This window comes from Heterodontus francisci, chromosome 34 (genome assembly GCF_036365525.1).
Source record: "Heterodontus francisci isolate sHetFra1 chromosome 34, sHetFra1.hap1, whole genome shotgun sequence".
In the NCBI taxonomy this organism is placed as follows: Eukaryota; Metazoa; Chordata; class Chondrichthyes; order Heterodontiformes; family Heterodontidae; genus Heterodontus; species Heterodontus francisci.
This window is the reverse complement of record NC_090404.1, coordinates 1809510-1881598: the sequence shown is the minus strand read 5'-3', so window position 1 is coordinate 1881598 and position 72089 is coordinate 1809510. Positions and strand designations below refer to the sequence as shown.

General features: G+C 45.0%; 1 protein-coding gene across 1 annotated transcript; it reads left to right on the top strand.

Annotated features, from left to right (window-relative positions):
- Window positions 1-29636: 29636 nt before the first annotated feature.
- Window positions 29637-65006, top strand: LOC137348909 (immunoglobulin mu heavy chain-like). Its single transcript, XM_068014139.1, has 11 exons — window positions 29637-29765; window positions 29886-30175; window positions 32107-32161; window positions 41755-42069; window positions 44120-44419; window positions 48802-49104; window positions 49194-49505; window positions 61186-61488; window positions 61578-61895; window positions 62863-63183; window positions 64314-65006. The coding sequence occupies exons 1-11, from the start codon at window positions 29720-29722 to the stop codon at window positions 64694-64696; spliced, it is 2946 nt and encodes a 981-aa protein (XP_067870240.1). The 5' UTR covers window positions 29637-29719; the 3' UTR covers window positions 64697-65006.
- Window positions 65007-72089: the final 7083 nt, after the last annotated feature.

The window sequence follows — 72089 nt, the reverse complement described above, 5'->3', positions numbered from 1 at the left end:
CAGGACTTACTTGTTGAGTTATAGTTGGAGTGGATGGATTTACTTCCTGCCTGCACAGTGGTGCTTGAAAGGTGGAGTGCAGTTTGTGCTGACTGACACCACCCTTTAAGCCTGGAGCTCATCTGTCATGGCCCAGTGAACTGGGACGGCGGCAGCGAGGTCTCCAAGCCTTAGGTTTGGATTCGGAGTTTCCCTCTCCTAGGTGGGTTGCCGACTAAGGCTTGAAAGGACCCTCCTTCCCTTGATATCTTATCTATCGCTGGTATACCAACTATCGTCGCCCACATAATATGGTGGGGTACGCCTTTGGTCCAGAACATGATGGTCGCTTGAGCCACTTGAAATCCTTCCACTCTGGCCGTTACCTTTGTCAAGAAAGGCATCCGCCCAGGTGGTGTATTGTTCATCATTTCTCCTTACACTACTTTTCGCCCGTCAGCTGAGATGGTTTGCTTGGGTGTAGCACTTGGAGCCAGCAGTGAGAGCTGGGTGTAGATGAGGACCAGTGATTTCAGTCCATCCTACAAATTGGATGCAGCTGACTGAAAATACAAGGGTACTACCTCGATCTGAACACCCCATACACCTGCTAACAATTATGGGTGAATGAATCCCAGGAAGGCCCAAGGAACAGTGAATAGATGCTTTGGGTGTGACTTGAAGTACCATCACGTGGTGAACTTCCCAAAGCGAAGAGGCAGGGTCCTCAAAATGATACATGACAAAGAGAATTCTGAGGAAGAGGATGAAGATAATGATGAGTCTGAATGAACTGTACTGGTCATAAGGAGTTTAGTCCTGTGACGAATACGTTCGTTGCAGACTCGTTCAACTCTGCTGTGCTGGATAGGCTTGCACTTAAACAATATGTGGAACAGGTTGGTTAAAATGGTATTTTGCTTCATTGAATAGTGAGGATCAATGCAAGGTAAGGACTGAAAAAGTACTACTTGCTTTAGATTTGGTGATGACAAAACCTGAGGTCACTAAAAAGAGTTGTAATGTCACGTAAAAAAACTGAAGTAAGTCATTTTATAAGTACAGATGTAGACTCTAGTGATATACCTATGCTGTTGAGGAAACTTTCTATGAAAAGGTGTTACAAGAGTTTCCAATTTTTTCTTAAATTTAGGAAAGATTCCATAGATGCTGGAAATTTTTTTTTCACGGAAGGAAGGTCACCGGAAGGTTTGGCACTGAGGTTGAACAGTAAACAGTTACTGGAAGGCACCTGTTTTCAAAATAAAAACGCAGCAGGGGTTGTTTTTGACTTGGAGAGATGCTTATGAAAAAGTGAGAAGCCAAGATTTTTGGTTGTCAAGAGGTTTGTTTCTGGAAACGTTCATTTTAATTTGAACTGTTAAAAAAGCCAGTTGCTTCTTGCCTGCCAGGAGAAGACAGCTCAAATCTTTCTCTTGAAAATAAAGCCTGTATTTCCAGTTTGGCAGTTTCTTATTTCCTCCTGTATCTGAAGAAACTCTGCATGTTGAAAGAACTTTGAATGTCGAATGTGTGGGAACTAAAACCCTGTTGCTGCATTCCAGTTGGAAGACGTATTTGGAGCCTCCTGTAGCTGCATCTCTTGGAAAGCCTACCCAAACTGATCATCAACATTGCCTGGAAAGAACTGTTCCAGGAAGATCCCATTGACAGCCGTTGAGATGCATTTGGGACGCCTCACCAAAACAAAGGACTCATTCCATAACTTCTTTTCAGCCTGAGTGGGTTTTTCTATTCCTTCTATTTACTTGGAACAGCTGTAAACAAAATCCTTTTATGTTTTCCCGGTTAACCAGTTATGTATGTATGTATGTGTGTGTGAGAGCTAGGATATATTAGGGGCTTTAATATTTAAATTTGCGTGTATGTTTACTTCATTATTGGTTCAAACATGGTTCATCATAAACTGATAATTTTGTTATTTATTAAAGAAACCTGGTTGGTGTGTTTTATTTTGGGGAAAATAGAGTATATGATTGTTTCAGTATGTGGGAAATTTAAATATAAGTTGTGGCCTGTGGAGAAGTGGGACTCGAATAAACACTGCACTCCTCCCACCTCGGTCATAACAAAGGCGCAAATGAAACTTGACATGGAGCATGTTAAGGCAATTCTTTTTGGAACATTAGTTGATCTGCCGTTTACCCTGTCAGGACATTAGTGCATACTTTTAACAAAACTTGATGTTTTTCATCAGAGCATTAGACAAATATTAATGGCATCAGGTGATAAGAATAAAAGAAAAAAAAGCAAATTGTCCTAAAGTTACACAGACAATTTTCTCACCCTACTTGTCAAAGGTTAAAAATCCCACTAAAAGATGCAGTCTGGTTTATGAAGAGGAGATGAAGCTAATAGAAGAGATTAGTGAGAATTGTGAAATCTGTAAAAAGTATCAAAGGATGCTGCCATGTCCTATTGTAAGCCTTCCATTGTCACATGACTTTAGTGAGGTAATTATGCCAGGGTTGGGGCCGACCATGACTCATGGCCCTCCTGCCTTGGGCGCTATGGTGTTGGAAGGATGAATGAGAATGGGCAGAGACTGCTTGAGTTGTGTACCTACCATAACCTCTGCATCACCAACTCATTCTTTCACACTAAACCCTGTCACCAGGTTTCATGGAGGCACCCAAGATCGTGTCGTTGTCACCAGCTGGACCTCATTGTCACAAGGCGAGCCTCCTTAAACAGTGTTCAAATCACACGCAGCTTCCACAGTGCGGACTGTGACACCAACCACTCCCTGGTGTGCAGCAAGGTTCGACTCAGACCAAAGAAGTTGCATCATTCCAAGCAGAAGGGCCACCCGCGCATCAACATGAGCAGAATTTCTCATCCACAGCTGTTACAAAAATTTCTAAATTCACTTGTAACAGCTCTTCAAAACACTCCCACAGGGGATGCTGAGACCAAATGGGCCCACATCAGAGACGCCATCTATGAGTCAGCTTTGACCACCTATGGCAAACGTGCGAAGAGGAATGCAGACTGGTTTCAATCTCATTTTGAAGAGCTGGAACCTGTCATAGCCGCTAAGCGCATTGCACTGTTGAACTACAAGAAAGCCCCCAGCGAGTTAACATCCGTAGCACTTAAAGCAGCCAGAAACACTGCACAAAGAACAGCCAGGTTCTGCACAAATGACTACTGGCAACACCTATGCCTTCATATTCAGCTGGCCTCAGACACCGGAAACATCAGAGGAATGTATGATGGCATTAAGAGAGCTTTTGGGCCAACCATCAAGAAGATCGCCCCCCTCAAATCTAAATCAGGGGACATAATCACTGACCAACGCAAGCAAATGGACCGCTGGGTTGAGCACTACCTAGAACTGTACTCCAGGGAAAATGTTGTCACTGAGACCGCCCTCAATGCAGCCCAGCCTCTTCCAGTCATGGAGGAGCTGGACGTACAGCCAACAAAATCGGAACTCAGTGATGCCATTGATTCTCTAGCCAGCGGAAAAGCCCCAGAAAGGACAGCATTACCCCTGAAATAATCAAGAGTGCCAAGCCTGCTATACTCTCAGCACTACATGAATGCTTTGCCTGTGCTGGGACGAGGGAGCAGTACCTCAGAACATGCGCGATGCCAATATCATCACCCTCTATAAAATCAAAGGTGACCGCGGTGACTGCAACAACTACCATGGAATCTCCCTGCTCAGCATAGTGGGGAAAGTCTTTGCTCGAATCGCTTTGAACAGGCTCCAGAAGCTGGCCGAGCGCTTCCACCCTGAGGCACAGTGTGGCTTTCGTGCAGAGAGATCAACCATTGACCTGCTGTTCTCCCTTCGTCAGATACAGGAGAAATGCCGCGAACAACAGATGCCCCTCTACATTGCTTTCATTGATCTCACCAAAGCCTTTGACCTCGTCAGCAGACGTGGTCTCTTCAGACTACTAGATAAGTTTGGATGTCCACCAAAGCTACTAAGTATCATCACCTCATTCCATGACAATATGAAAGGCACAATTCAACATAGCGGCACCTCATCAGACCCCTTTCCTATCCTGAGTGGCGTGAAACAGGGCTGTGTTCTTGCACCCACACCTTTTGAGATTTCTTCTCCCTGCTGCTCTCACATGCGTTCAAGTCTTCAGAAGAAGGAATTTTCCTCCACACAAGATCAGGGGGCAGGTTGTTCAACCTTGCCCATCTAAGAGCGAAGTCCAAAGTATGGAAAGTCCTCATCAGGGAACTCCTCTTTGCTGACGATGCTGCTTTAACATCTCACATTGAAGAGTGTCTGCAGAGTCCCATCGACAGGTTTGCGGCTGCCCGCAACGAATTTGGCCTAACCATCAGCCTCAAGAAAATGAACATCATGGGACAGGACGTCAGAAATGCTCCATCCATCAATATTGGCGACCACGCTCTGGAAGTGGTTCAAGAGTTCACCTACCTAGGCTCAACTATCACCAGTAACCTGTCTCTAGATGCAGAAATCAACAAGCGCATGGGAAAGGCTTCCACTGCGAAGTCCAGACTGGCCAAGAGAGTGTGGGAAAATGGCGCACTGACACGGAACACAAAAGTCCGAGTGTATCAAGCCTGTGTCCTCAGTACTTTGCTCTATGGCAGCGAGGCCTGGACAACGTATGTCAGCCAAGAGCGACGTCTCAATTCATTCCACCTTCACTGCCTCCGGAGAATCCTTGGCATCAGGTGGCAGGACCGTATCTCCAACACAGAAGTCCTCGAGGAGGCCAACATCCCCAGCTTATACACACTACTAAGTTAACGGCACTGGAGATGGCTTGGCCATGTGAGCTGCATGGAAGATGGCAGGATCCCCAAAGACACATTGTACAGTGAGCTCGCCACTGGTATCAGACCCACCAGCCATCCATGTCTCCGCTTTAAAGACGTTTGCAAACGCGAAATGAAGTCCTGTGACATTGATGACAAGTCATAGAGTCAGTTGCCAGCGTTCGCCAGAGCTGGCAGGCAGCCATAAAGGCGGGGCTAAAGTGTGGCGAGTCGAAGAGACTTAGCAGTTGGCAGGAAAAAAGACAGAAGCGCAAGGGGAGATCCAACTGTGTAACAGCCCTGACAAACAAATTTTTCTGCAGCACCTGTGGAAGAGCCTGTCACTCTAGAATTGGCCTTTATAGCCACTCCAGGCACTGCTCCACTAACCACTGACCACCTCCAGGTGCTTACCCATTGTCTCTCGAGATAAGGAGGCCAAAGAAGAAGAAGAATATCATCGATCTAAAGTTATGGGACAAAGACAGAAATGTTTTCATCCGATATTTTATTGACTGGGCTATCAGGTTCAATGTATCTACATTAATAATTAGCAAGGATGGTAAATATTACAGACAAAATTTTGGAGAAATGGACAGAGAATGGACTTGGGCCATCAGTAAAGTTTCTGTTTGATAATGGAGGTGAATTTGCCAATGACAAGTCCAGAGATATGTGTGGAAATATGAATATCATGGTCATGAATACAGCAGCTGAGAGCTCTTTTAGCAATGGACTCTTGAAAGGAATCATGTTGTGATTGATGAAATGGTGCATAAAATTTTAGCTGATCAACCAGACTGTAAATTAACAACTGCCCTAACATGGACGGTTCATGCAAAGAATTCTCTATGGATGTTTGGAGGGTATAATCCTTATCAATTAGTCCATGGGCAAAATCCCAAATTGCATTCTGAACTTTGTGATAGTCCTCTTGCTTTGCATGCAGGGAGACAGGTTTTTATGAAGGTTGAGGTTTCAGGGTAAATTCATAAAGCACTGAGGCATCACATTAGACCATCTGAGACAGAGTTTACTTCACTGTAAAAGAGAGGGTCATGGGGAACGGAAACGCCCTGGTAGGGTAATAGGTCGTGATGATAAGATAGTATTTATGAAACATGGCAACCAAATTGTTGAGGCTCATTCCTCATAATTAATCAGAATCAATTACAAAATCTTGGACTCTGAAAAGCTGATAGAATAAAACGAGGCAACTGTACCCCAAATGTTCCCTCACTCTGTGTACAGTCCCACACTGTAACTGTGTTTATGTACAGTTCCCTCACTCTGTGAACAGTCCCACATTGTCACTGTGTTTATGTACAGTTCCCTCACTCTGTGTACAGTCCCACACTGTAACTGTGTTTATGTACAGTTCCCTCACTCTGTGTACAGTCCTACACTGCAAATGTGTTTATGTAGAGTCCCTCACTCTGTGGACAATCCCACACTGTCACTGTTTCTCTGTGTACAGCACCTTGGCTCCCCCTCTCAACTTTCCTAAATCGCAGAGTGATGTATGCAATTTTCCAATCTAAAGGAATAGTGTGTCAACTGTGGCTCAGTGGGTAGTACTCTTAGGCTCTGAGTCAGAAGGTTGTGGGTTCAAGTCTCATTCCAAAACTTGAGCACAGCAATCTTGGCTGACACTGCAGTGCAGTACTGAGGGAGTGTTCAGATGAGACATTAAACCGAGACCCCATCTGCCCTCTCAGGCGGGTGCAAAAGATCCCATGGCACTATTTCAAAGAAGACAATGGGTGGTAGGACCCTTGGAAGTACACAGGGTCAGAGGGACCTTGGTGTACTTGTCCATAGATCACTGAAGGCAGCAGCACAGGTAGATAAGGTGGTTAGGAAGGCATATGGGATACTTGCCTTTATTAGCCGAGGCATAGAATATAAGAGCAGGGAGGTTATGATGGAGTTGTATAAAACGCTAGTTAGGCCACAGCTGGAGGACTGTGTACAGTTCTGGGCACCACACTATAGGAAGGATGTGATTGGAGAGGGTACAGAGGAGATTCACCAGGATGTTGCCTGGGATGGAGCATTTCAGCTATGAAGAGAGACTGGATAGGCTGGGGTTGTTTTCGTTAGAGCAGAGAAGTCTGAGGGGGGGACCTGATTGAGGTATACAAAATTATGAGGGGCATTGATAGGTTAGATAGGAAGAAACATTTTCCCTTCGAGGTGTCAATCCCCAGGGGCATAGATTCAGGGTAAGGGGCAGGAGGTTTAGAGGGGATTTGAGGAAAAATGTTTTCCCCCAGAGGGCGGTTGGAATCTGGAACACACTGCCCGAAGGGGTGGTAGAGGCAGGAACCCTCACAACATTTAAGAAGTATTTAGATGAGCACTTGAAACGCCGTAGCATACAAGGCCAAGGGCCAAGTGCTGGAAAATGGGATTAGAATAGATAGGTGCTTGATGGCTGGCACAGACATGATGGGCTGAAGGGCCTGTTTCTGTGCTGTATAACTCTATGACTGTAACTGTGTTTACAGTTTCCTCACTCTGTGTACAGTCCTACACTGTAACTGTGTTTATGTACAGTTCCCTCATTCTGTGTACAGTCTCACACGGTCACTGTGTTTATGTGGTGTTCCCTCACTTTGTGTACAGTCTCACACTGTAATTGTGTTTATGTAGAGTTCTCTCACTTTGTGTACAGTCCCACACTGTAACTGTGTTTACGTACAGTTTCCTCACTCTGTGTACAGTCCCATATTGTAACTGTGTTTATGTACAGTTTCCTCACTCTGTGTACAGTCCCATACTGGAACTGTGTTTATGTAGAGTTCCCTCACTTTGTGTACAGTCTCACACTGTCATTGTGTTTATGTAGAGTTCTCCCACTCTGTGTACAGTCCCACACTGTAACTGTGTTTATGTACAGTTCCCTCACACTGTGAACAGTCCCACACTGTAACTGTGTTTATGTAGAGTTCCCTCACTTCATGTACAGTCTCACATTGTAACTGTTTATGTAGTTTCCCCAGTCCATCTTTGTGATAAACTGACCAACACCATTAAATTGAGATGATAAATTTCTCTGTACAATAACCCAATTTCTTATCCATACCTTCCTCAGTACATGTTTAACAGGAGATTTTGAATGTTAGCTGTGGGTTGGAGTCAGCTCTGAGGTGAGGATGAAATCTTGATGTTGGAGATCTTTTGCCCATTAGTTTCAGTTCTGCCAGTCTGTCCCCTTTCGGTAAATATAAACCTGTTTGTTGGTGCAAAGAACAAAATCAGAATTGTATTTCCATATCTAAAGCAGCGTGCTTATTCTTTTTAGTAACATTGTTCCTCTGGGAGGTCCCCCTGCTCAGATTAAACTGGACTGTGATCTCTGAGAGGAAGTGTAATGAGAAGGAACTAGTCTTGATGTTATCGCTGAGTTTCGGACATCTGTTAAATATTAATAACAAATAGATACTGTGCTTCTAGTAAACGAGGGCTGCTCATCGAGGGCTTTCTGGAGCATTCATTCAGGATTAATTTGAACACCTGAATGCCAGTTTTCCATGATACATAAAGTAAACAGTTCACTTTCTCTGTAATCCCACTAGACTGTCCCATCGAACATTCCCAGGGTCAGGTACAGCACAGGTTAAATACAAATGAAGCTCCTTCTACACTGTCCCATCAAACACTCCCAGGGCAGGCACAGCACACTTTAGATAGAGGCCTTCCGCGACTGATGGGCACCGCAAGGTCTGGAGTGCATCATTGATGCAGAGAATGCTATTTTAATTTGAGTTTTTGTTTATTGATCCACTTTTAAATATAGTTATTTTTATAAATTGTGTATCATGGGGGCCTGAGAAATAAAGGCCCCCTCGCCAAAAATACATAACAGGGGCCTGCAGTATAAAGGCCACCTTCAGATTAAAAGGTTAGATAGAGAGTAAAGCTCCCTCTGCAATATCCCAATGAAATCTGGCAGGACAGATACACAACAGGTTCCAATTTTTTTCATAGCATGTGAGCATGATCGGCAAGACCAGCATGAGTTGCCCATCACTAATTGTCCATAAGAAGGTGGTGGTGAGTCGTCTTCTGGAACTGCTGCATTCTTTTTTTTCAGAGATACAGCACTGAAACAGGCCCTTCAGCCCACCAAGTCTGAGCTGACCATCAACCACCTATTGATACTAATCCTACATTAATCCCATATTCCTACCACATCCCTACATTTGGGGCAATTTATAATGGCCAATTTACCTATCAACCTGCAAGTCTTTGGGTGTGGGAGGAAACCGGAGCACCTGGAGAAAACCCACACGGTCACAGGGAGAACTTGCAAACTCCACACAGTCAATACCCAGAATTGAACGCGGGTCGCTAGAACTGTGAGGCTGCAGTGTTAACCACTGCGCCGCCCATTCCATATCATTTAGGAACATCCACAGTGCTGTTAGGAAGGGAGTTCCAGATTTTGACCCAGCGACAGTGAAGGAATGGCGATATAGTTCCAAGACAGGTTGGTGTGTGGCTTGGAGGGGAACTTGGTGGTGTTCCCATGCATCTATAGCCCTGATTCTACCAGGTGGTAGAGGTCACAGGTTTAGAAGGTCCTGTCGAAGTAGGCTTGGTGAATTATTGCTTTGCATCTTATATATGGTACACACTGCTGCCACTGCGCTTCAGTGGTGAAGGGAGTGAATGTTGAAGGGTTGCCAATCAAGTGGGCTGCTTTGTCCTGGATGGTGTCGAGCTTCTTGAGTGTTGTTGAAGCTGCACCCATCCAGACAAGAAGAGAGTGTTCCATCACATTCCTGATTTGTGTCTTATAGATGGTGGACAGACCTTGGGAAGTCAGGAGGTGAGTTAGTCGCTGCAGAATTCAGAGCCTCTGACATGCTCTTGTCGTGACAGTATTTATGTCATATTATTTGTCACAGAAACAGGCCCTTCCGCCCATCTTGTCCGTGCTGGCCATCAAGCACCTATCTATTCTAATCCCATTTGCTAGCAGTTGGCCCATAGCCTTATATGCTATAGTATTTCAAGTGCTCACCTAAATATTCTTAAACGTTGTGAGGGTGACTGCGTCTACCACCTCTTCAGGCAGTGTGTTCCAGATTCCAACCACCCTCTGGGTAAAAAAAGTTTTCCTCAAATCCCCTCTAAGCCTCCTGCCCCTTACCTTAAATCTATGCCCCCTGGTTATTGACGCCTCTGCTAAGGGAAAATGTTTCTTCCTATCTATGTCCCTCATAATTTTGTATACCTCTATTGGGTCTCCCCTCAGCCTTCTCTGCTCTAAGGAAAACAACCCTAGCCTATCCAGTCTCTCTTCATCGCCAAAATGCTCCAGCCCAGGCAACATCCTGGTGAATCTCCTCTGCACCCTCTCCAGTGCAATCACATCCTTCCTATATACTGTGGCGACCAGAACTGCACTCCAACTGTGGCCGAACTGGCGTTTCATACAGCTCCATCATAACCTCCCTGCTCTTATACTCTATGCCTCGGCTAATAAAGGCAAGTATCTCATATGCCTTCCTAACCACCTTATCTACCTGTGCTACTGCCTTCAGTAATCTATGGACAAGTACACCAAGGTGCCTCTGACCCTCTGTACTTCCTCGGGTCCTACCACCCCTTGCCTTGTAAGTCCTCCCAAAATGCATCACCTCACACTTTTCAAGATTAAATTCCATTTGCCACTGCTCTGCCCATCTTACCAGCCCATATATATCATCCTGTAATCTAAGGCTTTCCTCTTCAATATTTACGACATCACCAATTTTCGTGTCATCTGCGAACTTACTGATCATACCGCCTATATTCACGCCTAAATCATTAATGTACACTACAAACTGTAAGGGTCCCAGCACCGATCCCTGTGATACACCACTGGTCACAGGCTTCCAATCACAAAAACAACCCTCGACCATCACCCTCTGCCTCCTGGTACTCAGCCAATTTTGGATCCAATTTCCCAAATTGCCCTGGATCCCATGAGCTCTTACCTTCTTAACTGATCTCCCATGAGGGATCTTATCAAAAGCCTCACTGAAGTCCATGTAGACTACATGGTGCAGTTCAGTTTCCGGTCAATGGTAACCCCGAGGATGTTGATGGTGGGGGGATTTAGTGACGGTAATGCCACTGGATGTCAAGGGGAGATGGTTAGATTCTCTCTTCTTGGAAATGGTCATTGCCTGGCACTTGTATAGAGTGGATGTTACTTGAAACTTATCAGTTCAAGCCTGAATGCTGTCTGAGTCTTGCTACATGTGGGTGCAGACTGCTTCCATATTTGAGAAGTCAGAAGGTAGTGAACACTGCAATCATCAGTGAACATCCCCACCTCTGACCTTATGTTTCAGAGAAGGTCATTGATGAAGTAGCTGAAGATGGTTAGGTCTAAGACACGACCCTGAGGAACTCATGCTGCCATGTCCTGGGGTGGTAGAGCAAAGGTTCCTCTACACCATCCATTTAAACACTCGCTGACCAGGTGCAGCATGGATTAAATCTAGAATAAAGTTCCCTCTATACTGCACCATGAAACAGTCGCAGGGCAGATAGAGCATTGGATCCATACACAGGAAAGCTGTTTCTAAACTATTCCATCAAACTCTTTCAGGGAAGAATAACCTAGATTAGATACAGAGTAAAGCTCCCTCTACACTGTCCCATCAAACACTGCAGGATAGTGACAGTATGGGCAAGAGAGACAGGAAATCTCAATCTGCCTTGTCCTGTCAAACACTCCCAGGACAAGAACAACATGGGTGAGATTAGGAGGAAAGCTGCCTCTACACTGTCCCATCAAACACTCCCAGGACAGGTACAGCACAGGGTTTGATATACGCAAGCGCGCGCACACAGGTATGCATGCGCTCACATACACACATTTTTTTAATCATCCCACCATCCTTCATGTTGCTAGGGCAGGTTGCTAGACTGAGGCACCAGTGTGCGCGGACGATGGGGGACGGGGGCACCGTGATTGAAATAAAACTGAGATCATTTTTTTAAAAAACAGGGTTTGATATATAGTCAAGCTCCCTCCACACTGTCCCCATCAAACACTCCCAGGACAGGTACAGCACGGGGATTGGCTCCTCTGTGATTGGGAATACTGAGTGCTGAGTGCCTCAACGAGGTGCAGCTGACAGTGCTGCAGTCAGTTGCTGGAGGTGCTGCTGGAGAGGGAGAGCTGAGGAGGGAACTGCAAAAACCTTTCAACAACTTTTGCTGCAGAGGAGGAAAGACTTTGAAAAAGGCTGTATTTCGAGGTGGGTGTCGAGCACCAAACTTTCATTTCATTTGGACTGTTGTGGGAGGTGAAAGAGGCCAGAAGAACAAGGGGTGGGGGCTATACAATTCTGTAGGGAGCTGTGCAGTTGCACTAAAGGAGCAGGGAAACTCCCTCCCCACCCCAATTGCCCAGCCTCAGTCAGCTGAAGCTGCCTGGCTAATAGAGACATAAGGATCGAACGAGAGCCTGGGCAGCTTTCAGCTGACCCAGGTGAAGACCCCTCCCACAACCAGAAGACCAGAAGTGTTTACAGTGCTCTGAGTACCACCCTTTAAGGGGAAAAAAAACAAAGTCATCGCTTGCAGCCTGTCTTTCCCATCTCCTGTATACCCTCAGCCTCTCCCCAAACCTCCTAGTTGGTTTCTTTGTTTGTTTGTTTGCTTACCTGCAAATTGGGGGTGGGTTTGGTTCTTGAGCCATGGCAAGCCCATCATCACCGGTGGCGGGGCCTTCTCATACCTATGCGGCTGTAGCCTCTGTGGCCACCCGTGTGACCCCGTCACCTTTTAAATTAATTACTTCAAGCCATGGGGTAAAGAGCTATCCCCACCCCAATATGTCTATAGAGGCCTGCGTAAAGGCAATGGCCGAGGTTGTCGGCCCCTCGGCCATTGTGGCAGCCTCAAAAATGTACGGGAAGGCTGTGTTCTTCCTGAAGACCGAGCGGGCGGTGTCCCTGGCCCTGAGTAAAGGGCTCACTGTGGGTGGGACTTTCCCGCCGGTGGACCCTCTAGGGGCCACTGCGCAGCGGATAATCTTATCAAACGTCCCGCCCTTTATTCCCAGTGAGCTCCTCCTTCCCCCACCTGCACCACATGGGGGAGGTGAGGTCGGGGATCACCCCAGTCCGGCTTGGTCTTCAGGAGCACAGCCTCCAACATGTCTACTTCCGCCGCCAGGTATTTATGCAGCTGGCGCGGGAGGAGGACTCGGATGGCCAATTTAATTTGGAGTTCCGGGGGACGGCCTACCGCGTCTTTTGGACCTCGGACGAAGCGCGGTGCCACGTCTGCAACCTCCCGGCCGCCAGCTCCACCTCGGTGGCCCAGGGTCGTCCCACTCCCCCCACGCATCCAACAGACACCGCTCAGTCGGTTCCGGAGGCTGTTGTTTTCACAGCCTCCAGCGGGGAGGGGAGTGCCCGTCCGAGTGGAAGGAAGACGCGGAGGCAAAGAAAAGTCAAGAGGCGCGTCCCCTGGACACATTGAAACAACCCGAGCTTGAGCTCAGCCCAAAGCCTGTTCTCACGGAATCCACCTGTCCCAGTGCTGGGCTCAGGCCCAGGGTGACCAAAAAAAAGGAGGGTGCGGAGGCCTCTGATGACATGGAGGTCTCTGAGCCACTGCGCCCAAGTGCGAAAAAGAGGAGAAGGCACCCCTCCACAGAGGTAATGAGGGGCCCTGAGGCACAGGGCCCATCTGTTGGAGGGGAGCTGTCTCCTGTTTCGGGTCCCCAGGTTTCCCCTACCGCCACCACCAAGGCTACAAAGTCCAGGCAGGAGCACCCTATTCCTCAGGATGGAGGGGAGGGGAAGGCCCCGGTACTTGAAGCCCCTCCTGAAGGAGTAAGTTGGGCCTTGCTTGTGGTGGGGGAGCCTGGGGACGCCGTCCATTCTGCCACTGCTACTGGGTCGGGTGCCCTGAGTGAAGGGGAGGGTGAGGCCCCAGAGGTTCGGCCCTCCCAGCCGGAGTCTACCACCAACATGGAGACACCTGACCCGGTTATAACCGAGAATGCTGCACCATCTGCTGGGCCTGTGGGTGCTGGCGGAGCGGGAGATGGCCTCCTCTCGCCGCCTCCGGTCTCGGCTCTGGCTGGATTTCCGGAGTCGGGATCTTCTGTCTCCCCTGGACCACTCATTGGCCTGGGGACGGAGGTGGAGGGGGGTCCTGGACCGCTGGTGCCGACAGGCTCCAGTTTCACAATGGAACCCAGAGAGGACTCCTCCGCCATCGATCCTGGGGGTGGGATCGTGACGGAGGCGGGACCAGCTGGCGCGGCCGGGACGTCCGCCCCACTGTGTGCGGTGGGCGTGTCGGCCGCTGGTGGTGACGACCCGAAGGAGGATGGGGATTCAGTGGGGGGCACGGAGGATGATCTTGATTCCATCGCCAGTGAGGTGGTGGAGTCCCTCGTACCTCCCACCGAATCTCCTCTCATCCCCACGGCGGAACTCCGGGATTTCCTCGCGGTTTGCAGGGGCTGCCACAATAAAGTTCAGCTGGCCCTCGACCGCTGGTCGAATCTGGCGCTGATCATCCAGTCCATCCGTGCCGCCCTGAAGATAACGGGCAAGCGCGCGGGCGTGAAACTGGTTGAGAGGCGCCGGTTTAATGTGTTCCTCAATGGGTTGCTGGGGGAGTGGAAGGCCAGGTGCACTTCCACTCCCTCCTCACAGTGAGCTGTTGGTGACGGGTTTTAAGTACCTTTGACATGAAGATAACCATAGCCAGCCTCAACATCAACGGCAGCAGAGGGGCTCACCGCAGATTTCACAATCTCTCAGTCCTTAGGGAAGGGAGATACGCGGTGAGCTTTCTGCAGGAAACCCACACCGTTCCGGGAGACGAAGCCACCTGGCTCCTGGAGTGGCAGGGTGGGGTCTACATGAGTCACCTCACCCCTATTTCTAGTGGGGTGGCTATCTTGTTGGCCCCGACTTTTCAGCCGGAGATCTTGGGGGTCAAGGAGCTAGTGCCAGGCCGCTTGCTCCACCTCACCGTTCGCCTGGGTAGCGTGCCGCTGCACTTTGTGAACGTGTACGCGCCCAGGCCCAGCGCGTTGCAAGCGTGCTTCTTTGAAGAAGTGTCCGCTCTCTTGAGCTCCATCGATAGCGGCGAGTGCATCATCCTCGGGGGGGATTTTAACTGCACCCTCGAGGTGGGGGATCGCTCCGGTCCCCAGCGCGGCCAAGCGTCGGTGGAGAAGTTGAGGGGACTGATCAGCTCCCTTAACTTGGTGGACGTCTGGCGGAATCTCCATCCCGACTCCAGCGCCTTCACGTGGAGGTCTGGAGGAGGGGGGTCGCGAATCGACCGCCTCTACATTTCGCAGGCGTACGTCTCCTGCGTTTCGGCGGCCTCCATGCGGCTGGTGCCGTGCTCGGACCACCGCCTGGTGTGGGCGGAGTTTACTCCGCTCCGCACGCGGGTGGGGTCCGCGTACTGGCACTTTAACAACCGGCTGCTGGAGGACGAGCGATTTCGGGACTCGTTCTGTCGATTCTGGGCCGACTGGAGGAGGAAGCAAGGGGGCTTCCCCTCCTTGAGGCTATGGTGGGATGTGGGCAAGACTCACATCCGCGACTTCTGTCAGGAGTACGCGAAGGGGTCGACCAAGAGGCGGGAAACCGAGATCGGGCGCCTTGAGAGGGAGGTGCTCGACTTGGAGTCCCGCCTCGGTCATGCCGTCGCAGACCCGGCCCTGTGGCAGGCGTACAAAGAGAAGAAGGGCGCGCTGAGGGACCTGCAGCTCATCGGGTCCCGAGGCGCGTACGTGAGGTCGCGGATCCAGATCCTGGAAGATTTGGACCGCGCCTCACCCTTCTTCTACTCGCTGGAAAAATGGCGGGGGGTCTGTAAGCAGCTTGTTGAGCTGCTGGCCGACGATGGATCCTCCATCACTGATCCGGAGGAAATGGGCCTCCTGGTCCATATTTATTACAGTGCGTTGTTCTCTCCCGATCCGTCCAAGGAGGATGCGCGCAGAGTTTTGTGGGAGGACCTGCTGCAGGTTTTAATAAAGTTATTTTTAAAATATAAGTGTGTATAAAAAAAAAACGGGGGTTAGATACAGAGTAAATCTCCCTCTAGAAGAAAAAAAAAGAAAAAAGAAAAAAAAAAGAGAGGAAAGTTTTAGTAGCTGATACATTGAGGAAGAGGTGGAGAAATGCAGTGTTCCTGAGAAGGAAGTAAGCAGTCTTTGTGATGGAGAGGATATGGGATTGGAAGTTCAACTCAGAATCAACCAGGATGCCAATGATCGGGAAGAGGCGAGTTCAGTCAGGGAGGGAGATGGAACAAGTGGCTGGAGAACAGAATTTGTGGTGGAAGCTGAAGACAATGGCATTGATCTTCCCAATTCAAATGGGAGCAGGGAATGAGGTACTTCAGTTATGTGGAGAGACTAGAGAAGCTGGGATTGTTGTCTTTAGAGCAGAGAAAGTTGAGAGTCTTCAATATTATGAGGGTTCTTGACAGAGTAAATCGAGAGAAACCGACTCCATTGGCAGGAGGGTTGGTAAACAGAGAACACAGATTGGGGGTAATTTTCAATAAAACCAGAGGGAAGATGAGGTGAATTTCTTTAACACAGCAAGTTGTTATGATCTTGAACACACTGCCTGAAAGGGTGGTAGAAGCAGATTCAACTGTAACTTTCACAAGTGAATTATATAAATATTTGAAGGAAAAACACTGTAGGGCTTTAGAGAAAGAGCAGGGGAATGGGAATAATTGGGTAGCTCTATCTCACACACACAATGGGCCGAATGGCAGCCTCCTGTGCTGTATGGCTGCGTTTAATTGTAGGAAATTGTTGCTCATTGAGGTTTGGATTTCTGACAAGCAGTCGAACAACACAAAGGCAGTGGATGGGTGAGAGAGGTGCTGATGAGGTAGAGCTGGGTATTGTGAACATACATGTGGAACATCGCGTCATGTCTTTGGATGATGTCACCGAGGGGCAGCATGTAGATGATAAATAGGAGGGAAGCCAAGGATAGATCCTTGGTTAACTCCAGAGGTAATGGTGTGGGGACAGGAAGAGAAACCATTGCAGGTGATTGTTTGGCTACAACTGGATAGGTAAGAGTGGGACCAGATGAGGGCAGTCCCACTCTGCTGGACAAATGAGGAGAGGCATTGGAGCAGGATGGTGTGGTCAACAGTGTCAAAGGCTGCAGACATGTTGAGAAGGATGAGGAGGGATCGTGCACCATGGTGACAGAGACAGAGGACGTCATTTACATCAATCACAAAGCTGATTGAAATAAATATTCCATAAGGGGAGTTACTGTGTTCAGTTCTGGGCACCGCACCTCAGGAAGGATGTATTGGCCTTGGAGATGAGGCAGTGCAGATTCACCTGACTGCACAGACTAGACTTGTATTCTCTCGAATATAGAAGTTTAAAGGGTGATCTAATTGAGGTGGTTAAGATGATTAAAGGATTTGATAGGGTAGATAGAGAGAAACTATTTCCTCTGGTGGGGGGAGTCCAGAACAAGGGGCATAACATTAAAATTAGAGCAAGGCCATTCAGGGGTGCTGTCAGGAAGCACCTCTTCACACAAAGGGGAGTGGAAATGGGGAACTCTCTCCCCTGAAAAGCTGTTGAGGCTGGGAGAGTCAATTGAAAATTTCAATATTGAGATTGACAGAATTTTGTTAGTTTACGCGTATTAAAGGATATGGAACCAAGGTGGGTAAATGGAGTTCAGATACAAATCAGCCATAATCTAATTAAATGGTGGACAGGATCGAGGGGCTGAATGGTCGACTCCTGTTCCGACATTCCTATGTATAGGACAAATTTGAACACAATCTCTCAATGTGCAGCTGTTGATTTACCAGAAAGCGGTTTGATATTTTCATTCTTCGTTGACAGATGTGCGAAACTTGGCAACAACCTCAGGTCTATTTCCTTCTACTTAAGCTTCCTGTAGGAGTTCACAGCACCGTTTAAAGTGAACAGGGGACCTCCCAGAGGGAACCATGTTACTAAAAAGAATAAGCACAGTGTTTTACATATGGAAATATGGTTCTGATTTAGTGAACGACCCCAAAGAATGGTTTCACTTGCTCAGAGCCTATTACATTTCTAATTTTTGCCAGTTCTGATGAAAGGTCACTGACATGAAATGTTAACTCTGCTTCTCTCTCCACAGATGCTGCCAGACCTGCTGAATATTTCCAGCACTTTCTTTTTTATTCCATGTACAATCCACACTGTTCTGGGACTACCCACCCATTTAATCACCTTCCATTGTCCGTGTACAATCCACACTGTCCTGGGACGACCCACCCATTTAATCTCCTTCCACAGTCCGTGTACAATCCACACTGTCCTGGGACTACCCACCCATTTAATCACCTTCCACAGTCCATGTACAATCCACACTGTCCTGGGACTACCCACCCAGTTAATCACCTTCCACAGTCCATGTACAATCTACACTGTCCTGGGACTACCCACCCATTTAATCACCTTCCACAGTCCATGTACAATCCACACTGTCCTGGGACTACCCACCCAGTTAATCACCTTCCACAGTCCATGTACAATCTACACTGTCCTGGGACTACCCACCCATTTAATCACCTTCCACAGTCCATGTACAATCCACACTGTCCTGGGACTACCCACCCAGTTAATCACCTTCCACAGTCCATGTACAATCTACACTGTCCTGGGACTACCCACCCATTTAATCACCTTCCACTGTCCATGTACAATCCACACTGTCCTGGGACTACCCACCCAGTTAATCACCTTCCACAGTCCATGTGCAATCTACACTGTCCTGGGACTACCCACCCATTTGATCACCTTCCACAGTCCATGTACAATCCACACTGTCCTGGGACTACCCACCCAGTTAATCACCTTCCACAGTCCATGTACAATCTACACTGTCCTGGGACTACCCACCCATTTAATCACCTTCCACAGTCCATGTACAATCTACACTGTCCTGGGACTACCCACCCAGTTAATCACCTTCCACAGTCCATGTACAATCCACACTGTCCTGGGACTACCCACCCATTTAATCTCCTTCCACAGTCCGTGTACAATCTACACTGTCCTGGGACTACCCACCTGTTTAATCTCCTTCCACAGTCCATGGACAATCTACACTGTCCTGGGACTAACCACCCATTTAATCACCTTCCACAGTCCATGTACAATCCACACTGTCCTGGGACTACCCACCCATTTAATCACCTTCCAAAGTCCATGTACAATCTACACTGTCCTGGGACTACCCACCCATTTAATCACCTTCCACAGTCCATGTACAATCCACACTGTCCTGGGACTACCCACCCGTTTATCCCCTTTCACAGTCCATGTACAATCTACACTGTCCTGGGACTACCCACCCATTTAATCACCTTCCACAGTCCATGTACAATCTACACTGTCCTGGGACTACCCACCCGTTTATCCCCTTTCACATACTATGTACACTCTCCCCATCATCAACTGTACCCATTGTATTTAATCGTCTGAGGAAAATCTCTGTCGAAAAGCTCCCCGACTGCCAAATACAATTAAAGAAATCTCCTGAATAATCATCAATCCTCACATCTCCATCAAGAATGTGTCTGGATCATTCCCCCCTGACAGGATCCATTCTGTCCCTTGCAGTACTGATTATCTCTATCAGAACCTGCCCCTGAACTACTGGAATAATAATATTCACCCAGCTCCTTCCTTCAGTTCTGTGCTTACATTCCAGTTGAATAATTTGTTTATAACTGGACTGTGGACGGTTGTTTATATCCTAAAGCTGTGGATCAGTTGAAAGCAAGTTGTATTCCACAAATCCGAGCATTTAAAACCCCACCTCTCAACATGATTTTTATCAATTTAAACTGAATTTCGAATTCTCAGACTGGTGGGATTTATGAATTTACTGGATTAATCCAGGCTTCTGGATTCCGGGTCCGGTAACACAACCACTGCAGCACTGCACCCCATTGTGAGGAACACTGTCCATTACATCAACCCTTGTCAAACATACTGGGGAAAAGATCCCACTCTCCTTAAATCCCATCAGTAATGGGTTAGTCGAACTTGGGGCAGCCTCAGTGAGCCCTGGGCCAGGCTTCACAACACAGCCTAAAGGGAAACAGGATGGAAAACACAGGAGGTGGGACATTCCAGGCTGGGTATCACAGGCAGCTTAGAAACTCCAGCCCAGTCAGGGAAACATTTAGAGTGCGGTTTCTATCAATCATTGCTGCTGGAGTGAGTTTAGTTTAGTTCTGGGTGACTGTGTGTTGCTGCTTGTTGCTGATAAGGACTCTGTCTAAACAGGCGTTTCCGCTGTTGATCTTGAGGACAGCAGTGACCGGTTCTGTGAGCAACCCACTGACCTGTGTCTGGGTGGGTGATCGGTAAAAGGTACCTCTTCCTCCTGGTTCTGAACCCCGGCACAATTCTGCAAATCAGTAACAGCTACTGGAAATTCAACAGTGAAATTGTAATGGGGAATGTTCCACATAATAATGAACCTATTTGGAGACTCGCACATCTTATATAAATAAATACATAATGAGAGAATGAGCGAAAGAGAGAGAGAGAGAGAGAAACATAGATGTAGATGGACAGAATATTACCTTAGACAGTGTTACTGGTATGTGTGTGTGTGATACACGGGCTGATAAGTGGCAAGTAACATTCACGCCACCCAAGTGCCAGGCAATGACCATCTCCAATGAGAGAATCTAACCATCTCCCCTTGACATTCAGGGAATTCTGCTGTGAGTAACTCACCTCCTGACTCCCCAAAGCCAGTCCACCAATTGCAAGGCACAAGTCAGGAGTGTGATGAAATAGTTACCTGGATGGGTGCAACTCCAACAACACTCAAGGATCTCGACACCATCCAGGACAAAGCAGCCCACTTGATAGGCACCCCATTCATCACATTAAACGTTCACTCCCTCCACCACTGACGCACAGTGGCAGTAGTCTGTATACCATCTATAAGATCCACTGCAGCAACTCACCAAGGCTCCTTCGACAACACCTTCCAAACCCGCCACCTCTACTACCTAGAAGGACAAGGGCAGCAGACGCATGGGAACACCACCACCTGCAAGTTTCTTTCCAAATCATCCACCATCCTGACTTGGAACCATATCGCTGTTCCTTCACTGTCACTTAGTGAAAAACCTGTAACTCCCTTCCTAACAGCACTGTGGATGCACGTACACCAGATGGACTGCAGCAGTTCAAGGAGGCAGTTCACCACCACCTTATCAAGGGCAATTAGGGATGGGCAGTAAATGTTGGCCTTGACAGCAATGCTCACAAGCCAGTGTTCCTGGTGTGGGTGTGTTATTCAGATATCTGATGATGTCACTGAAGCAGGTCATTCACTGACACACATTATAATGGTAAATGTCCTCCTGTCAATGGGAACAGTCGATTGATGCTCACCTTTCCTTGTTATTTTATCATCATGTACACCTATCACATATCCTTTGTTACAGTCCGGGTCTGCCATAGATCCCTTCCCAGGTTCAATATCAGTAATCACATTGAGTCATCTGTCCATCTTGTTATGAAGGTAGTTGGCTCTCACTGTCGAGTATCTACATTAGAGCATTAAAACATCAGAAATAGGAGCAGGAGGAGGCCATTTGACCGTTCAAGCCTGCTCCACCATTCAATATGATCATGACTGACCTTTTACCTTTCTGCACTTTTCCAATATCCCTTAATCCGCTTCGTACTGTCATGCAGACCCCCACCTGCCAAGAATGAGGCATATTAATTTTCTCACATGAACATTGATTTTAAACTGTTGCGGGAGTGAAGAAAGGACTTGTTAAAAAATCACCAGACACTTGGCTGAAAGGACATTTGCGCACGAACAGACAGTGCTTGTGGAGACAAAGGGCTATTGCCTGGTCCACTTAATCTACAATGGATTTTGATCACCAGACATTGAAGGTGTAAGGGACAGCATTCCAGAGACTGCTAAGGTGATACAATCTACAGAAGCCAGGACTGGTTAAACCAGCTGGTTACATGACTAACTGGCAGGTCCAGGGTTTTTTTTTGAACTAGCCACAGAGAATTTGAAGTCAGAAAGACTGTTTGCTCCTGGAGTGAGCAGACCTCTCCTGTCTGCTCCCATCTCTTTCTCACAAGCCTCTGGACCCACTAAGGACACATGAACTTCAAGAGAGAAAGGTCAAGGTTTAAGAAGAATACTGGGCCCCAATGAAAAGCAAGACCTACCTGCAATCAAGGACTTTACAGCGAGCTCGAAGAACAGTAACCAAAACCATCTTCAGCTATTTCCTCAAGCTTTTCCACTTTATTTCTTCTGCTCTTTTCTGTCTCTATCTGTATGTTTGTATCGCATATGTATTGCTAGATTGGGCACATCACATATCCTGAGGTGTTAACCGAATTAGAGTTTAAGTTTAATAAAGTACATCCTTCCTTAGGTAAGGAGACCAAAACTGTACACGGTACTTCAGGTGTGGTCTCACCAAGACCCTATACAATTGTAGTAAGACTTCTTCACTCTTATACTCCAATCCCTTTGTAATTAAGGCAAACCTACTATCTGCTTTCCCAATTGATTGCTGCACCTGCATGTTAACTTTCTGTGATTCATGTACAATAACACCCAGGTCCCTCTAAATACCAAAATGTTTTTTATTTTTTTTCCAAAATATACTTTATTCATAAAAATCTGTAAAAATTACATTGCCAAACAGTTTCCAAACAGCACGAAAAAATACAAACATTGCAAAAGAGATCAGTTTCTTTCAATAATGTCATGAGTTTCTTCCCAACCCTTCCGTTTCACAATTGTCATGTCAATTACAGTTTTACATTTACAGCAATTGAGAATATTAACGATACAGTTCGAGGGGCTTCCCATGGTTCCAGCCCCTCAGTCCAGCTTGGTGGGGGAACCTTACACTGTGGTCTTTCCCCATTGAGCCTTTGCTGCGGCTGCCCCAAGCTTTAGTGCGTCCCTCAGCACGTAGTCCTGGACCTTGGAATGTGCCAGTCTGCAACATTCGGTGGTGGACAACTCTTTGCGCTGGAAGACCAGCAAGTTTCGGGCAGACCAAAGGGCGTCTTTCACCGAATTGATAGTCCTCCAGCAGCAGTTGATGTTTGTCTCGGTGTGCGTCCCTGGGAACAGCCCGTAGAGCACAGACTCCTGTGTTACAGAGCTGCTTGGGATGAACCTTGACAAAAACCACTGCATCTCTTTCCACACCTGCTTTGCAAAGGCACATTCCAGGAGGAGGTGGGCGACCGTCTCTTCCCCACCACAGCCAACGCGGGGGCACTGTGCGGAGGGGGCGAGACTTCGGGTGTGCATGAAGGATCTGACGGGGAGGGCCCTTCTCACCACCAGCCAAGCTACGTCTTGGTGCTTGTTTGAAAGTTCTGGTGATGAGGCATTCCGCCAAATGCCTTTGACGGTCTGCTCGGGGAACCATCCGACAGGATCCACCGTTTCCTTTTCCCGTAGGGCCTTGAGGACATTCCGTGCAGACCACTGCCTGATGGACTGGTGGTCAAAGGTGTTTTTCCGCAGAAACTGCTCCACGAAGGATAAGTGGTACGGCACGTCCCAACTGCACGGAGCGTTCCGCGGCAATGTGACCAGGCCCATCCTTCGCAACACCGGGGACAGATAGAACCTCAGCACGTAGTGACACTTGGTGTTTGCGTACTGGGGATCCACACATAGCTTGATGCAGCCGCACACGAAGGTGGTCATCAGGATGAGGGCCACGTTGGGTACATTTTTCCCGCCCATGTCCAGAGATTTGAACATCGTGTCCCTCCGGACCCGGTCCATTTTAGATCCCCAGACGAAGCGGAAAATGGCTCGGGTGACTGCCACGGCGCAGGAGTGGGGTATGGGCCAGACCTGCGCCACGGAGAGCAACAACGTGAGCGCCTCGCACCTGATGACCAGGTTCTTACCCACAATGGAGAGAGATCGCTGCCCCCACATGCCCAACTTTTGTCGTACCTTGGCTACTCGCTCCTCCCATGTTTTGGTGCACGCCCCGGCACTTCCGAACCATATCCCCAGCACCTTCAGGTAATCTGACCTGACGGTGAAGGGGACAAAGGATCGGTCAGCCCAGTTCCCAAAGAACATGGCCTCGCTCTTGCCGTGGTTAACTTTGGCTCCCGAGGCCAGTTCGAACTGGTCGCAGATGCTCATCAGTCTGCGCACGGACAGCGGATCCGAGCAGAAGACGGCGACGTCATCCATGTACAGGGAGGTTTTGACCTGAGTGCCTCCGCTGCCTGGGATTGTCACCCCTCTTATGCTCGCATCCTTCCTAATAGACTCAGCAAAGGGTTCAATACAGCAAACAAACAAGACCGGGGAAAGAGGACAGCCCTGTCTGACTCCAGATTTGATCGGGAAACTTTCAGATTCCCACCCGTTGATTGAGACTGCGCTACTGATGTTTGTGTAGAGCAGTTGGATCCAATTGCAGATTCCCTCCCCAAACCCCATTTTGGAAAGCACGTCCATCATGTAGGTGTGCGATATCCTGTCAAAAGCCTTCTCCTGGTCCAGGCTGATGAGGCAGGTGTCCACCCTCCTGTCCCGTACGTAGGCGATCGTATCCCTGAGTAGCGCGAGACTATCAGAGATCTTCCTGCCGGGTACAGTACAGGTCTGATCGGGGTGAATCACCAACTCCAGAGCAGACTTGACTCGACTGGCTATGACTTTGGACAGAATCTTGTAATCAACCTCTAAATACCAACATTTCCCAGTTTCTCACCAATTACATGGTATTCTGCTTTTCTATTTTTCCTTCTGAAGTGGATAACTTCACACTTCCCCACATTTTACTCCATCTTCCCCAATCACTTATTCTGTCCATGTCCCTTTGCACCCTCTTTCTATTCTCCACCATATTCACTGGTTTCCCCTGATCTAACCTGCGAGTTACACCCTCAAAAACTCTAGCGGAATTGTAAAACACAATTTCCCATTTATAAATCCGCGTTGACTCTGCCAAATCAAATATTATGATTTTCTAAGTGCTCTGTTATCACGTTCCTGATAATAGATTCTAGCATTTTCCCTAATACTGATGTCAGGCAATTTGGTCGACAGCTCCCGGTTTTCTCTCTCCCTTGTTTCTTGAATAGTGAGGTTATATTTTACTGCCTTCCAATCCATGGGAACCGTTCTAGAATCGAGGAAATTCTGGAACATTAAAACCAATACATCCACCATCTCTACAGCTACCTCTTTTAAAACCCGAGGATGCAGGTCATCAGATCCAGGGATTTGTCGATTTTTAAGTCCCGTTAATTTCTCCTGTACTAATTTTTTACTGATACTAATATCCCTAAATTCCTCATTCTCATTAGACCCTTCGTTCCCACTACTTCCAGAATTTGTTTTGTGTCTTCGACCATGAAGGCAGAGACAAAGTATTTGTTTAATGTCTCTGCTTTTTCCTTATTCCCTGTTATAATTTCTCTTGTCTCTGCCTCTAAGACACTTATGTTCATTCTCGTTAATCTTTTCCTTTTTACATACCTACAGAAACTTTTATAATCTGTTTTGTGTCTTTTACTAGTTGACTCTCATATTCTATTTTCTCTTTCTTTATTAATTTCTTGGTCATCATTTCCTGAATTCTAAAATCCACCCAATCCTCAGGCTTACTATTCTTTTCTAATCAAATACCGTCTTTAATTTCTCTTGTCAACCATGGTATGCCCACTTTTCCCTTTTTTTAGTCTTTACTGGAATGTATATTTGTTGCATATTATGAATTAACTCTTTAAATGTTTGCCATTGCTTATCTACCATCATATCTTTTAATCTATTTTCCCAATCTATCTGAGCCAACTCACCCCCATACCTACATAGTTTGCTTTGTTCAGATTTGAGATCTACTCGTACCATAGGAAGACCTGAGGTTGTAACAGTGATATCCCCTTGTGAACCACACCCGACACTCATGACCTTCGTGCCTGTATCACCTCAGCCTTGGCTCAATGGTATCACTCTTGACTCTGACTCAGATGGTTGAAGTCCCACTCCACAGAATTGAGCCCATAATCTCGGCTAAAACTCACAGTGCAGTCCTGAGGAAGCATTGCACTGTCAGAGGTGCTGTCTCTGGGATGAGATGTTAAAGTGAGGCCCTGTCTGGCCAGTCAGGTGGATGTAAAAGAGCTGGGGCGTTCTCCCAGTGTCCTGGGCCAACATTTATCCCTCAAACAACATCATTAAAACTAGATTATCTGGTCATAAGTTTCACGATCAAATCTGGAGTCAGACAGGGCTGTCCTCTCTCCCCGGTCTTGTTTGTTTGCTGTATTGAACCCTTTGCTGAGTCTATTAGGAAGGATGCGAGCATAAGAGGGGTGACAATCCCAGTCAGCGAAGGCATTCAGGTTAAAACCTCCCTGTACATGGATGACGTTGCCGTCTTCTGCTCGGATCCGCTGTCCGTGCGCAGACTGATGAGCATCTGCGACCAGTTCGAATTGGCCTCGGGAGGTAAAGTTAACCACGGCAAGAGCGAAGCCATGTTCTTTGGGAACTGGGCTGACCGATCCTTTGTCCCCTTCACCGTCACATCAGATTACCTGAAGGTGCTGGGGATCTGGTTCGGAAGGGCTGGGGCGTGCACCAAAACCTGGGAGGAGCGAGTAGCCAAGGTACGACAAAGGTTGGGCATGTGGGGGCAGCGATCTCTCTCCATTGTGGGTAAGAACCTGGTCATCAGGTGCGAGGCGCTCACGTTGTTGCTCTACGTGGTGCAGGTCTGGCCCATACCCCACCCCTGCGCTGTGGCAGTCACCCGAGCCATTTTCCGCTTCATCTGGGGATCTAAAATGGACCGGGTCCGGAGGGACACAATGTTCAAATCTCTGGACAAGGGCGGGAAAAATGTACCCAACGTGTCCCTCATCCTGATGACCACCTTCGTGTGCGGCTGCATCAAGCTGTGTGTAGATCTCCAGTACGCAAACTCCAAGTGTCACTACGTGCTGAGGTTCTATCTGTCCCCGGTGTTGCGAAGGATGGGCCTGGTCACATTGCTGCGGAACGCTCCATGCAGTTGGGCCGTGCCATACCACCTATCCTTCGTGGAGCAGTTTCTGCGGGAAAACACCTTTGACCACCGGTCCATCAGGCATTGGTCTGCACGGAATGTCCTCAAGGCCCTACGGGAAAAGGAGACGGTGGATCCTGTCGGATGTTTCCCCAAGCAGACCGTCAAAGTCATTTGGCGGAATGCCTCATCACCAGAACTTTCAAACAAGCACCAAGACGTAGCTTGGCTGGTGGTGAGAAGAGCCCTCCCCGTCAGATCCTTCCTGCATGCCCGAAGTCTCGCCCCCTCCGCACAATGCCCCCGCGTTGGCTGTGGTGGGGAAGAGACGGTCGCCCACCTCCTCCTGGAATGTGTCTTTGCAAAGCAGGTGTGGAAAGAGATGCAGTGGTTTTTGTCGAGGTTCATCCCAAGCAGCTCTGTAACACAGGAGTCTGTGCTCTACGGGCTGTTCCCAGGGACGCACACCGAGACAAACATCAACTGCTGCTGGAGGACTATCAATTCGGTGAAAGACGACCTTTGGTCTGCCCGAAACTTGCTGGTCTTCCAGCGCAAAGAGTTGTCCACCACCGAATGTTGCAGACTGACACATTCCAAGGTCCAGGACTACGTGCTGAGGGACGCACTAAAGCTTGGGGCAGCCGCAGCAAAGGCTCAATGGGGAAAGACCACAGTGTAAGGTTCCCCCACCAAGCTAGACTGAGGGGCTGGATCCATGGGAAACCCCTCGAACTGTATCGTTAATATTCTGAATTGCTGTAAATGTAAAACTGTAATTGACATGACAATTGAGAAACGGAAGGGTTGGGAAGAAACTCATGACAGTATTGAAGGAAACTGATCTCCCTTGCAATGTTTGTATTTTTTGGTGCTGTTTGGAAACTGTTTGGCAATGTAATTTTTACAGATTTTTATGAATAAAGTATATTTTGGAAATAAAAAAAAAAAATAGAGGGGAACTTGTAGGTGATAATGTTCCCACTTCATTGGCTGTGAAGAGGTTTGGGATGTCTTGAGGTTGTGAAAGCCACTCTGTGAATGCAGGTTACCATGAAGGGAGGTGAAATAAAAACAGAAAATTCTGGAAACACTCAGAAGGTGAACTTTGATTTGTGAGTTAGAATCATAGAACCATGCAGCACAGAAGGAGGCCATTCAGCCTGTCGTGTCTGTGCTGGATCTTAGTCCCACATCCCTGTTGTTTTTCTGTAATCCTGTAAGTTCCTCCTCCTCAAGTAGATATCCAATTCCCTTTTCCAATTATTTATGGAATCAGCTTCCAGCACCTTATCAGGTAAAGAGTTCAGATCCCAACAACTCTCAAAGTGAAAACATTTCTCCTCATCTCCCCTCTCGATCTTTTGCCAATGATTTTAAATCTATGGCCTCTGGTTATTGACCCACTCACCAGAGGGAATAGTTTTTCTCTATCTATCCAATCAAAACCTCTCCCCATCTGTTAGGGCACCTCTTAACCTTCTCTGTTCCAACAACAACAACAACTTGTCTTTATATAGCACCTTTAATGTAATAACACACTTCCAGCTGCTTCACAGGAATGGTATGTAATGAAATTTAACACCAAGCCACATCAGGAGATATTAGGTGGGATGACCAAAAGTTTGGTTAAAGACTTAAGTTTTAAAGAGTGTCTGAAAAGAGGAGAGAGTTAGAGAGTTTTAAGGAGGGAATTCCAGACCTTCCAAAGTCAACAGCCTAACTTTCCCAACTTCTCCTCAGAACTGAAGTCCCTCATCACTGGTAACATCCTGGTAAACCTCCTCTGTATTCTTTCTCAGGTCTTTACACCTTTCCTGAAGTGTGGTGTCCAGAATTGTGTTTCCAGCAGCATTTGGCTGCCCACCTGACTGAGGAACCTTCGGTTTTCAAAAGCCCGACTGACCCTCGTGGTGTCTGTGTTCTGTTACTAAAAGCTCTGCATCAAAAGACCTGCTCCTCTCACAGACTGACAGAGATCAAAGGGGTTTCTAACACAATGGTGAGAGGTGTCTGACCCAATATCCAGACAAATGTAAAACTTATTGTCTAGATACTGGGAGAGACAACTCATGATCAGTATATAATCCACCTTCCATCTGAATATCTCTGTTTTTATTCATTCTCGGGATGTGGGTGCCGCAGGCAAAGCCAGCATTTATTGTCAGTCCCTAATTGTCCCGGGAATGTGATGGACCTTTGTCTTGAATCACGAGCAGTGATTTTATACAAACTGAATGGCTTGCTCGTTCACTTCAGAGGCAACCAGGTTGGTGTTGGGACTGGAGTGACGTGGAGGCTGGACTGGGGAAGGGCGGCAGGTTCCCCAAAGGGAGTTAGTGAACCAGTTGGAATTTTAATGATAATTTTACGGCTTTGCGGTCACTTTTACTGATTGAGTTTTTTATTTCCAGATTTAGTTTTGAACTGAATTCAGTTTTTCAAAGTGCTGTGGTGCGATTTGAACTCACATTCTCTGGGTTATTAATCCAGGCATCTGGTTTACTGATCGAAGTGTTCAAAATCATGCGGGATCTGGACACAGCAGTGAGGGAGAAACTGTTACCATTGGTGAGTCGAGATCCAAATGACACCGATTTCAGGTGAAAGGCAAAAGAACCAACGGTGACAATAATTTGAAGAGAATTGAAATCTCTGCTGGAGGCGGGGACAGGAAGCTGTGCCTCTGGTTTCAGTGGGTGGAGCTGCTGTTTAAACTGTGGGACCCTCACTCACTCACTCACTCCGCTTCCCTATTTAAACAGCACTGACTCCAGATCCAAACAAAGCCGCCCTGAAGCAGCCGATTTCTGGTCTGTCTGAGTCTGGGTGAATACACAGGGCGATGGGGATTGCTCCTTATCTCTGTGTCCTTCTGGCCTGTCTAACCGGTGAGTGGTCCCGCAGCTTTATTCCCTCACAGTGCGGCTGCTTATTCGCAGACTCTTTAACCCTCTGTTTATACAACGGGTTTATTAAAGTGAACTCTTCTTTTTCTCTTTTATTAACAGGTGTCCGGTCCAATATCGTGTTGACCCAGCCCGAGTCAGCTGTGAAAAAGCCCGGGGAGTCTCACAAATTGTCCTGTGGAGTGAGTGGGTTCAGCCTCAGCAGCAACAGCATGCACTGGGTGAAACAGGTCCCCGGGAAAGGGCTGCAGTGGGTCGCGGTTATAGCTTCTTCTGGTAGCAAGTATTACGCATCTGGAGTTCAAGGCCGATTCGAAGTTTCCAAGAGCGGCAACACCGCCTATCTACAACTGAATAATCTGAGAGTTGAGGACACCGCCATGTATTACTGTGCGAGCACAGTGAGAGGAACCGGGGCTGGACTGGTACAAAAACTCAGTCTGCACTCAGGGCAATGAGTGAAAGGGGAGGAAACAATCTCTCACCCTCAGTTCCAGCACAGCTTCATTCCCATCCTTGTTGTGTTGGGATCTGCGGCCTCTGGAATTGGGAGACTTGTTTATCATCTGGGAATTCCTGGGATGGAGATGCGATGGGAAACCTGGGGTCCAACCCGAAACTGGACCTCGGGACACATCTAAAAAATATCAATATTAACTGAAACACTGCCTCCCAAACCATCTGGAGTGTGAATCTGAGAGCAGGATTGCTCACTTGTAGCAGTGTCAGTGTGGTTTCAATGTGAAGTGACTGGGCTCAGTGACAGTGAAAGGGGAGGAGGTTAATGTCCGGGTGTGTATCACAGTGTCTATACTGGGTGGCACAGTGTGAGAGATGGGGGCTCCCTCCATTCAAAAACCTGCCACATGAAAGCTATTTGAACTGGACTCTTCAGATGATATCACCGGCTTTTACCTCATGTCCAGTGGATATAAATCAGATCCTGATTCAATAATCCGGGTGTGTGAACAACTTTCTTTGAAGATATTAGTTGAAAAAGGGGAAACAGTGCCGAGTAACAGCTCTGGGATGAAGATGTCACTGACAAGACTGGATTTGTTCCCCATTCCTAGTTACCCTGAGAAGACAGCGATAACTGAGGGCCTCATTAGACCCCTTCAGGAGTCAACCACATTGGGTGTGAGACTGGAGTCACCGAGAGGCCATACCGGATGTCCTTCTATCATGGACATTAGTGAACCAGTTGGGTTTTTCTGACAACCTAATAACTTCGTGGTCACTTTTACTCATCCCAGCTTTATTTTCCCAGATTTTTAAAGTGCAATTCCCAAACACCCAAAGAGGGATTGAACTCAGGGTTTCCTGGATTATTGAATCACTGCTCAGTAACAGAACCACTGAAACACAGCTTTCCAAACCACCTGGAGTGTGAATCAGAGAGCAGGATTGCTCACTTGTAGCAGTGTCAGTGTGGTTTCAATGTGAAGTGACGGGGCTCAGTGACAGTGAAAGGGGAGGAGGTTAATGTACAGGTGTCTATCACAGTGTCTATACTGGGTGGCACAGTGTGAGAGATGGGGGCTCCCTCCATTCAAAAACCTGCCACATGAAAGCTATTTAAACTGGACTCTTCAGATGATATCACCGGCTTTTACCTCATGTCCAGTGGATATAAATCAGATCCTGATTCAATAATCCAGGTGTGTGAACAACTTGCTTTGAAGATATTAATTGAAAGAGGGAAATGCAGCGAGTAACAGCTCTGGGACCAATAACAATGAGAACTCCTTGTGGATTATAAATGAAGTCCTGAAAACTCCGAGTTTGACACCTGATGTGTGGGGGACACAGGGATACAGACTGAGGAGTTAATAAAACTACTGGCCAGATGTTTGGTACATTTTGTTTCGGGCTGGATCTTATGCCCGTGGTTTATGACCTGGGGTGAAGCAGTGTGATATGGACCACAGCAGTACAGAGCTTGACACAAACTCCCCCGTTACAAATGACTATGTATATCAGAGCCTGTGTCCATGGATTCAGCATTCCTGCCTCCCAGAGTTAAATATCTAAACACTGCCTCAGATTGTTGGAGGAAAATGTTGATTTCTGGGAAAATAAAAGGCAAAAAGGAGGAGATTCTGTTTCTCAGGGACAGCAGGAGCTGGTATCAGCAGACTGAAAAACTGCAAAAATACCTCACTTATTGATACACTTGGAACAGGTTTCAGATGGAATTTCAGATTAAATTACAGGAAGCTGCTGCTCCAGATTAAAACAACTTTTATATTGATGTTACCCTGTGATTTTTCCACATTGTGGGCAAGTTCAGTTACTGCATTGGGTGAATGAGGAAACAAAGCACAGTGACTATCTTGACTACTGGGGCAGCGGAACCTTTCTGACCGTGACTTCAGGTAAGACAAACTTCTCAATCCCTTCCTTAGCTAACATTTATTTTCTTTAATTTGTGTTATTCGTGAGTTCACTAATTCAAGTGTGATGTATGATTCACCTGAAACCAGTGAGAGATTTAGAACAATTATATGATTCTATCTGAGACAGGTGGATTTCTTTAGAGTCAGGAATATTCCCAGTAATTGGAGCTGGAATCTGATAACTGGATGTACTGTCAAGGGTTAAGATTTAACCCCACAGAATCGATTATCAGAATCGAATAAAGATTCCAGGATATGTTTAATATGTTCTGCTGGATCCAGATTCTAGTTTTCAGGACACTTGCTCTGTTGGGGCAGGTTTGGTCATTTTGGACTTTTGGACGTTTACAAGCAGGTCAAGATTTAGTAAAAACACATCATCCAGTTGTTTGTTGTTTTATATTTGGTGCAGTTTTTTTTAAAGTTGGTTAAAGCTATTGTTGGAACAGCTTTTGGATAGAAAAGTAAGTTATATGTTTCACTTGATACTTCAGTGCTGATGGAGACAAAATAGTTTGCACAGAGTGAGAATAGGGATTGTGTTTATTAAAAATGCCTCATCCTAACAAGCTTGCAGCATAAACCAGTGAGCTGTCTGTACAGACAGGAAACAGGCTGCATGTGGAATAAGATTGTATTTGATTGTTTCTTTTTTATTCATTTGTGGGATGTGGGTATCGCTGGCTAGGTCAGCATTTATTGCCCAGCCCTAATTACCCTTGAACTGAGTGGTTTGCTCGGCCATTTCAGAGGCTAGTTAAGAGTCAACCACATTGCTGTGAGTCTGGAGTCACATGTAGGCCAGACCAGGTAAGGACAGCAGATTTCCTTCCACAAAAGGACATTGGTGAACCTGATGGGTTTTACAATAATCGATAATGGTTTTCATGGTCACCATTAGACTAGCTTTTTAATTCCAGATTTATTAATTGAATTCTAATTACATTATCTACCATGGTGGGATTCGAACGCGTATCCCCAGAGCATTCACATGGGCCTCTGGATTACTAGTTCAATGAAATTACCACTATGCCTATGCCACTGCCTCCCCTTGTGCTTTGACAATAGCTGTTTAACTATCTGTGCTGTGCGTACTCACACAGAGAGTTTAAATCATCTCTGATACAAAAGCAAAATACTTCAGATGCTGGGAATCTGTAATAAAAACACAAAATACTGGAAATATTCAGTAGGTTCAGTAACATCCGTGCAGAGAGAAACAGAGTAAACATTTCAGTCGCTGACCTTTCATCAGTTCTGTTCAGTGGAGAACATCACTGAGCATAAACACTAAGAGGTTAATTTAACTAGATTAAAACACTTCAGTCTGTGAGGTTCCAATGCACATTCTTCTATGGCAGAAAGAAGGGAAGGTATGATAGAGGGAATGAAGGGAGGCAGAAAAGCTTTGAAAACTGCAGTCAAACATTTCTTGTGCCTAAGAAGAGGTGGTTTCGAGGTGGTTATTGTCCGAATTTGCTTTCTGAGGATTGGGTTCCCCTTCATTTCTTTCCTTCTTCCTTTGTATAGCCTCCCTTCATTCCATCTTTCATGCCTTACCTTCTTTCCTTTCTTCTGGTTTTTTCTGTCTCCTCTCTTCTTGCTCGCTTCCTCTTTCTCTGTCTATCTCTTTCTCTCTCTGTCTGTCTCCTGTTCTGTCTCGCTCTCTTTGTCTCCTCCTCTGCCTCTGTCTCTCTGTCTGTCTCTTTCTCTCTCTCTGCCTCCTCCTCTGTCTCTCTATCTCTCGCTCTCTACTCTCTGTCCTACAAGTTCAATAGAACAGTTCTACCACCTGTCGATCGGGGTAAAGCTTGAACAGTTCTAGAAACATGTTGAAAGGATCAGTTGAGTGTGAGCAGGGAGGTGTGGAGCAGGATGTCAGTGTTGTTCTGTATGAAGCCCATTCTGGTAAAATGCAGAGCCTCGATCAGCATTGAACAGATATTTAAAACATCTCTGAATTAGTTGTAAGGAATTAGGAGGTTTTAGTTTGTTTCCTTCAGGAGAAGAATTTTGAAACTTCTGAATACATTGAGAAAGCAGGTGAAGAGTAAAAAGGAGAATATTTCAAAGCCAGATTACTTCACACATTACAGTCCAGTCAGCCTGATGGCAGTGATGGGAAAATATAGTAAGACAGTCATCCAGGACAACATTTAAGGTGACAGAAGGATTTTTGTTTGACAAAGTGAGTTGTTCTGATCTGGAATGCATTGCCTAAATGGATGGTGGAAGCAGATTCCATCGTAACTTTCAAAAGTAGATTTGATAAACACTTGAAGGATTTTTTTATACAGGGCTATGGGGAAAGAGCAGGGATGTGGGATTAATTGGAAAGCTCCAAAAAGAGCCAGCATAGGCATGATGGGCCGAATGGCCCTCTTCTGTGCTGTATGAAGGGGTGAATATAAACTGGGCAATGGCAAATCACCAGCTTGTTTATACTCTGTCTGACTTTTGTTTTCTACTGACATCAGTTTGGACAGTTCCCTCTGCACTGTCCCATCAAACACTCCCAGAACAGGTACAGCACGGGGTTAGATACAGGGTAAAGCTCCCTCTACACTGTCCCATCAAACACTCCCAGAACAGGTACAGAACGGGGTTAGATACAGGGTAAAGCTCCCTCTACACTGTCCCATCAAACACTCCCAGGACAGGTACAGAACGGGGTTAGATACAGGGTAAAGCTCCCTCTACACTGTCCCATCAAACACTCCCAGGACAGGTACAGAACGGGGTTAGATACAGAGTAAAGCTCCCTCTACACTGTCCCCATTAAACAGAAAAAAAAAAGAAAAAGAAAATGGGGGTTAGATACAGAGTAAAGCTCCCTCTACACTGTCCCCATCAAACACTCCCAGGACAGGTACAGTACGGGGGTTAGATACAGAGTAAACCTCCCTCTACACTGTCCACATCAAACATTCCCAGGTCTTTTACTTCTGAGCACATGTAGTTCTTAGTTTGAAAGCAAATTGCTGCAGTTTGATACAAAGACTCTAAACAAATAGACAGTTTATCCCAGAACGTCGAAGTGTTTGTGAGGTCCTATTTGTGGGAATATGCCTATCAGTTATAATCTTTTGAAAGAAAGACAAGGTTTGCTGAATTTCCGTATTTTGTGACATCAGTGATTGAATAAAGTTTTCCTTATTTGTGAAGTCAGTGACTGGTCCGGGTTTAGATTCTGAACAAATTTGCTTTACATTTCTGATGTGTTATTAGCTTTACTTTTCAAATGAATAGTTTTTAGTTTATCACCCAAGGAAGTGCTGAGCTTATTCCATATCATTCTTTATCATCCAACTGGGTTAGATATCAAAACACCCTTGTTCTATTAACCAACATTGATAGTCATGCATTACAAGTGGTTGTGAAAGAAAGAACTTGCATTTCTACAGCACCTTTTATGATCTAGGATGTCCCTGAGTGCTTTACAGCCAATGAAATACTTGTGAAGTGTTGTCAGTGTTGTCATGTAGGGAAAGTGTCAGCCAATTTGTGCACAGCAGGATCCCATGAACAACAACATGAAAATGGCCAGATAATATGTTTTTAGTGATGTTGGTTGAGGGATAAATATTGGCCAGGACATCAGGGAGTCAGTTTAATGTCTCATCCAAAAGACAGCACCTCCATTGGTGCAGCACTCCCTCAGTCATGCACTGGAGTGCCAGCCTAGATTTTGTCTTCAAGTCTCTGGTGTGGGACCTGAACCCACAGCTATCTAACTCCAAGGAAAGAGTGTTACCACTGAGCCACAGCTGAATGGGTGACTATTTTCCATCAGCCAAAGTGAACATTATTCCCGTTCCTCTCTGCCAAAGGAAAGAACACCAGGCTGCTTAATCTTTCCCCCCATACTCAACTTCCTGGATCTGTATCACTGTAAACTCTCCTGGACCAGAATGTCCTCTGCCACGACTGGATGATCCAGAATTTCACACAGATCTCCACATGGAGTTTCACCAACCAACAACGATACAATGGGGGGTGAATTTGGTGAAGGCTGTAGCAGAATTCAGGAGATAACAAATACCTGTCCAGACTTTCTATCCCACTGACTCCAATAGGAAAGAGAATGGGACAGAGAGTAACCCAGGCTGCTGATTCACTCTCAACTGATTTACACAATCACCCAAGACCAGTTTCACCCCCAGTATCTTTTTATAAATCTAGCTCTCTGCTGATACAGCCAAGCTCGTGTGAGCCTCTTTTCTGCATAACTGCAGCAATATGCTGAGAGTCTCAGGGATTTATCAAAGTTATCCCTAGATCCATTTCCTGCTCACCACGTCACAACACCGTTTGATCCGCAATGAATTACACTTACCGTCCACTGGTCCCACGATGTAAATGATGTTGACTGATATTATCAAACCACCCACACTGGAAACGCTCAGCACCTCAGACAGCATCTGTGGAGAGAGAAACAGAGTAAACACTTCAGGTCGATGACTCTTCATCAGATCTCTTTTATTCAGATTTCCAGCACCCACAGTAGTTTGATTTTGTTTTACTATTTTTGAAAAAAAGGACTTGAATTTATACATCACCTTTCAAAACTGCAGAACATCCCAAAGGGCTTCACAGTCAATGAAGTAAGTTTGAACTGTAATGTAGGGAAACACAGCAGCCATTTTGCACACAGCAATGAGATATGATCAGATAATCTGTTTTGCTAACATGGGTATATTGATTACAGAACTGGTGCTGCTTTGGACTCTCACCCCAAAACTGGAGAATTTGATCAACTTTGCCTACAATTTCCACTCCTCCCTTGCCTTCACTATCTCCAACTCTTCCCTTCCCTTCCTTAATTTCTCTATCTCCATTTCTGGGAAAATACTGTCAACCAAGATATACTAAGCCCACTGACTCCCACAGCTACCTTAATTACACTTCCGCAGACCCTGATTCCTGGAAGGACTCTATTTCACTCTCCAAGTTTCTCCGTCTCCATCGCACCTGTTCTGGCGATGTCACCTTCTGCATTTCTGATGTTAGTTGAACATTAGTGGTGGGTAAGGTTTTAGAAACAATCAGGGGGAAAAAATCAACAGGCTCCTGGAGAGGTTTCAGCTAATTATGGATAGCTAGCATGGATTTGTAAAAGGCAGATCATGCTTGACTAATCTAACTGAACTTTTTGATGAAGTCACAGAGAAGGTTGATGAAGGGAATGTGGTGGATGTTGCTGAAATGGATTTTAAGAAAGCGTTTGATAAAGTACAACATAAAAGGCTGGTTAACAAAATTGAAGCTCATGGAATATGAGGGTCAGTGTCTAACTGGATAAAATGTGGCTTAAGGACAGAAAACAGCAAGTGGTAGTAAATGGTTGTTTTTCAGACTGGAGGATGGTAGATCGTGGTGTTCCCCAATGCTCAGTGCTAGTACCATTGCTTTTTTTTTGCTTTATAGAAATGTCTTGGATCTTGGAATATAGAGCAGAATTTCAAAATTTGCCAATGACAAAAAACTTGGAGGAGTGACAAACAGTGAGGATGATCTAAACTGCCTGCAACAGGACATTAGATAGACTAGCAGAACTGGCAGACAAGTGGCAAATGGAATTTAATACAAACAAACGTGAGGTGATGCATTTTGCCAGAAGGGATAGAATGAAGCAATATAGACTTAATGGCACAGTTCTAAAGAGTGTGCAGGAACAGAGTGACCTGGGATTGCATGTGAATCGATCTTTGAAGATGGCAGGACATATTGAGAGAATGGTTAGCAAAGCATATGTGATCTTGGGCTTCATAAATAGAGGCACTGAGTACCAAAAGCAGGGGTGTTATGCTGAACATTTATAAAGTTCTGGATAGGCCTCAACTAGAGTACTGCATCCAGTTCTGTTCACCACACTTTAGGAAGGATGTGAGGGTCCTTGTGAGGGTGTAGAGGAGATTTACCAGAATGGTTCCAGTGATGGGGGATTTTAGTTACAAGGTGAGGTTGGAAAAGATGAGTTGTTCTCCCTGGAGTAAAGGAGATTGAGGGGAGATTTGACAGAGGTGTACAAGATTATGATAGGCTTAGATAAGTTAGACAAGAAAAAACTGTTCCCATTAACTAATGATACAAGGACTGGGGGACACAGATTTAAGATTTTGGGCAAGAGATGCAGGGGAAATGTGAGGAAGAACCTTTTTACGCAGTGAGTGGTAATGACCTGGAACTCGTTGCCCATGAGGGTTTTGGAAGGGGCAACAATCAATAATTTCAGAAGAGAATTGGATGGGCACTTGAAGGAAATAAACTTGCAGGACTACAGGAATCGAGCGAGGGAGTGAGACTGACTGCATTGATCCACGGAGAACTGGCACAGACTCGATGGGCTGAACGGCCTCTTTCTGTGCTGTAAATGACTCTATGACTCTGACACCCTGGTCCACTCCTCAATCACTTCCAACATCCCCTCCTCTTCCGACGGCTCCTTCCCATGCAAGCACAGGAAGTGCAACACCTGCCCTTTCACTTCCTCCATTCCCACCATCCAGGGCCCCTAACACTCCTTCCAGGTGAAACAGTGATTTACTTGTACTTTCAAATTAGTACATTGTATTCACTGCTGATGATGTGGTCTCTTCTACACTGGGGAGACAAACACAGATTGGGTAATCATTTTGCTGAACACCTCTGTTCAGATGCTAAGCATGACCCTGAATTTCCGCTAACTTGCCATTTTAATTGTCCGTGCCACTCCCACTTTGACCTCTGTGTTCTTGGCCTCCTACATTGTTCCAAAGAAGCTCAATGGAAACTCAAAGAACAGCACTTCATCTTTTGATTAGGCACTTCACAGCCTTCCGGACTCGTCATCGACTTCAACAATTTCACATAATGACTGTCCCCATTTTTTCGGACAGCGCGTGTTGGTGCTGGTTCTGACGTTCCCATTTACAGCTTCCCTCGATCCATCTTATGTTTCCATGTCCCATTACAACCTCCTTTTGTCTTACACCATCGCCCCTTTTGTCATTTAATCACCTCTGCCTAACACAGATCATCCCATTTGTTCTTTCCCTGCCTACCCACCATGCCCCGCCTTAATTGCTTCGATACTTCCTTTAACCCATCCCTAACCTTTACCAGTTCTGATGAAAGGTCAACAAACGAAATGTTAAATTAAATAAATATTGACCAGGTCACTGGGGAGAACTGGGGAGAATTTGAGGGGGTAGCTTTCTCCATAAAATAACATTTTGGAAGACAGTATATGAGTAATTTCAGGCATAACATGTGGTGAGTGTAGCATGCTTGGGAGGAACGGAGGAATTTGGATCTATGGTTTCTGAAGCTCTCCACCACTGGGGGCTCCTCACCACATGCCTGGGACTGCTATCGACTAATCAATAGAGATTGATTGCTATGATTAGTCCATAACTCCATTCTCGTATCGTATCTACCAGGATGGTAAAAGGCCATCTAGATCAGGGTGTCCAACCTTCTCATGTGGGGAGGTCACATTACAATCCTTCGTGGAGGACCAGAGAAAAAATTTCAGGCATTTAAAATTATCTTGCAATTAATTAAAACAACAACCAACATGCATTTTTGTGAAGTATCTTTAAATGAGAAGTCTAATTTATTGACTTACTTTCTTGTCACGATGTTGAAGACCCAACTTAGTGACATACTTGGCATTGTTTGTGCTTGCCTAGTACTCAATGTCTGCCCGCATACTTGATGTAGCGATGCAGAGTATTTCAGATCAAATAAGGGACAGGCCACTCAGAATAAGGAGCAGGCCATTTAAGACTGAGATGAGGATTAATTTCTTTACTCAGAGAGTAGTGAATCTGTGGAATTCTCTCCCCAAGAGGACTGTGCAAACTCAATCATTGAGTATGTTCAAGATAGAAATGGATAGATATCTGGATATTAATGACATCAAGTGATAAGGGGATAATGGGGAAAATAGTACGGAGGTCGATGATCAGCCATGATCTGTTTGAATGTTGGAGCAGGCTCGACGGGCCAAATACCCTACTCCTGCTCCTATTTCCTATGATCCCTCTGTCAGGAGTGATCCTGATCTCTTTTTATTCTCTCTCACTCTCTCCCACCCTCCTCCGCTGTCTCTCCTTACCCCCGCTGTCTCTCTCTCTCTCTCTCTCTGCTCTCCACTCTCTGCTCCCCATTCTCTACTTCCCGCTCTCCGGTCGTGGCTCTTCACTCCCCGTCTGTGCACTCACCATAAATGTGGATAATAGAGACAGGCTGTGAACGTTGCCTCTCTGCTGGGTGTAGCCATGTTGTGTGGGAACGTGGTTTTGACAAACCTGTAACTGCCCACTGAGGTGTCTGACATTTCAGCATTTTACACCCGCGGGCCGAATGGAAACCTTTGGAGGGCCGGATTCTGGCCCGTGGGCCGTATGTTGGACAACCATGATCTAGATGGACCTTGGTCTTTTTTGGGTCCAGTAATTTCAATGTTCCTTAGCCATTCACGTCTATGCAAAATAGTTAGGTTCCTAAGACTGATAGGTTTATATTCCTTTCATGAGCCGTTTCAAACTCGAGAACCCATCAGTGGAGACTGTGTGTTTCCAGATTGTCGATCTGGCATCATATCTGACGGTTACTGTTCAGTGACCCTTTACCTATGGCACGGATTGGTTTGTGTGGCTGTTTAACAAAAGCTGTATTACCAACAGCCAGAATTAGATTGTGCCACACCAGTAAATTACCAGTTAGTTTTAACCTGAGTAATCTAGAAGGATTGAGAAAGAGAAACAAATTCTCTCTTCTGCCCTCCTTTCTATCCCTGTGAATCACGTGCATTAACCCAATAGTGCAAAATTCTTGTAAAACTATCAAAATTGTTAACTATGAAAAGGATGTTTAACCAAACAGCTGTAAATGTTAACCATTTTGTTAAATCAAGTCCATTGTGATTTGCAAGCTTTCTGTCTTCTCCCTGAAAACAAGATTTCAACAATATATCCCCTACTTCTTGAACAAACCTGTGTGTAAAATCAAGATTTGATCATTCTGCTACTCCTTTGACTGCAAATTCCAGGTTCCCACTTTATTTTTTCTAGTTTTAAGTCTGCTCACCGTATAATCACTGTGTTATATCTGAAGTCTGTTTGTCATTGCTAATGATATTTCTCTCATGTATTGGTTCCCTCAGCTTCTCCAATTTTAACTGCCATTGTTGTTTCTCCAGCCACTTTTCCTGCTCTGCAGGGTCCTTCCATGTTCTTGGTTTTCAACTGAGCCTTTCAACCTAACCCACTGTTGGGGAACTGACTGGATTGGGCACAACATTGGATTCACACCCTGCCTGATCGTAGTCTATTGAAGCCGGTGGAGAGTAATACAGGGATGGGTTTAAAACTGACGTTCCACCCGCTCCATCGGAATAACCGGCTGCCGATCTAGGTTAAAATTACCAATTCTGACCTTTTACAATGTTCTCCATTTCCCACCAATCTGGTGTAATTATTTTTGGAAATGGCTGGTATATATATGTAACAAAATCTCTCCAGCTGATTCTGACTGTAATGTATTTGTTTACTGAACTTATCTGTGTCCATCTATTTATGTTTCAGTTACCCAGTCTGTACCATCGGTCTACATCTCCAGCCCCTCCTGTGGCACAAGCTCCAACCAAGATGAGATAAGCCTCCTCTGCCTGGTCAAGGACTTTCAGCCCGAGAGCATCAGTCAGACATGGTCCCGTGACAATGGGGTCATTTCCACTGGAATCAAGAAGTATCCGGCAGTCTTGGGGAAAAATACGAAATACACGATGAGCAGTGTGCTCAAAGTCTCTGCGTCAGACTGGAATTCCAATAAGGTCTACCACTGCAAGGCAGGGTACAAGCCAGACGAAATGGTGGAACGCCAGATCAAAAAACCAAAATGTTAGTATGAGACATTTTTACCATTTAAAACTGCATTGGTGTTGGGGGATGAAATTAGACAAGGGAACCTTCACCAACCAATGTAGGAGGTTGCTACACAATAGACCCGCACAAATTCTTGTGCCCGTATATTCTATCCCTGTACGCTGGCGGTGATGCTGGTAATAAAATAAAGGACGATGAGAAATCGCACAAAATTGGACAAGGGCGGGGATACAATAATGTCAGACTCACATTTTCTGCCTGTGATACAACACACCCGATATTCAATTCTGCGGAAGTCAAGGAAATTGAATATCAGGTGTAGTGTATGTAATGTTATACTGACTATTTTGTATCCTCACCTCTGTCCAATTTTAGAGCACTCCTCCCATTGAGTCAGTGGTTCAGATAATCATACAGGACAGAAAGAGGCCATTTGGCCCGTCATGTCTGTTCCAGTTCTTTGAAAGAGGTACTAAATTAGTCCCACTGCCCTACTGCCCTTGTTCTTTCCTCATAGCTCAGCAAATTTTTTCTATTCAAGTATTTATCCAAATTTCTTTTGAAAATTACTATTAAATCTGTTTCCACCATCCTCCTTCAGGCAGTGCATTCCAGATCATTTGCTGAGTTCATTAAAAAAAATCCTCATAATGCCCTCTCTGGCTTTTTTGCCAATTATCTTTAATCTGTGTCCTCTGGGCTACCAACCCTGCTGTTAGTAGAAACAGTTTCTCTCCATCTACTCACCATTTTAAACACCTCCATTAAATCTCCCCTTAACCTTCTCTGCTCTACCTAAGGAGAACAATCTCAGCTTCTGCAGTCTCTCCATCTAACTAAAGTCTCTCATCACTGGAACCATCCAGTAAATGGCCTCTGAATCCTCTCCAAGGCCTTGACATTCTTCCTAAGGTGTGGTGCCCAGAATAGGACACAATACTCCAATTAACGCCATCCCAGTGATTTACAAAGCTTTAGGAATAACTTCCTTGCTTTTGTGCCCCATGCCTCTATTTAGACAGCCTCGCATTCCATATGTTTTTTTTTTAAAACAGCCTCATCAACTTGTCCTGTCACCTTCCAAGGTGTGTGTACTTAAATCCCCAGGTCTCTAAGTTCCTGCACCCTCTGTAAAGCTGGACCATTTATGTTATTTTACCTCTTTCATTCATCCTGCCATCACTAAGGTCAATGGAAATGAAAATTGGGTGGATGGTAAAGCAGGCTGTTGATTCACTGTCATCTGCATAGCGCCCCCACCTGAGACCAATTTCTACCCCATTTAAATGAGCTTGTGCCTCCATTACAATATAGTGAGAGGAATGTTGTAGGTATAGGCTCAACTCCACTATTATGGAGAATTGTAATTTCCATCTGAAATCTCCCAAAGGTGCAACAACAACTTTACAAAGTGCTGCCCTGTTGGCTCCGATCTCAGACTGGTTATGGGCACTGTGGGATGTCCAGGTACCAACAGGAAAAAGCTGAACATATGCAGCAAGTCAGTCACCATCTGAAATGTGAAAAGGTTCGGCCATTTGTCAGAACCCAGACCTGAAAACTAACCAAATATTTCAGGAGAGGGCAATAGGGAACCCAGTTAGAAGAGGATGTTATTGGGATAGATTTTCAGACTGGTTGTTCGAAACTGCTGGATGTTATGAAAGATAATCTGAGGGATAAACAGCTGGCAGTTGTACTCCCGATCCCGGTATCTGTCCACAGGAACAAGTGCAGGCCAGTCACCTCCTCCAGCCTCTTCTGCTATTCAATTAGATTAAGGCTGATCTCAATCCCATTTACCCACCTCTGTTCTACATCCCTGTAGAATGGGATGCTCTGCAAGGCAGACCGTAGATATACTGTCAGCTCTCCCCATCCCAGCTCTCTCCAGCATGTCTCAATGGTTCTCACCTTGATGACATGCTCACCGGCCAATCAGCAAGCTATATGGAGCGGTTTAGCATCGTGACACTTGGTCCACATGTTGGGGGAATGGAATACATCTTTATTATGACCAAAACAATCCTCTAATCTGAAATATTGCAATGTCTTATATCTCAAGCTCCAAACCTCATTCCCCTTGTTCCATCCCCGGAGGTTGTCTACAATCAAACTACTGCCGTCCTGGGCTGTGTGATATCCGGATACTCTCCTGACAGTGTACAGGTTTCCTGGAAGAAAGACAGAGTGGATCAATCAGGTGTTGTTCTCCATTCCAAACAGAGAAATGACTCTACCTTTGAAACGGTCTCTTACCTGACAGTGCCTGTGGTGGAATGGACCACAGGGGATGTCTACACCTGTGAAGTGTCTCACGCAGGTTCCAGATTCAATGACAGGATCAGCATGAGGTACCAAAAGGGTAAGTTGTGTCTGAGGGTGTAAAAAGAATATACTGTCAGTAATTCAGACGTGTACTAACTTAATGCGCTGACGCTCACCCCCTCAATTCATGAACCACTGACACTAATATCGACGTTGTTGGGAGAGGAAAGATGTTTTGTATTTTGTGTTTTGATATTGAACCACCACTCAAAGAGAGTAATTTTAACTAAGCTCCGTGCGGGGAATCGGGTCGGCTGCTTGTTTACACCTTCATCCAATTTTACTCTCTATGACTTCAGTAGAAAGGAAAATGAGGACAAGGTATGAAATGGTCCATCAGATTCCGTCCCATCAGATCCCGTCCCATCAGATCCCGTCCCATCAGATCCCGTCCCATCTGATACCGTCCCATGTGATACCGTCCCATCTGATACCATCCACAGTTCAAATCACCTCCGACCTGTTCCTTTTCTACTGCCTCCCAAATGTTGTTTTATGAAAGAAATCTTTCCAATTTTGCAAATGAATGAATTTCCATGATCTGCTTCCACCATCTCCAGAGGGAGCCTGTTCCATAGACTGATCACTCGCTGAACTATTGGCTCCCTCCATTAGTTTTGCATTGATCCCACTCCCCCTTCAAGTACATGAAGTGTCCTCTGGCCCTTCTGGACAAGGTGAACCAGCTTCTCATCGTCTACATGATCCTAAAAATACAGGATGGAGCAGAGTTCAGCAGCCGTGTGGAGCTCCCAATTTCCCAGCACGGAGGAGGGGAGGTGAAATTGTATAACACTTAAATCTGCAACTCTTCCAATTTCAGGTGGAACCGTAAATCTTCCTGTTCCGGGTGGAAACACTCCCTGCACTTGTCCTCCTTGCTCTTGTTCTGGGTGTATGCCGAAGCTTGTTTACCAGACTGACCTTAATGTGACCCTTGAAAATGGAGGCCAGCTCCAATATAACTGTCACCAACAAGCGTGCAAAATAAAGTGATTGGTTGTGAATGGAATTGGCCGTTGAATTTTATTACAAACCATTTGGCAGGTTTAAATCCAGCCCATGGTGTCTGTCTGGGTGAAAGTGTAAACAGTGTGAGAAGTTACAGCCCGAGCTTGGGTTCCTCACCCAACCCACTCCTTGTATAAATGGCCATTTTCTTTTTGTGACCTGTGGTGGGTCAGTTTGGATAGGGTCTCGGCCACACCACTTGACCATTGCCTCTCAGGACTGACTCTAGTTGACAAGAATTGGAAGCCTATAATAATATACAATAATTTACAATAATAAGGGGAATTCTTCTGACCCTGTGAGATTTTATGATGGGAGACCACATGGCACCAGAGACTGTTAAATGTTAAAACTTGGTCACTGAGGTAATTATCAATCCCAGTCTGAAAGGAAATTGCTCAACATCTTGTGAAAAGTTGGGAGAGAGAAACAGAACATCTGAAGTTAATAAAAGACACGGTTTTGTCAGACAGACAATGAGTGCTGAACATCAGCTGAAACTGCAACCAGAGGACTTGATATCTGGTGCTCATTAAAGGTTTATCCAGACATAAATATAGAAAATAAAAGCAAAATACTGCAGATGCTGGAAATCTGAAATAAAAACAAGAAATGCTGGAAATACCCAGCAGGTCTGGCAGCATCTGTGGAGAGAGAAGCAGAGTTAACGTTTCAGGTTAGTGACCCTTCTTCAGAACTGGCAAATATTAGAAATGTAAAAGGTTATAAGCAAGTAAAGCGGGGGTGGGGCAAGAGATAACAAAGTAGAAGGTGTAGACAGGACAAGGTCACAGAATAGCTGACCAGAAGGTCGTGGAGCAAAGGCAAACAATATGTTAATGGTGTGTTGAAAGACAAAGCATTAGTACAGATAGGGTGTTAACGGACTGAAAATTGAACAGCCTCAAGTACAAACATGTAAAAAAAACAGTAGGTAAGCAAACTGAACAAACTAAGATGAAATAGAACTAAATAAACACAAAAAAGTATGTAAAAAAAGGAAAAAGAAAAAAAATAACTAAAAATAAAATGGGGGGCCCGTCATGCTCTGAAATTATTGAACTCAATGTTCAGTCCAGCAGGCTGTAGTGTACCTAATCGGTAAATGAGATGCTGTTCCTCGAGCTTGCGTTGATGTTCACTGGAACACTGCAGCAATCCCAGGACAGAGATGTGAGCATGAGAGCAGGGGGGAGTGTTGAAATGGCAAATAAATATACAAATCCTGTCTCCCCACAAGTATTAACTCAACATTATATTGAGAGAAAACAATCAATGTGGATCAAAACAGACGGCTTAGTTATGATTTTCACAGTGAATATGTGTATGTGTGTTGATATTATACAGAACACACAGTGAGCTGTGGGATATTTCAAGTGGCGATGGTCCTTTAGGAGACTAGTGCAAAGAAGAAAATGTGAAGAATTCAATAAATCATTATCTTCCCAGTCCAATGAAAATGAAACTGGGAGGGGTGAAGTACATGTTGTGTAGAAACGATCCCTAACCTGCAGAAAGAGGTGGACTTCTGTTACTTCTTCTGATTCAAGGGTTGTTCTGCCACTGCAAACTAACCATCTTCCTTGACAGGGAATCATCATCAACAACTTTCATTTATATAGCGCCTTTAATGTCGTAAAATGTCCCATGGTGGTTCACAGGAGTTAAACCAGGGAAAAATTGACACTGGGTCAAAAAAGGAGATATTTGGACATGCGAACAAAAGCGAGGGATTTTAAGGACTGTCCGAAAGGAGGAGAGAGAGGTGACAGGTCACTGAGGTTTAGAGAGTGAGGTCCAGAGATTAGGAACTGGACGGCTGAAGGCATGGCCACCAATACTGGAGCAAAGGGAGCAGAGGATGTCCAAGAGGCCAGAGTTGGGCAGAGTTTTTGGAGGGTTGTTGGGCTGGAGAAGATTACAGAAATAGAGAGAGGTGAGGCCATGGAGAGATGTGAACATTAGGATAAGAATTTTAACATTGAGACAATCCAAATAGAGAAAGGAAGAAAACACTTGCATTTATATAGCACCTTTCACAAACACAGGACATCCCAAAGATCTTTACAGCCAATGAAGTACTTTTGAATTGTAGTCACTATTGTAAGGTAGGAAATGTGGGAGACAGTTTATGCACAGCAAGCCCCAACAAAAAGCAATGTGATAATGACCACGTATTCTGTTTTTGAAACGTTGAATGAGGGATAAATATTGGCCAGAACAGCGGGAGTAACTCCCCTGCTCTTCAAAATAGTGCCTGAGACCTTTTATATCCACATGAGGAGGAGGATGTGGCCTTCGTTTCATGCCTTATCCAAAAGGCAGCACCTCTGACAGTGCAGCACTCCCTCACTACCACACAGGAGTGTCAGCTTTGATTTTTGTGCTCAAGCAGGACTTGAACCCAGAACATTCGACCTGTGGGGTAAAAGTGCTACGAACTGAATGACAACTGACCTGTCTAAAAGGAAAGGACTCCTCATTGATTCAGTTATCAATCGATCCACAGCCCCACACATGGGCTGTGAGTGGAAAAGCATTTATTGAATTGTTTCTTTTGTTAAGCAGTCTGGATCTCTCTCTCACTCCATTTCACAAACTGAAGATTGCATTTTATTGACATTGTCACATCTAAATGTTGCTCAGCCCAACAACTCCATTCTAGTCCTCACTGTGAACCTGTTGCTCATATTTAGGACAGGAGGTGGTGGCGTAGTGGCATTGTCACTGGCTTAGTAACCCAGAGACCCAGGGTATTGCTCTGGGGACATGGGTTCAAATCCCACCACAGCAGAAGGTGGAATTTGAATTCAATTAATAAATCTGGAATTAAAAAGCTAGTCGAATGATGGCCATGAAACCATTGTCGATTGTTGTAAAAACCCATCTGGTTCACTAATGTCCTTTAGGGAAGGAAATCTGCTGTATTTACCTGGTCTGGCCTACATGTAATTCCAGACCCACAGCAATGTGGTTGACCCTTACATGCCCTCTGAAATGGCCTAGCAAGCCACTCAGTTAGGGCAATTAGGGATGGGCAATAAATGCTGGCCTGGCCAGCGACGCCCACATCTCATGAATGAATTTTAAAAATGGACAAACGGGTTCAAAAAAGATCCGTCGGATTCTTGATGCTCTGATTATGTTTTCTCGGTCAAAACTTGAAAATCAAGAATTGAAAGACATTGTTTAAATAACCCTGTGATTTTCTAATGTTCAATTTGTGACAAATTTAGATGGCAAGTGGCTTGATCCATTATCAGTTCAGGATATTATAGGTTCAGTTTAAAGTCACTTCTGTCCTCACCTTCCATCGCTTATGATCAGGAAGGTTTCCTGTAAAAGTCTGAAGCTTGGTGACACCAGACAATGTCAATTCTTCTGATGTGTACCCTTTCCTATTCCTAGAAATGTCTCTCTTTATTCAAAAGCCTTCTATTGAAGAGGTTTGGATCAACAAGACTGCTACCCTGGTGTGTACAGTGGTCTGTTCTGATCCGAGCAAGGTCCAAATCTCCTGGAATGTGAATAGGAAGAAGAGAAGTGAAGGGGTTACGACTCAGCGCCCAACAGAGGAAGGGACTCAATACATCATCATCAGCCAACTCCGAACCAGTGCGGAGGAGTGGGGCAGCGGAGTGGAATTTGTGTGCTCTGCCCAAAGTGCTTCCTCGTCCTCACCTGTGTCAAAACGGGTAAAGAATGTAAAAGGTGGGCAAGAGATCAGAAATTAAATGCTTGGCTTTGTTAATCTTGAGGGAAGGAGTTTAACACCTTCTTTCTTTACCTGTCTGTTCCAGCCAAGCCAAAAAGTCCCATGGTCAGATTACTGCCTCCACCAGAGACCAAGAATGAGAGCACGGCCACCCTTGAGTGTGTGATCACTGGATTCTACCCGGACCTCATACACGTCTCCTGGGAGAAAGACGGTGCTCCGATCACATCCAACACCCGCGCTGGACTCACCGCTCTGGAACAGGAGGGAACATTCAGTGTCACTCACTACCTGACTGTGAGTACAGAGGAGTGGACGAAAGGTTCAAGCTTCACCTGTACAGTGTCTCATCCACCTTCCAACTACAAAACCAGCAAGGAGGTGAAGAACATTGAAGGTAGGATCCTGGGCCTGAATCCAATATTAACATAACTTAAAAACATGACAAGAGTCAGACAAGTTCAACACTAATGACATAGGTATGGTAATGTAGTGGTTATGTATGTGGACAATAATCCAGAGGCCAAGGCAAGTAAAGAAAGAAACAATTGCATTCATGTAGCTCCCTTCACAACCTCAGGACATCCCAAAGTGCTTTGCAGCCAACAAAGTATTTTTGTTTTGAAGTGTAGTCACTGTTGTAATGTAAAAACACATCAATTAATTTGCAGACAGCAAGGTCCCACAAACAGCAATGTGGTGCTGACCAGATTATCTGTTCTCATGTTGCTGGTTGAGGGATAAACGTCAGACAGCCACAGAGAAGATTTCCCCTTCTCTTCTTCGAAATACTGACTGCAGGATCTTTTTGTTCCACCTGAGAGGGTAGACGTTGCCTCGGTTTATTGTCACATCTGAAAGATGGCACGTCCAACAGTGCAGTGCTCCCTTAGTCCTGACACCAAGATTGGTGGCCTGGATTATATGCTCATGTCTCTGGTGTGGGATTTGAACACATGGCCTTCTGACATAGTGGAGAGAGTCCTTCTAGTTAATAATCAGGAGAAATAAGATCAGATCTCACCAAGGCAGTTTGAGAATTTGAATTCCATTTTTAAGTAAGAACTGGAAATAAACAACTAGTATCAGTAAAAGTGAAAACTCCAGAGGTTGAAATATTTGTTTCCTGCATTAGTTTTGAATTGCCATCCTACTCCCTTCAAGCACAGGTCATGTCCTCTGATCCTACTGTTCTGGTCAAGGTGAAGCAGCTTGTCATGGTCCTCATGATCGAGAAACATGAGGATCCTAAAAATACAGGATGGAGCAGAGTTCAGGGCCGTGTGGAGCTCCCAATTTCCTAGCATGGGGGAGGGGAGGTGAAATTGTATAACACTTAAATCTGCAACTCTTCCAATTCCAGGTGGAAATGTAAATCTTCCTGTTCCGGGTGGAAACACTCCCTGCACTTGTCCTCCTTCCTCTTGTTCTGGGTGTATGCCAAAGCTTGTTTACCAGACTGACCTTAATGTGACCCTTGAAAATGGAGGTCAGCTCCAATATAACTGTCACCAACAAGCGTGCAAAATAAAGTGATTGGTTGTGAATGGAATTGGCCGTTGAATTTTATTACAAACCATTTGGTAGGTTTAAATCCAGCCCATGGTGTCTGTCTGGGTGAAAGTGTAAACAGTGTGAGAAGTTACAGCCCGAGCTTGGGTTCCTCACCCAACCCACTCCTTGTATAAATGGTCATTTTCTTTTTGTGACCTGTGGTGGGTCAGTTTGGATAGGGTCTCGGCCACACCACTTGACCATTGCCTCTCAGGACTGACCCTAGTTCACAAAAATTGGAAGCCTCTTTGTTACCCAGCGAGGCCGTGGGGGGGTTGGGACGTGGTGAGGGAGGAGGCAGGGTGATGAGAAATATCACCTTGATCCAGTAACAGGGAGGATTAACCCTCAATGATGGTGGTCCTGAGGCAAATTGGTGATTCAGGACACAAAGATTTAACTGGTGCCATGAACGACCTGGTAGGTTTTAAATAAAAACTCTGATCAGCAGAAAAAGAAAGAGTTCCCTTCACTCCCCAAACCTAGGTACTGATGTCAGCAGGGGGAGGTGGTGGCAGCGTAGTAGAATATCACTAGATTAGTAAACCAGAGCCCCAGGCTAATGCCCTGGGGAAATGGGTTCAAATCCTTCCACGTCCTGTGCACAAAAAGCAGGACAAATCCAACCTGGCCAATTAGCACCCTATCAGTCTACTCCCGATCACCAGCAAAGTGATGGAACGGGTCGTTGACGGTGCTATCGGACGGCACTTGCTCAGGAATAACCTCCTCACTGACGCTCTGTTTGGGTTCTGCCAGAGCCACTCAGCTGCTGACCTCATTATAGATTTGATCCAAGCGTGGACAAAAGAGCTGAACTCTAGAGGTGAGGATGAGAGCGATTGCCCCTGATATCAAGGCAGCTTTTAACTGAGTATAGCATCAAGGAGTGGAGACAATGGTAATCAGGGGGGAAAGTCTCTGTTGGTTGGAGTCATACCTAGCACAAAGGAAAATGGTTGTGATTGTTGGAGGCCAGTCATCTCATTCCCAGGACATCACTGCAGGAGTTCCTCAGGGTAGTGTCCTAGGCCCCACCATCTTCAACTTTTTCATCAATGACCTTGTCCCCAGCATAAGGTCAGAAGTGGGGATATTCACTGATTATTGCACAATGTTCAGCACCATTCGTGACTCCTCAGATACTGAAGCAGCTCGTGTCCATATGCATCAAGACCTGGACAACACCCAGGCTTGGACTAATAAGTGGCAAGTAACATTCACGCCACACAAGTGCCAGGCAATGACCATCTCAAACAAGAGAGAATCTAGCCATCTCTCCTTGACGTTCAATGGCATTACCATTGCTCAATTCCCCCACTATCAACATCCTGGGGGCCCCATTGACCAAACACTGAACTGGACCAGCCACATAAATGCTGTGGCTACAAGAGCAGGGCAGAGGCTGAGAATTCTGCAGCAGGTAACTCACCTCCTGTATCCCCAATGTCTGTCCACCATCGACAAGGCACAAGTCAGGAGAGTGATGGAAACTCTCCACTTGCCTGGTTGGGTGCAGCTCCAACAACACGCAAGATGGTCGAAACCATCCAGGACAAAGCAGCCCTCTTGATTGGCACCCCATCGACTACCTTAAACCTTCAACTCCCTCCGAAGCTGACAAATGGTGAAAAATGGATATGGGACACTTGCCTTTGCCTTTATCAATCGAGGCATAGATTACAAAAGCGGGGAGGTCATGTTGGAGTTGTACAGAACTTTGGTAAGGCCACAGCTGGAGTACTGTGTGCAATTCTTGTCGCCACATTATAGGAAGGATGTGATTGCATTGGAGGGGGTGCAGATGCGATTCACCAGGATGGTGCCTGGGATGGAACATTTAAGCTACGAAGAGAGGTTGGATAGGCTTGGGTTGTTTTCGCTGGAGCAGAGAAGACTGAGGGGTGACCTGATCGAGGTGTACAAGATTATGAGGGGCATGGACAGGGTGGATAGGGAGCAGCTGTTCCCCTTAGTTAAAGGGTCAGTTACGAGGGGACACAAGGTTAAGGTGAGGGGCAGGAGGTTTAAGGGGGATTTGAGGAAAAACATTTTTACCCAGAGGGTGGTGACGGTCTGGAATGCCCTGCCTGGGAGGGTGGTAGAGGCAGGTTGCCTCACATCCTTTAAAAAGTACCTGGATGAGCACTTGGCACGTCATAACATTCAAGGCTATGGGCCAAGTGCTGGCAAATGGGATTAATGCATCGGTGCAGACTCGATGAGCCGAAGAGCCTCTTCTGTACTGTATTATTCTGTGATTCTAAATTATTGATTATACACAGTGTATATGAAACCTACATAGTGTATATCAAACCTAGGTTTTTAAAATTATTTACCATATATGGTGTACATTAAACCGAGGTTTACAAATCATTGACTAGACATTGTGTATACTAAACCTTGGTTTACAGATAACTGAATATAGACAGTGTATACTAAACCAAGGTTTACAAATCATTGACCACACACAGTGTATATTAAACCTAGATTTACAAATTAGTGACTACTTATGGTGTATATTAAATCCAGGTTTACCATTCTTGACTATATCCGATGTATATGAAACCTAGGTTTACAAATCATTGACAATATACAGTGGATATGAAACCTAGGTTTACAAATCATTGACAATATACAGTGTATATGAAACCTAGGTTTACAAATCATTGACAATATGCAGTGTATATGAAACCTAGGTTTACAAATCATTGACAATATACAGTGGATATGAAACCTAGGTTTACCAATCATTGACAATAGAGAGTGTATATGAAACCTAGGTTTACAAATCATTGACAATAGAGAGTGTATATGAAACCTAGGTTTACAAATCATTGACAATATACAGTGGATATGAAACCTAGGTTTACAAATCATTGACAATATACAGTGGATATGAAACCTAGGTTTACAAATCATTGACAATAGAGAGTGTATATGAAACCTAGGTTTACAAATCATTGACAATATCAAGTGGATATGAAACCTAGGTTTACAAATCATTGACAATATACAGTGGATATGAAACCTAGGTTTACAAATCATTGACAATATACAGTGGATATGAAACCTAGGTTTACAAATCATTGACAATAGAGAGTGTATATGAAACCTAGGTTTACAAATCATTGACAATATACAGTGTATATGAAACCTAGGTTTACAAATCATTGACAATATACAGTGGATATGAAACCTAGGTTTACAAATCATTGACAATATACAGTGGATATGAAACCTAGGTTTACAAATCATTGACAATATACAGTGTATATGAAACCTAGGTTTACAAATCATTGACAATATACAGTGGATATGAAACCTAGGTTTACAAATCATTGACAATATACAGTGGATATGAAACCTAGGTTTACAAATCATTGACAATAGAGAGTGTATATGAAACCTAGGTTTACAAATCATTGACAATATACAGTGGATATGAAACCTAGGTTTACAAATCATTGACAATAGAGAGTGTATATGAAACCTAGCTTTACAAATCATTGACAATATACAGTGGATATGAAACCTAGGTTTACAAATCATTGACAATATACAGTGGATATGAAACCTAGGTTTACAAATCATTGACAATATACAGTGGATATGAAACTAGGTTTACAAATCATTGACAATATACAGTGGATATGAAACCTAGGTTTACAAATCATTGACAATATACAGTGGATATGAAACCTAGGTTTACAAATCATTGACAATATACAGTGGATATGAAACCTAGGTTTACAAATCATTGACAATATACAGTGTACATGAAACCTAGGTTTACAAATCATTGACAATATACAGTGGATATGAAACCTAGGTTTACAAATCATTGACAATTTACAGTGGATATGAAACCTAGGTTTACAAATCATTGACAATAGAGAGTGTATATGAAACCTAGGTTTACAAATCATTGACAATAGAGAGTGTATATGAAACCTAGGTTTACAAATCATTGACAATAGAGAGTGGATATGAAACCTAGGTTTACAAATCATTGACAATAGAGAGTGTATATGAAACCTAGGTTTACAAATCATTGACAATATACAGTGGATATGAAACCTAGGTTTACAAATCATTGACAATAGAGAGTGTATATGAAACCTAGGTTTACAAATCATTGACAATAGAGAGTGTATATGAAACCTAGGTTTACAAATCATTGACAATAGAGAGTGTATATGAAACCTAGGTTTACAAATCATTGACAATATACAGTGGATATGAAACCTAGGTTTACAAATCATTGACAATAGAGAGTGTATATGAAACCTAGGTTTACAAATCATTGACAATATACAGTGGATATGAAACCTAGGTTTACAAATCATTGACAATATACAGTGGATATGAAACCTAGGTTTACAAATCATTGACAATATACAGTGTATATGAAACCTAGGTTTACAAATCATTGACAATATACAGTGGATATGAAACCTAGGTTTACAAATCATTGACAATATACAGTGGATATGAAACCTAGGTTTACAAATCATTGACAATAGAGAGTGTATATGAAACCTAGGTTTACAAATCATTGACAATATACAGTGGATATGAAACCTAGGTTTACAAATCATTGACAATAGAGAGTGTATATGAAACCTAGGTTTACAAATCATTGACAATATACAGTGGATATGAAACCTAGGTTTACAAATCATTGACAATATACAGTGGATATGAAACTAGGTTTACAAATCATTGACAATATACAGTGGATATGAAACCTAGGTTTACAAATCATTGACAATATACAGTGGATATGAAACCTAGGTTTACAAATCATTGACAATATACAGTGTATATGAAACCTAGGTTAACAAATCATTGACAATATACAGTGGATATGAAACCTAGGTTTACAAATCATTGACAATTTACAGTGGATATGAAACCTAGGTTTCCAAATCATTGACAATAGAGAGTGTATATGAAACCTAGGTTTACAAATCATTGACAATAGAGAGTGGATATGAAACCTAGGTTTACAAATCATTGACAATAGAGAGTGTATATGAAACCTAGGTTTACAAATCATTGACAATAGAGAGTGTATATGAAACCTAGGTTAACAAATCATTGACAATATACAGTGGATATGAAACCTAGGTTTACAAATCATTGACAATTTACAGTGGATATGAAACCTAGGTTTACAAATCATTGACAATAGAGAGTGTATATGAAACCTAGGTTTACAAATCATTGACAATATACAGTGGATATGAAACCTAGGTTTACAAATCATTGACAATAGAGAGTGTATATGAAACCTAGGTTTACAAATCATTGACAATAGAGAGTGTATATGAAACCTAGGTTTACAAATCATTGACAATAGAGAGTGTATATGAAACCTAGGTTTACAAATCATTGACAATATACAGTGGATATGAAACCTAGGTTTACAAATCATTGACAATAGAGAGTGTATATGAAACCTAGGTTTACAAATCATTGACAATAGAGAGTGTATATGAAACCTGGGTTTACAAATCATTGACAATAGAGAGTGTATATGAAACCTAGGTTTACAAATCATTGACAATAGAGAGTGTATATGAAACCTAGGTTTACAAATCATTGACAATATACAGTGGATATGAAACCTAGGTTTACAAATCATTGACAATATACAGTGGATATGAAACCTAGGTTTACAAATCATTGACAATATACAGTGTATATGAAACCTAGGTTTACAAATCATTGACAATATACAGTGGATATGAAACCTAGGTTTACAAATCATTGACAATATACAGTGGATATGAAACCTAGGTTTACAAATCATTGACAATAGAGAGTGTATATGAAACCTAGGTTTACAAATCATTGACAATATACAGTGGATATGAAACCTAGGTTTACAAATCATTGACAATAGAGAGTGTATATGAAACCTAGGTTTACAAATCATTGACAATATACAGTGGATATGAAACCTAGGTTTACAAATCATTGACAATATACAGTGGATATGAAACTAGGTTTACAAATCATTGACAATATACAGTGGATATGAAACCTAGGTTTACAAATCATTGACAATATACAGTGGATATGAAACCTAGGTTTACAAATCATTGACAATATACAGTGGATATGAAACCTAGGTTTACAAATCATTGACAATTTACAGTGGATATGAAACCTAGGTTTACAAATCATTGACAATAGAGAGTGGATATGAAACCTAGGTTTACAAATCATTGACAATAGAGAGTGTATATGAAACCTAGGTTTACAAATCATTGACAATAGAGAGTGGATATGAAACCTAGGTTTACAAATCATTGACAATAGAGAGTGTATATGAAACCTAGGTTTACAAATCATTGACAATAGAGAGTGTATATGAAACCTAGGTTAACAAATCATTGACAATATACAGTGGATATGAAACCTAGGTTTACAAATCATTGACAATTTACAGTGGATATGAAACCTAGGTTTACAAATCATTGACAATAGAGAGTGTATATGAAACCTAGGTTTACAAATCATTGACAATATACAGTGGATATGAAACCTAGGTTTACAAATCATTGACAATAGAGAGTGTATATGAAACCTAGGTTTACAAATCATTGACAATAGAGAGTGTATATGAAACCTAGGTTTACAAATCATTGACAATAGAGAGTGTATATGAAACCTAGGTTTACAAATCATTGACAATATACAGTGGATATGAAACCTAGGTTTACAAATCATTGACAATAGAGAGTGTATATGAAACCTAGGTTTACAAATCATTGACAATAGAGAGTGTATATGAAACCTAGGTTTACAAATCATTGACAATAGAGAGTGTATATGAAACCTAGGTTTACAAATCATTGACAATAGAGAGTGTATATGAAACCTAGGTTTACAAATCATTGACAATAGAGAGTGTATATGAAACCTAGGTTTACAAATCATTGACAATAGAGAGTGTATATGAAACCTAGGTTTACAAATCATTGACAATATACAGTGGATATGAAACCTAGGTTTACAAATCATTGACAATAGAGAGTGTATATGAAACCTAGGTTTACAAATCATTGACAATATACAGTGGATATGAAACCTAGGTTTACAAATCATTGACAATAGAGAGTGTATATGAAACCTAGGTTTACAAATCATTGACAATATGCAGTGGATATGAAACCTAGGTTTACAAATCATTGACAATAGAGAGTGGATATGAAACCTAGGTTTACAAATCATTGACAATAGAGAGTGTATACGAAACCTAGGTTTACAAATCATTGACAATAGAGAGTGTATATGAAACCGAGGTTTACAAATCATTGACAATAGAGAGTGGATATGAAACCTAGGTTTACAAATCATTGACAATATGCAGTGGATATGAAACCTAGGTTTACAAATCATTGACAATAGAGAGTGTATATGAAACCTAGGTTTACAAATCATTGACTTCAGACAGTGGACAGTGAGATCAGTCTCAATCTGTCACTTTTTTGCAAGGATATTGCTCATCATTCTGCTTCAAAGGTGGGGGAGAGAAAGTGAGAACATCTCAAGTTAATAAAAGACAGTCTTGTCGGACACTGTGCATTGAACATCATCTGAAACTGCAGCTGGAGGAAGTAATTCTCAGAGCTCATTAAAGTATTTGATCCTGATACAATGATAGTCATCCTTCCTGCTGCACCCAACTTTTAACTTATCATTATATGGAGGGGGAACAGTTGTGATCTGCAGCACTCCCTTATACTGGCACCGAGAGTGTCTGCATGGATCAAGTGCTCAGGTCTCTGGAGTAGATTTTGAACACACAAACCTTCAGACATAGAGGAGAAGTTCCTACCAAATAACCATGGCTAACATATCCATTTAATAATCCAGAGAACTCAGTTCAAATCACACCAAGGCAGTTTGAGAATTTGAATTTGCTTTAAAAAGGAAACAGGAAGATGTGCAGGAGTCTTTGTGGTATGTGCCACTTTCAGACTAGTACTCAGCACTGGAGACTGAATGAGTGTAGTCCAGACGATGGCAGCAGTGGGCAAGGAACTGCACAGGGAAGAACAGCAAAGCATAGAAATACAGTTGCTTTAGGAGATTCCATAGTTAGGGGGTCAGACAGGCATTTCTGTAACCTTCATCATGAGTCCTGCATGGTTTGTTGCCTCCCTGGTGCCAGGGTAAAGGACATCACAGAGAAAGTGCAGAATAGTCTGCAGTGGGAGGGGAGTGTGGCAGAAGCTGTGCTGCATGTCGGTATCAGCAACATAGAGAGGGAAGGTATTGAGGTCCTATGGTCAGACATTCAGGAATTAGAGAGGAAGTTTACAAAGTAAGACCTCGAAGGTAGTAATCGCTGGATTACGCCCAGAGTCATGCGCCAGTGAGAGTAGAAATATGAAGGGAGGGAAGATCAATGTGTGGCTTGAGGCAGAATGCAGGAAGAAGGGCTTCAGATTCTTGGGGCTTTGGGACCAGTTCACGGGCAGGAGGCATCTGTTCAAAAGGGACGGGTTACATCCAAAGAGGACTGGACCAATGTCATCACAGGGAGGTTCACTGGTGTCATTGGGAAGGGTTTAAACTAAATTGGAAGGGGCCTGCACACCTGCATATCAAAGTAGAAAAGAAAAATAATGTACATAAAGGAGTGGGAGTCTTGGATAGTGCTCGAGAAGGAAGTAGTACGACATCAGATAGAAGCAGACCAAAAAAAAGGAAGATGAAGAATACAAAGACAGGTTTAGAAAACATGTATGTAACGCACAAAGTGTGGTGAATAGGGAAGATAAACTACACGTGCAAATAGCCATGTGGGAATATGATGTCGTGGTAATAACAGAAACGTGGCTTAAAAATGTTGCGACTAGACATTGAATCGTCAAGGATAGAAAGTGCTCAGAAAAGATAAGGAAGGAAAAAAGGAAGATGGTGTGACAGCACTGTTTAGGGAAGATATTGTAGTGTTGAAAGGAGAGGATGTCCTTGAGTGGGCAAGGACGGAATCCATTTGTTTAGATTTGAGAAGCTAAAAGTGTATGATCACACTACTGGGGAGGGGATTCTATTGGCCTCCGAATTGTGAGAGAGAGACAGAGGAGCAAATCTGCAGGAAAATCACAGAAATGTGCAAGAACAATAGAGTGGTGATACTGGGGGGCTTTGATTACCCAAATATTGATTGGGATCATGTTAGAGTAAAGGGAAAGGAGCAGGAGGAATTTCTGAAATGTGTTCAGGAGAATTTCCTTGACCAGTATGTTTTTGTCCAACCAGGCTGGATTTAGTGCTGAGGAATGAGATGGGCCAAGTGGACAAAGTGTCTGTGGGAGAACACTTGGGGATGAGTGATCATCGTATCATAAGGTTTAGATTAATAATGGAGAAGAGCAAAGAACAATCGAAAGTAAAACTTCTAAATTGGAAGAGGGCTAACTTGAATGGGATGAGAGGGGATCCAGCCAGGGTAAAATGGAACCAAAGTTTGACAGGAAAAACTGTAACGAAACAAAGGATGATCTTTAAGGAAGAGATATTTCAGGTATAGGTTGGGTACATTCCAACAAGTGGGAAAAGCAGGGGAACAAAAGCTAGGGTTCGTTGGATGACGAAGGAGACAGATAATATGGTGAAACAAAAAACAAGGGTGGATGATGCACATCAGGTGAAATCTTCAAGTGAGAACCAGGCCAAATAAGTTGAGAGGGGAAGTGAAGAGGAAAATGAGACAGGCTGTTGAAGGTAACAGAGATAGGGAGAGGTGAGGCCATCGATCCACGGCCCCACACGGGGGCTGCAAGTAAACAAGCATTTATTCAGCTGTTTCTTTTGCTGAGCATCTGTCTCTCTCTCTCTCTCTCTCTATCAGTCCATTTCACAAACTGGACATTACATTTTATTAACATCACCACATCTAAATGTCACTCAGCCCCACAATTCAATTGCAGTCCCCAGTGAGGATCTATTGGTCACAGTTGTGACAAACTGATTCAAAACAGATCTGGTGGGTTCCAGATGCTCTGATTATGTTTTCTCAATCAAAACATAAAAGCTAAGAAATTCAAGATAACTTTTAAATAACCCTGGGATTTTCTAATGTTCAATTTGCTACAAATTTAGCTGCAGTATCGCTTGATCCAATATCAGCCCAAGATATTATCTATTATAAAGGATTCTGTCTTCACCTTCCATCACATCATCTTTTTTATTCATTTCATGGGATGTGGGCATCACAGGCAAGGCCAGCATTTGCTGCTCATCCCTAATTGCCCCTGAGAAAGTGAAGGTGAGCTGCCTTCTTGAACTGCTGCAGAGCATCTGGTGCAGGTACACCCACAGGGCTGTTAGGGAGCAAGTTCAAGGACTTTGATCCAGCGACAGTGAAGGAACCGCAAAATATTTCCAACTCAGGATGGTGTGTGGTTCAATTGAACAATAGAAAAGTCTAAAATTCTGAAGCCTGCTGACATCAGACAATGTCAGTTCTTCTGAAGTTTTCCGTTTCCCATTCTCAGAAATGTCTGTCTTTATCCAAAATCCTTCGATGGAAGAGGTTTGGATCAACAAGACTGCTACCCTGGAGTGTGCAGTGCTCTGTTCTGATCCCAGCCATGTTCAGATCTCCTGGGAGGTGAGCAGGAAGAAGAGAAGTGATGGGGTTAAGACTCAGCGACCGACAGAGGAAGGGACCCTACAGATGGTCATCAGCCAACTTCAAACCAGCGTGGAGGAGTGGGACAGCGGGGTCGAGTTTGAGTGCTCTGCCCAACATGCTTCCTCATCCTCAACTGTGTCAAAACGGATAAGCAGTGAAAAAGGTGGGCAAGAGATCAGAAATTACACACCTAACTTTGTTAAACTTGAAGGAAAAAGTTTAACACTTCCTTTGTTTGCCTCTATATTCCAGTCGAGCCAAAAAGTCCCATTGTCAGACTGCTGCCTCCACCAGCCCAAGAGACCAAAAGAAAGAGCACAGTCACACTCGAGTGTGTGATCACTGGATTCTACCCAGACCTCATACACGTCTTCTGGGAGAAAGACGGTACTCCGCTCTCCTCCAACACCCGCGCTGGACTCACTGCTCTGGAGCAGGTGGGAACGTTCAGTGTCAGTCACTACCTAACTGTGAGTACAGAGGAGTGGAGGAAGGGTTCAATCTTCAACTGCACAGTGTCTCATCCACCCTCCAACTACAAAACCAGCAAGGAGGTGAACAATGTCCAAGGTAGGATCCTGGGCCTGACTCCAATATTAATATCATTTGTCCCGATGGCTATAAACTCAATTAGGTCCAGACAAGTTCAAAACGTGCAGTAATGTAGTGGTTCTGTAAGTGGACTAGAAAGCCAGAGGACTGGACAAAGAAAGAAATAATAGCATTTTTGTTGCATCTTTCACATCCTCAGGACATTCCAAAACACTTGACAGCCAACAAAGTATTTTTTTGAAGTGCAGTCACTATTGCAATACAAGGAGCGCGTCAAATAATTTGTGTACAAGGTCCCACAGACAGCAATATGATGATGACCAGATAATCTGTTTCAGTGTTGTTGAATTTGAGATAAATCTTGACCAGGCCACGGAGGACATCTCCCCTTCCCTCTTTTGAATCATGGCCATAGGATCACTTTGGTCCACCTGAGAAGGCAGAGTAGGCCTTGGTGTAACATCTCATCTGAAAGACGGCAGGTCTGACAGTGATGCACTCCCTCAGTCCTGGCTCCGGGTACGTCGGTCTTGATTATGTGCTCAAGTCTCTGGAGTGGAGCTTGAACACACAACCTTCCGACATAGAGGAGAGGGCCCTACCAATGAGCCAAGATTGACAGGTACAGTTCATAATCCTGAGAACTGAGTTCAAATCCCACCGAGGCAGTTTGAGAATTTGAATTCAGTTTGAAAAGTAAAATTTGGAAATAGAAAGTTGGTTTCAATAAAAGTGACCATGAAGCTGTCGGATGGTCATAAAAACCCAACTGGTTTGTGAATGTTCCTTTGGGAAAGGATACCTGTTGCCTTTACCCTGGTGGTTCTAGTCCCATACCACTGTGCTTGACACATAACTCCCCTCTGAAGTAGCCAAGCTAACCACTCAGTTGTATCTCTGGAGATGAGCATGAAATGCCAGCATTGCAAGTGAAGCCGACATCCCATTATGGAATCAGAAAATAATATTGTAATATTTCTCCCAGATGAATGTTTGGACACTGGGATCTCGGTCATCTTAAGCAAGCCTCTTTTTGAAGAGATCTGGAGGAACAGGATGGCGACAATTCTTTGTGAGGTACTTCATGGTGATTTAGAGGGGGTCAGGGTAACCTGGCAGGTGGATGGAAGTGAGAGAGAAGATGGAGTGAAGACTCAGGGTCCCGAGAGGATTGGAGATAAAGACGTGATCTTCAGCAGACTGACGGTCCCTGCTGCAGAGTGGGAGAGTGGGGTTGAGTATTTGTGTTTGGTGGAGGACAAGAGTTTGCCAACGCCGGAGAAGAGGTCAATCAGGAAAGCTCAAGGTACGTGTGGATGGAACTGTGAGTCTGTTCTTAGCAAATTAAGTGATTTATTAATATCTAACAGTAAGCTGTTTAATCCGGGGTGTCAGACTGTGTTAAAGACCAAGAGATGTGCAAACACTGCCAAGAAATAGATCAGATAAAACCTCAAATCACCACAACAGCCTCACTCCAAATCACACTGACTCCCATGGAATCAGTTCACGGTTATGGAATAAACAGAGAGGGATTAGCAGCTTTCACAACATTAGAAAGATCCCGAGTCAAGTCAGCCATTGGAATGGTGAGGGAGATCGTCTGTCTGAGGAGTAGGTTGAAGCCGAGCAAATCCATTAAGAGGAAGGGGGAGATGAAGCAGACACCACAGGACGAGAATAATCCCTGAAGCCGAACTCTCAACAACAGTAAGCAGGGGCTGGGAAGTGGATCTCTGATGTTTCTCATAGAATCATATAACACAGAAGGAGGCCATTCAGTCCATCACCCCTGGGCCAGCTCTTTGAAAGAGCTATTCAATAATCTCACACCCGATCTACTCTTCCCCAATAGCCTTGCAGTTTTCTCTCTTTCAACCAGATATACAATTCCCTTGTGAAAGTTGCTATTTAATCTGTTTCCACCACCCCCTTTCAGGCAGTGCTTTCCAGATCATCAGAACTCACTGAGCAAAAGAAGATTCTCCTCTCTTTCCCTCTGGTTGTTTGCCAATTCTCTAAAATGACTGCCCTCTATTTACTGACTCTCGTACCAGTGGAAACACTTTATCCTTATTTATTCCATTAAAATCCCTCACGATTTTAAGAATTTTGATTAAATTGATCATTCAAAGAACAGTCCATCCTCATTAAACATTCGGACACTCTTTCTGCAGAGTCCCAGTTGTTCACTGGCTCCAAATGTTTAAACTGAACAAGGTATTCTCACTGGTTATAAAATCAGCATGATTGAAGATTCCATCCCATGCACCCTCTACTCCAACAATGAACAAAAAGAGAAATGCTTTTAGTTTCTGATATAGGAGGGGTTCTTGGGGATGCAAAAGTTCCTAGGTTTGTAGAAGAATAGAACATGTTAGGTAAATACAGGATGAGTGAAAGACTCAGTCTAACCCAGGTTGTCTCTGTTTCCAGTTGATGTTCAGACTCATCCTCAAGTCTACCTCCTCCCCCCTTCACCACATGAGATGGAGACGGATCAGACGGCAACCCTGGTTTGTCTGGTCACCGGATTCTCCCCCGCAGAGATCTACCTGGCCTGGATGGCCAATGACACGCTTCTGAAGTCAGGGTTTGTGAACCAGCCAGTGACCGAGGATGGCAGAAGTGGCTGGAACTCAGGCAGTCAGTTGACAGTCTCTGCAGAGGAGTGGAACAGCGGAACCACTTATTCCTGTGTGGTGGGACACGAGTCAGTCACAACCAGTTTGTTCAGAAGCATCAATAAATCTCATAACAAACCCACCTTGGTCAATGTCTCACTTGTTCTAACTGATAGCTTTAAATCCTGTTCATAACATCTACTGATTCAATCAATCACCTATTTCTCTAATCCCTGTAAATGTATGGTTAACCCGACCAGAGGATTGTTGTGATCGCTATGAAATCTCTCTTCTGGCAGTAACTGAGGAAAAAAAATATCCATTGATCAAATTAGACAATAAACATCCTTTTCTCCAAATGTCTGAATGTCCAGAGTTCTTTTTGAAACCTTCTTGTGCTGTGTTTGAGCAAGTGTGAAACTTGTATGGGACCCCATGAAGGGTTAAATGTATTAGTAATTTGTTAATGTACTGATCCAATTTCAATAAACGAGATGTGAAAAGGTTTTAGTTTCGGGTGTTCATTATTGCTGTGTTTTGGGAGACAGTAAATGAGAAACTTGGGACATGAGGTGTGGGGGGTGTAGCATGTTTGGGAGGAACAGGGGACTTTGGACCTACAGTTTCCAAAGTTCTCCACCACTGGGATTTCCTCACTGCATGTCTGGGTCTGTTGTAGATGAATCAATAAGAGATTGATTGATATGATTAGTTCACAACTCCATCATCATTGTATCACACGAATATCAGGATGGCAGAAGGCAAACTCGATGGACTTTGGTCATTCATTGTTGAGCAATTTCAGTTTGTGCAAAGCAAGATCCCACAATAAGAGCTGTGAGAATGACCACATCATCTGTTTTTAGATGTTTGTTGAGGGATTAAATGTTGTCTCAGAACACTGTGGAGAATTCCACTGCTTTTCTTTTAATAACGCTGTGGGATTATTTACATCCACCTGAGGGGCCATTATTTAACGTCTCATCTGAAAGACAACACCTGACAGTTCAGCACTTCCTCAGTCCTCCACTGGAGTGTCGACCTATATTATGGGCTGAAGTCTTTGGAGTGGAACCCATAACCTTCAGACTCAGAGGCAAACATGCTCCCCACAAAGCCACCTGTGTCAGGTGAGGGATGTCCCTGTTTGAGGTGCTCAGGCACCTCGGTGCTGCTCAACCAGGTGTGGATGGATGAGGTTGAATGAAAGAAGTCGTGTGTTTAGACACTGGTCACTTTTCAAACCAATGGTTTAGTGAAACGTCTGTCTGTCAATACCAAACTAAATCTCACTTATAACACTTGACCAATAAGCTATCCTGTGGAAAACTGTAGTTAATAGTATCGCAATGACAGAGGGCTCTGTAGCAATGAGGCTGGAAGATCCCCTCATGTTTGCACACTAACCATCACTGGATTACTTCCCGTTATTACATTACAGTGATCCATCAATCGCAGGCTTTCACATCCCATTTGGTCCCTCACTCACTCACATCACCGCTCAGAAGAGTTTATGTCATTGAGCAGATGAGGCCATTGACTCCTTTGAATTTAAAGGTTCATTTAATGCAGCCTCAGAAAATTTTATGTTGATGACAACTTTATATAGAAGCAGAGAATCAGAAAGAACAACATTTTTCAAGTTGCAATGCATCTCATCCTGGCTACAGGGATAATCTGAGAGTGCTTCATAATCAATGGGTTTGTTTGTCGGTCACTGACTGTTAATGAAGCCAAGGAGTCAGCAACTCGTGTTTGAGTTGATAGGTTGGATAACACAACAGGGAAATGAAGAATCAAGGGGAGACGGAAGGACCGAGGTTTTGGAAGTGATTTAATGTCCATCAGATGTTTGTGCATGAGTTTGAGAGTATCAGTGAGTGAGACAAAGAGAGGGAGAAATTACGAGAGCGACAGTAAAATAGAGAGAGGGGGACAGAATATGTGAGATAGAGGGAAGGAAGTGAGAGAGACAGAAAGACAGAGACAAAGAGGGAGACAGAACCAGAGAGAGAGACAGACTGAGAAAGTGACAAAGACAGACAAGATAGAGATAAAGACTGTCTAATGATTCACTGCCCCCAGTGCTGCTCCATCATAACCTCCTCCCTCGCTGTATCATCTTCAAACTATTGAGATGTTGTTGACCTTCAGGAAATGTCCACAATGAACTTTAACAACCCCAATTTCTCATTTCTTTCAGATAACCTTTCAGACCTGGAAGGGAAGGAAGAAGCGGGAGATTGGGATGGAGACGACAACGTGCTAACAGTCGCTGCCTTTGCCATTCTGTTTATTCTAAGTTTCCTCTACAGTACCTTTGTTACTGTTGTCAAGGTAACCAGACTTTTAACTATCAAATGAACAACAACACAGACATCCTAAAAAGAGCCAGTGATTACCTTCAATTTATCACCACATCTTATTATCTGACGCTGAGATTCCAACTATCACATTAGGAACAGACGAACAGTGCAGTGAGGAGCCCTTCACAACCATTGGGACTTTGAAGCTTTTCTCTTCACCTGTCCCGAGGGCCTGGATGCACCACAGAAGGTCAGACCGCCACTCTTTAGGGTCCATCTCCCAGAATAAGGTCAGATCACCTGTCCTTTATACACCCAGCATAAGGACAGAATACTTGTCCTTTCAGACCCAACTTCAAGAATAAGAACAGAACATTTATCCTTCAGTGCCCATCTCACTGAATAAGGTCACATGGCATGTCTTTTAGGGTCCATCTCCCGGAACAGAGTCAGACTGCCGTTCCTTTAGGATCCATCTCCAGAATAGTGTCAGACTGCCTTTCCTCTAGGGTCCATCTCCCAGAATAGGGTCAGACTGCCTATCCTTTAGGGTCCATCTCCCAGAATAGGATCAGACTGCCTTTCCTTTAGGGTCCATCTCCCAGAATAGGATCAGACTGCCTTTCCTTTAGGGTCCATCAGCCATAAAGGGTCAGACTGCCTGTCCTTTAGGGTCCATCAGCCATATAGGGTCAGACTGCCTGTCCTTTAGGGTCCATCTCCCAGAATAGGGTCAGACTGCCTATCCTTTAGGGTCCATCTCCCAGAATAGGATCAGACTGCCTTTCCTTTAGGGTCCATCAGCCATAAAGGGTCAGACTGCCTGTCCTTTAGGGTCCATTTCCCAGAATAGAGTCAGACTGCCTGTCCTTTAGGGTCCATCTCCCAGAATAGGGTCAGACTGCCTGTCCTTTAGGGTCCATCTCCAAGAATAGGGTCAGACTGCCTGTCCTTTAGGGTCCATCTCCAAGACTAGGGTCAGACTGCCTGTCCTTTAGGGTCCATTTCCAAGAATAGGGTCAGACTGCCTGTCCTTTAGGGTCCATCTCCAAGACTAGGGTCAGACTGCCTGTCCTTTCAGGTCCATCTCCCAGAATAGGGTCAGACAGCCTGTTCTTTCAAGTCCCTCTCCAAGAATAGGGTCTGACTGCCTGTCCTTTCGGGTCCATCTCCCAGAATAGGGTCAGACTGCCTGTCCTTTCGGGTCCATCTCCCAGAATAGGGTCAGACTGCCTGTCCTTTAGGGTCCATCTCCCAGAATAGGGTCAGACTGCCTGTCCTTTCGGGTCCATCTCCCAGAATAGGGTCAGACTGCCTGTCCTTTCGGGTCCATCTCCCAGAATAGGGTCAGACTGCCTGACCTTTAGGGTCCATCTCCCAGAATAGGGTCAGAATGCCTGTCCTTTAGGGTCCATCTCCCAGAATAGGGTCAGAATGCCTGTCCTTTAGGGTCCATCTCCAAGAATAGGGTCAGTCTGCCTGTCCTTTAGGATCCCTCTCCAATAATAGGGTCAGACTGCCTGTCCTTCAGGGTCCATCTCCCAGAATAGGGTCAGACTGCCTGTCCTTTAGGGTCCCTCTCCCAGAATAGGGTCAGACTGCCTGTCCTTTAGGGTCCATCTCCAAGAATAGGGTCAGACTGCCTGTCCTTTAGGGTCCCTCTCCAAGAATAGGGTCAGACTGCCTGTCCTTTAGGGTCCATCTCCAACAAAAGGGTCAGACTGCCTGTCCTTTAGGGTCCCTCTCCAAGAATAGGGTCAGACTGCCTGTCCTTTAGGGTTCATCTCCAAGAATAGGGTCAGACTGCCTGTCCTTTAGGGTCCATCTCCAACAAAATGGTCAGACTGCCTGTCCTTTAGGGTCCATCTCCAACAAAAGGGTCAGACTGCCTGTCCTTTAGGGTCCCTCTCCAAGAATAGGGTCAGACTGCCTGTCCTTTAGGGTCCATCTCCAACAAAAGGGTCAGACTGCCTGTCCTTTAGGGTCCCTCTCCAAGAATAGGGTCAGACTGCCTGTCCTTTAGGGTCCATCTCCAACAAAAGGGTCAGACTGCCTGTCCTTTAGGGTCCCTCTCCAAGAATAGGGTCAGACTGCCTGTCCTTTAGGGTCCATCTCCAAGAATAGGGTCAGACTGCCTGTCCTTTAGGGTCCATCTCCAACAAAAGGGTCAGACTGCCTGTCCTTTAGGGTCCCTCTCCAAGAATAGGGTCAGACTGCCTGTCCTTTAGGGTCCCTCTCCAACAATAGGGTCAGACTGCCTGTCCATTCGTGTCCATCTCCAAGAATAGGGTCAGACTGCCTGTCCTTTAGGATCCCTCTCCCAGAATAGGGTCAGACTCCCTGTCCTTCAGGATCCCTCTCCAAGAATAGGGTCAGACTGCCTGTCCTTTAGGATCCCTCTCCCAGAATAGGGTCAGACTCCCTGTCCTTCAGGATCCCTCTCCAAGAATAGGGTCAGACTGCCTGTCCTTTAGGATCCCTCTCCCAGAATAGGGTCAGACTCCCTGTCCTTCAGGATCCCTCTCCAAGAACAGGGTCAGACTGCCTGTCCTTTAGGGTCCATCTCCCAGAATAGGGTCAGACAGCCTGTCCTTTAGGGTCCATCGGCCATATAGGGTCAGACTGCCTGTCCTTTGGGGTCCCTCTCCAAGATTAGGGTCAGACTGCCTGTCCTTTGGGGTCCCTCTCCAAGAATAGGGTCAGACTGCCTGTCCTTTCGGGTCCATCTCCCAGAATAGGATCAGACTGCCTGTCCTTTAGGGTCCCTCTCCCAGAATAGGGTCAGACTGCCTGTCCTTTCGGGTCCATCTCCAACAAAAGGGTCAGACTGCCTGTCCTTTAGGGTCCCTCTCCAAGAATAGGGTCAGACTGCCTGTCCTTTAGGGTCCATCTCCAACAAAAGGGTCAGACTGCCTGTCCTTTAGGGTCCCTCTCCAAGAATAGGGTCAGACTGCCTGTCCTTTAGGGTTCATCTCCAAGAATAGGGTCAGACTGCCTGTCCTTTAGGGTCCATCTCCAACAAAAGGGTCAGACTGCCTGTCCTTTAGGGTCCATCTCCAACAAAAGGGTCAGACTGCCTGTCCTTTAGGGTCCCTCTCCAAGAATAGGGTCAGACTGCCTGTCCTTTTGGGTCCATCTCCAACAAAAGGGTCAGACTGCCTGTCCTTTAGGGTCCCTCTCCAAGAATAGGGTCAGACTGCCTGTCCTTTTGGGTCCATCTCCAACAAAAGGGTCAGACTGCCTGTCCTTTAGGGTCCCTCTCCAAGAATAGGGTCAGACTGCCTGTCCTTTAGGGTCCATCTCCAAGAATAGGGTCAGACTGCCTGTCCTTTAGGGTCCATCTCCAACAAAAGGGTCAGACTGCCTGTCCTTTAGGGTCCCTCTCCAAGAATAGGGTCAGACTGCCTGTCCTTTAGGGTCCCTCTCCAACAATAGGGTCAGACTGCCTGTCCATTCGTGTCCATCTCCAAGAATAGGGTCAGACTGCCTGTCCTTTAGGATCCCTCTCCCAGAATAGGGTCAGACTCCCTGTCCTTCAGGATCCCTCTCCAAGAATAGGGTCAGACTGCCTGTCCTTTAGGATCCCTCTCCCAGAATAGGGTCAGACTCCCTGTCCTTCAGGATCCCTCTCCAAGAATAGGGTCAGACTGCCTGTCCTTTAGGATCCCTCTCCCAGAATAGGGTCAGACTCCCTGTCCTTCAGGATCCCTCTCCAAGAATAGGGTCAGACTGCCTGTCCTTTAGGGTCCATCTCCCAGAATAGGGTCAGACAGCCTGTTCTTTAGGGTCCATCGGCCATATAGGGTCAGACTGCCTGTCCTTTAGGATCCCTCTCCCAGAATAGGGTCAGACTCCCTGTCCTTCAGGATCCCTCTCCAAGAATAGGGTCAGACTGCCTGTCCTTTAGGGTCCATCTCCCAGAATAGGGTCAGACAGCCTGTTCTTTAGGGTCCATCGGCCATATAGGGTCAGACTGCCTGTCCTTTGGGGTCCCTCTCCAAGATTAGGGTCAGACTGCCTGTCCTTTGGGGTCCCTCTCCAAGAATAGGGTCAGACTGCCTGTCCTTTCGGGTCCATCTCCCAGAATAGGATCAGACTGCCTGTCCTTTAGGGTCCATCTCCCAGAATAGGATCAGACTGCCTGTCCTTTAGCATCCATCTCCCAGAATAGGGTCAGAATGCCTGTCCTTGTGGGTCCCTCTCCCAGAATAGGGTCAGACTGCCTATCCTTTAGCGTCCATCTCCCAGAATAGGGTCAGACTGCCTGTCCTTTCGGGTCCATCGGCCGTATAGGGTCAGACTGCCTGTCCTTTAGGGTCCATCTCCAAGAATAGGGTCAGATTGCCTTACCTTTAGGGTCCCTCTCCTAGAATTGGGTCAGACTGCCTGTTCTTTCGGGTCCGTCTCCAAGAATAGGGTCAGACTGCCTGTCCTTGTGGGTCCCTCTCCCAGAATAGGGTCACGTCACTTGTCCTTTACGGTTACACTACCTGTTCTACTGTGGCACACACAAGCATCTTACTCTGCTGTCTGTATTACAGGTTCAGCAATGACCAGCTGATGCACGCTGCTCACATTCAGACCTGTCAAGATGTGAATTGTCCAGAAGTGTCCCCGTGATATTTGGGAATGGGACCTTTCCATTGCGCATCTGGGAAATGTTCAGCGACTGCACAGCAACAGCTCATTCTGGCAGATGAAACTTCAGATGGACTGGGGGAGATTAAGAGAGAAAGGGGTGGAGGGGAGAGGGGGAGGGAGAGAGGAGTGGGGAGGGAAATGGGGGAGAGGAGGAGGATGGGAGCAGGGGAGGGGAATGGGAGGGATTACTGCCTGCAGCTTTCTTTTAACAAGTTTTTCACTGATGTAAAAGTTTTTGTTTGAAACTAAATCAATAAAAACCAAAATGTGAAATGAAATATGCTGTGGTGTGAAGGGGGGGGGATGAAACTAAGGGAGACTGAGTACAGTCATTGGGCAAATATACCCAAGGATCAGATATTGGAGGAGATTTACAGTCCCATGTGTGAGTGAATTCCCCCAAGTGCAGTTGTTGGGGAATGCACCCCAGGAGCAGATATTGGAGGAGATTTACAGTTCCATGTATGAGTGAATTCCCCCAAGTACAATTATTGGGGAATGCACCACAGGAGCAGATATTGGAGGACATTCACAGTCCCATGTATGATCAAAACCCCAAAGTACTGTTCGAGGGGAATGCACCCCAGGAGCAGATATTGGAGGAGATTGACAGTTCCATGTATGAGTGAATTCCCCCAAGT

Excerpts from the sequence above, each read along its gene's own strand:
- LOC137348909 (XM_068014139.1), top strand. The coding sequence starts at position 29,720 with ATGGGGATTGCTCCTTATCTCTGTGTCCTTCTGGCCTGTCTAACCG. Across the intron at positions 32,162-41,754 it reads CTTTCTGACCGTGACTTCAG|TTACCCAGTCTGTACCATCG; the intron begins GTAAGACAAACT and ends TTTATGTTTCAG. Across the intron at positions 63,184-64,313 it reads GTCAATCAGGAAAGCTCAAG|TTGATGTTCAGACTCATCCT; the intron begins GTACGTGTGGAT and ends CTCTGTTTCCAG.